Source organism: Populus alba, chromosome 5 (genome assembly GCF_005239225.2).
Source record: "Populus alba chromosome 5, ASM523922v2, whole genome shotgun sequence".
Classification (NCBI taxonomy): domain Eukaryota; kingdom Viridiplantae; phylum Streptophyta; class Magnoliopsida; order Malpighiales; family Salicaceae; genus Populus; species Populus alba.
Window position 1 is genome coordinate 18747145 of NC_133288.1, and position 71878 is coordinate 18819022.

Consider the following 71878-nt stretch of genomic DNA (forward strand, 5'->3'; position numbering starts at 1 on the left):
ATATATTCTTAAAAGTAGCTTAATATGTTCCACCGTGTTTTAAATTATTATTATTATATATTTTATTTCATTCAAAACTTATGGTGAAGGTTATAGGTTTATAGTTTTATTGAATTTTAGTTATAGGTTGTGGACGAATTGATCATTTGTGTTTTGTGAGAGCATATATATATAAATATATACACAAACACACACACACACACAAACCCTGAAGCTGAAGCTTCATGTTGGTTTTTTTTTTTTTTTTAAAAAAAAAATTTAACTCTTAATCTTAATTTTTATTTTTAAATTGAATACTTAAAATTAAATAAAATATATAAAAATATTCAAATAATAAACTAATATTGAATTTTTTTTAAAAAACTAAGTAAAAAAAATCTCTAATCTACCTACATAAATATTATATAAAGTACTTTATTCTTATATAAGAAAATACTATATTTTAGCTGAGGGTGGGAAAAAAAAATAAAAAAATCAATTAAACTGAGAAAAAAAAGAAAAATTAAAAAAATTAAACTGAGAAAAAAAAAACAAATTAACTAATTATAAAAACAAAAAAAATATAATCTAATTTGATTTTGATTTTAAAAATTTGAAAGCAATTAAACCGAACCAAACTAAATTAGTTTAACCAATATTAAACCCTACTGTAAAAGGCTAATACGTATAAAAGAAAAACCATAAACCTTAAGTCGCCCTCTCTCCAAATAGAATCTGAAGATGATTCTGAAAATGAGACCTTAAGGCGTTCATTTTTGATCCTTATGCACATTTAGATCTCTTACGTAGAATATGGATGTCGCAAGAAGGGAAACACTTGCCTTGTATTTGGGCTCTTCGCAGCCATTGATCGGCCCATATCAGGTCGGCGACAGATAGACATTATACGGGCCGCCGAACAGTCATCTCATTGCCACTAGGCTTTTATTGCTACGGGCCTTCTCTTAAAATAGCCTAAAACCCAAGGCTCGTGATATAGCAGTTCTCTTCGGTTTCTTCCTTGAATTGGCCCACTAAATCCACATCTTCATTTATCTTTGGAAAATTAAAAAAACCGTAATTATAAAATAACACTCAATTTTATAACAATAATAACAGCAGCAACAATTAATAATTTAATTTGTACGCGTCCAAAACTCATCTGTACAAGACATCATTCAATTTTCATAACCACGAGATTCTTTTATAAATCCATAGTTGGTTTTTTATCCTATTTTTTCATAACTAATTCAAGAGAATGTGACTAGATCTTACTTACAACGGTATTTTTCGATAAAGAGAGAAAAGACAAAAATACCCTCTAGACTCTGGCTAAAATTTTTAAATATCAAGGGTATTTTTGTATTTTTACTGTTCAAAAACAATAAAAAAACCCCTCTGCCCTTGCAATCAATTTAATTTTTTATGGTATCATGGCAAAACCAAACTCTCACTTTTACAATATTCAGTACACATCACGTAAATTAGTATATTTTGTTATGTTGTTATCGAAATAATCTGATTTCCTGAAGTAGCATTCAAGAATTTTTTTTTTGAATTAATATGGATATTCGAAGTAGTTTATGCACACTTCAACTAATTCCACAAGTCCTGAAGTTTACAACTATTTAAATCTTTAATGATTTTAAGATTTGGAATATTCAAACTAGTAATCTCTAAAGAATAAATTTTAAATCTGATCAGTTAAGTTATATCTATTTAGTATTCAATATATATATATTTTTTTAACATGGGTGTTCGAGCCAGCTTGCGCGCATCTCGACTAATCCCACGGCCCTTAAGTTAACGAATATGTAAACTTCCAGTGACCATCATATGAGTAACTTAGGGTTTAAACCTGAGACCACAGAGGAAGCAAACCTCTTGATCCCAAGCTTTTATAACTGGCCACCACCTAGATGGTTATTTAGAATTCAATATTTATTAACTAAAGTGGTGGTAAGAAATAAGCAAGGTGGAGCTGTAAATACTAAATAAGTTTTCGTATGAAAGATGCTGGTAGTAAATAAAAGAAGAAGATTGAAAGCATTACACGGCTATCTTTTCTCCGTAAAAATGATTTGTCTCTAGAAACTACAGCAGTTACGTGGAAATGGAGAACGCCGGAGACTGTTTTTCCGACCCATGAGAACACCAGAACGACCGGACGACATACATAGAACTTGCCCGAGAGAATTTTCGTTGAAAAAATCGAATGCAAGAGCTTGGGTGGGGAATATAATGATAATATTCTGTAATATCACAGCCATTAATGTTTTAGTAACCTTGACCTAGTAGTCATCATCGAAGGTTCTTTCGGGAAGGCATGCCAGGGGCAAAACGCTTCTCATGCCTCAAGTGTGATCATGGTGTTTCCCATGGAACCAGTCAAGGTTCTACTTGTGCAACTTTCTGCTTGAAAAATGCTTTCTTTATTGATTCATGTTTGAATGCCCCGAACCGTGAGAGTTGAAGATTTTGGCTAAGTATATATGCCTATGCTCCGATTCTTTTCGGCTGGCCATTAAAACAAAGTGCCTTTAGCAAAATATCGTGCCTTCCTCTTGTCGACCCTTTCTTCCTCGTAAGCGCTACATGCAAATTACAAGCAGCCTCGTCGAAGATTCAATGGGTTTAAAAAAGTCAACTTAGCCACGATATCGGTTTTCTATCTATTGACTCCTCCTTTACTTCCCTCGAAGAGAGCAGGTTCAATGGAAGTTTAGCGCCCGGCGGTGGAGCACAACCAAGCTCATTGCATTTGAGTATAATTTTCACACTGGGCTTAGGCTGTCAGATATTGGGCCCAAGGCCTTCCACCTAGGCTGGGCCCAGTTCATTGCATTTAAGTACAATTTTACTAGCTGACGAGACCCCCCCCCTTTTTTATTATTTTTTTTTTAATATAACGAGGTTTTTTTGGTTAATTCAACTCAAGCTACTCTTCAATGTATATATATAATACAAAAGATTGTTTATAAAGTGGAATCCTAAAGATAATGTTCCCATAACAACGAAGGCCCACAAAGCACTGAGCCCCAGACATTAGCATAAAGTGGAAGGTGACTCCCATTGCTTTTATAAAGGCAAGGTTGGCTAATAGTTATAAGTGGTTGGTAATGTGTCTTAATTAGTTTTTTTTTTTTTAATATTAAAAATAATATTTTCTAAGTATATTTTTTTTTATACTTTTAATGTATTAAAATAAATAAATACAATATATTTTTCTGACATGTTTTTAATTGAAAAACATTACATACCTAACTAGAACCGATTATTAAATTGAGTAAAACACTTTTGTGTTAGGGGCCTCCTTCTGCTTCCTTATCAAATAAATGAGACTGTGTTTTTATGTTTAAAAAATATTTATTTTTATTTTTTTATTTTTTTATATTATTTTAATGTATAGATGTAAAAAATAAATCTAAAAAAATAATAAAAGATATTTTTCAATATATTATATAATAAAAAAAATACTTTAAAATACAAGTTATAACACTAATAAACAAGCTCCCTCTGTAAAGCCTTAATACCCTCTACTGGGGCCCCTACCCTAACCCCTTTGTTGATAGGTTAGTGGAGCCCTCTCCCACCACGTTGAACTCATTTGTGCCAATCACTGATCATGGCATCTTGTACAACTTGGCCCCTACCAGCCACCACCGCCAGTGGTTTTCATGATTCCCCTGATAAAACACATTCTATTAATTATCACAGCAGCTTAATCCTCCCCTACATCACCACATGGTCTGCCACCATACAGGATCATGATGCACCTCCTTTCCCCTAATGATCACAACCCTCCATTCAATGTCCGACGCCATTCTTTTGACGTGCATAGTATTTCCACGTCTCAACAACATTAATTATAAATACCACCTAGGATCCAAAATAACGTGCTTTCTAGCTAACTAACTAACAAAACTATCGCAACCGGCAGTTGGCTTTGGTTTTGGCTATGGAGAAGAGCAAGTCATTCCCTCAATACTCTTCATCTTTCTCTGGGGAGTTTGGATTTGAAGACCGATCGAATTCGTATAACTTCAACGGACCATGCCAAAAGGGAAATGGTTTTGCAACATCAAGTGATCCAGAGCTAAAAAGAAAGAAGAGGATTGCGTCTTATAATGTTTTCACCATGGAAGGCAAGCTCAAATCTAACGTGAGGAACAGTTTCAAGTGGATCAAGAGCAAGTTCAGCGATGTTCGGTACGGCATGTGAATGTCAGCTACAGCATGCATGGAAGTAAATATGGCTTAATTTTAGTTTGTGTCATGAGGTTCCATTTTTTTCTCCCTTTTTTTTTTCTTTTTGTCTCCCATAGGAGAGCGGAACAGAGAGTTTCATGAATTCGAGATCTTCTGTGCATGCATGGAACATATGCCATGCATCATCGCCTAAGTTTGGTCATTAATTTGGGGTGTTCTTTGTTTAATGATGATCATGAAAAAGAGTTGAAGTTTTCATCTATCCCTTTTATGTGTTTGTAACTGTGCTGTTCGATTTGACTGCTGACGCCTCCAACTTGATGATAGTTTAATGTTTCGTTTCATTAACTTGCTAGTCAAACGAATCTAAGTGCTCTCCTTCTACTTGTTCTTCCTTATATCTGGAGAAGCAAATGGTAAAAAGGCGTCCTTCGATCCTCGAGAGAAGAGATGGGAAAAAACTCATCTCTGGAACTGACTTCCCCCCAGTTCATGCAAAAAACTAGTTAATATATCCAGTCTTTCTGAATAACAACAATCCCAGATTAAGTTTTTCCCCTTGGGGAGCTAGGACAATCAAACTCTCAGCGCTTTATGAAACATGTCGACATGAGAGCTTGAAGCACACCCACCAGAATGCAAGGCCAGAATTAGAGGTGGCATTTATTTAAGAGGACCCAGCTTGTCTGCAAATCTTGCCACATGTAAGAAGCAGCGCTTGCATCTGGTCCGGCCACCCTCAAAACCGCCATCAGGAATACAAAGGTCTCTGCTGCCAATTTATTTTTAAGCCCTACCTGCCGGAAACCATCCAGAGCCATTAATCTAAGAGAGTACCGCAGTGGAGGGCTCCCAGGTTATCATTATCACACACAAGGCATTAGGTTAGGTATCAGTATCTACCACTATAATATGATTTTTTTTTTGTTCTCCAATCGATGATGACAGGGAGAGGAGATGCGTAATCTCTTTTAAACTTGAGAGTCCTTCCTTTAGTCCTTTTTTCACGGGACAGAGAGATTATTACTCTCGCCTGTTTTTTTCTACAAGAAAGTAGAGAAAAAGCCCCGCTCCACTTCAAAAGCTGATTACACAATCAGATTTGTATCGCGTCCTTTTGCGACTTGTTAAGATACGCGTGTCCCGAACTTCACAGGGGCCATGAACACTTCTTATCCAAGCTATCCGACAAGTGTTTTACCACGAGGTAAGTTTGTAACTTCCTTTATTAAGAAAAAAAACAGGTGTGTATGCTATTTTAATAAATTTTTATATAAAAAAAAGTTAATAATATATTTTTTATTCAACTTATTCAAAAACCTAATAAATTATAAATATAAGAATTATTAATTAAAAATTAAAATAAAATAATTAATCAAGTGTGATTTAATTATAAATAAATTTTAAAAATCAAGAATTAGAACATAATTAATACAATGTATTATAATTTTAGACTTAAAAACAATTAAGTAAGGATTTTATTTGAATAAATTTTTAAAATTAATTTTTAATAATATATATAATGTTAGTTAAGGAGCAAATTGATATTTGTAGAATTTTTTGGTTTCTTATTAATAAAAAAAGTTAAGTAACTTATTTTATTAAAGTAAAGTACAGTACAAAAAATCTAAAATATAAAAGAAAAGAGCTAATACTCAGATTCAATTTTTTTTAAAAGGATTTAGAATATTTTTTTTACCAATAGTTTATATATGGATTACCGTTAAAGGTCAAATATTTGAACAACTTGTAGTTTGTAATAATTTAGTCTTGAAGCAAATATTAAAAACAGAAAAGCATATTCTGATTTTTAGGTCATTGTAGAAACCTAAATAATTTCTAAATTTATTTAACAAAATCTTTATATATTTTTTTTAAAATTAAATATATCATTTTTGCTGTATGTCTCGATAAAGTCCAATAAAGTATACATATGGACTTGATTTAATCTGTACATTTCGTTGTTCACATTATTTTACTTGGTGCTGCCTGTTCTCGAGTCAGTTAAAAGGGGGCAAGTCCTTGATGTTCTTGCCCTGTAATTTCGGAGACATCTTCTTCTTAGAAGTTGACTAGGGAATGCAAAAAATGAGGTGGTGGCTCAACCAGGCGAGTCGTTTTAGTTCCAGAAGAGTTGCTCCTGGTACTGCTGCTACCTGGCTCTAGGCTTTGGATGACTAACTCAGCTGTCTCCTTTGGCACTGGAGTTCAATATTAAAATAACAATACAGCTTTTAGTAGGCATGTAAGATGCAACTACAATAATATGCACCCAAAGGATCTTTTAGCTATTAAAGCTGCTTCCAGTGACCAGATGCACTTACTTTCTCGGCTCATCAGCTTGTGTAGGTTCATCTTCAACTTTTAGAATCGCTGGTAGACCTGATAATGCTAAATCCTGCTTGTATTGCTTGCTCTGGCCTCCTGTGAGAACTCTAATCATGTGGAAAGATGCACAGCCACGAGATAATATAGGATCGGTGGTTAACAGACCCAAAGCTATTTCAGGAAACGTCCTGAAAGCTTCAAAAGGACCTTCTTGGAGGTCTAGCTGAAGCTTTTTCCAATAGTCCTGCTTAGTTTAAAAGTCCTATGCAGGTGCTCAACCTGAGTGTTTCAGAGTGAGACTGGACGCTGTAAAGGAAGAACCAAGAGTATTTTCCAAGGTCATGTTGGTTCACGAACTGTGTACTTCTGTACTTCCTGGCATGGATGGCTTACCTGCAAACATCTCTGCCAAGAGACATCCAGCACTCCAGAGATCGAAGTTACATAGTCTGTAGCACCCAGCAACAGCTCAAAAGTGTCACAACTCGGCTTGTGAGAGGTTGCTTCCAATAATTTGAATCAGCAATCAATGTCTCTGTGGTAAATCCACAAAATCCATGTCACTCACCATTATATTGTTGGTTGTTCAGGCTTATGTAGCCCTGCCAGAGGCAGTGGATCTTCCATTATCTCCCTTTTCCACATAGCCACTTTCCATTTTGAGCTGAATTTACCGAAAACTTTCCTTGTGCACAGCACATGGCCTTTTGGTCCAAGTACTGAATATAACATATAACTAATAACATGTTATACCATAAATGTTTTGGATATATATATATATATATATATATATATATATATATATATATATATATTTATTTATATTTTTTTTTTTTTTTTTTGATAACGTGGGTGTCCAGGTCAGCTTACGCGCACCACGACTAATCCCACGACCCACTGAACATCCTGCAAGCCCTAGTGAGCAGGTAAGGCACTGCGGGGATGACAGACATACCGCACGAGGAGGACCCAGTAGAGACAGGAAAGGAGCAAACTTTCCAGCCCCACTTTCACTGAGACTCGAACCAAAGTTCGAAGGAAGGAAAGTTACTCCTAACACCACTGAGCCACACCCCTGTTGGTGTTTTGGATATATATATATATAAAGAAGAAGGAAGGTGTATACAAGTAAAATATGTACATAAACAGTTATAATAAAGACATTTAGTTAAAAAACAGCATTAACTCTTGTGAATATGAGATTGAGAAAAAAACTCTAAAAGATGAGAGGTTATTAACGGTTGACATATGAATTGATAAAAAACTCTAAAATATAAAAAATTATTATCAAATTCTCAGGATCTTTAAAGTTTGAAACTTGTAGGTAATAAAAAAATAGACGATAACTTTGTAGTAAATAATTAAGTAAGCTTGCAATATTAATTTCATAAATTAAAAAAATATTTTATTATCCAGGAATTTCAATTCATGAATATAATAGTCATTCAATAAATGTAAATATTATTTTTTCTAAATTATTAAATTTACTTTGCATTCAAATTAATTGTTTTAATTATTTGATTTTCTTTTCAGTTAAATTATTATTTGTGTGAAGTGGATTTCATCATATTAATATTCTTGTAACCATGTAATACAAATTTGAAATTACATAATTAATTAGGATTAAGTTCATAATTAGAACCAATTAACTTAGAACTACAGAATTCAAACTTATTTTCTTATAATTTTAAATTTTAAATGTAAAGTCATTTTAATTGAGTCAACACAAATCAAAGCACATGTTTTCTAAGAATATATTTTCCTTTATTTTATCTTTTCAAATATATTAGACATCTAGATTTATTCGTTTTCATAATTAAATTTATATTTTTACAGTTTGTTTCTATAAATTCTCACAATTATTATTTGTAATTTTCTTTCTTAATGCCCCGTAACAAATTAATATATGCAAGTATCTTGCACGTCATTAATTAGCTAAACTCGAGTTCAAGCCAGAAAGTGGCGGTTGGATTTTTCCGGTTATATTTCCGGTTAGTTCCATGCCAATGAATACCATAGGAATAATAATGAAAAAGAAAAAAAAACCGACTTCAATAGAATTGGACTAGTTGGATTTTTCCACGTCATTTAATGGGTTGATTAAATGGATGTTTAATATTGTAATAATAATTATTTTTTATAAAATTTTTTATTTAAAAATATATTTAAATAATATTTTTTTAGTGCTTAAAATTTATTTTTAGTACAAACACTTTAAAATAATTTAAATATATATATAAAAAAAATAATTTTAAATAAAAAATCAAAATTTTAAGAAATGTACGGTCACCCGTGTTCGCAGAAACTTCCTCCTAAATAGAGGTCCTGTCTGATATGGCCGAGATCTGTGTTGGGCTGCCACTAAAAAAGTAGCGACGGCTATCAGCATTTAGCAACTGACCGTCACCCCCTTTAATCCCGTCCTTGCTTTCCTGGTACAAGCTCCAATCCAATGATTTCTCTAGGGTTTTGACAGCCCAAAAAAATAATTCTCTCCGGGGATTTCGCGTCAAGAAGGATCTCGCCCATCGTTCTCTGCGTCGTCGAGGTATGCTTTTCTTTCTTTCCTTATGATTTATGTGTGTCGGTAGTAATAGATTGTCAGCAGGGATTTGGATAAAAAAATTGGGTTCGTGCAAAATATTTTGTTAGGATGAAGCTGTTTCTCTTTTCTTATTTTTTAGGTTTCTAGGTTTTGATTGTATTTTCATTCTTTGAAATCTCTCTTCCTTTTTTTTTTTTTACACTTTGTTCTCCCAGCAAGAGATGAAGTTCTTAGCTTCGGTATGGTTTGCTAAGTTTAGCTAAGGTAAAACATAACATTCTCATTTGACGGAAACGGACTGGGCAATGGCATATGCCATTAGTTTGAAGGGAGATAAAGAATGTTATTCTGATGAATGAACGTTTGTGGGTTGCTGTGAAGCCCGTTTAATCACTTCATCAATTCAATCTTCAAAATTTGCATATGAAGAGCTGGGTTTTTTTTAGCTAACCCTGACATTACACATTATTGACTGGAGATAATTTTGGTTTGGTAGCCATTCTAGCTGGATTTTGTGTGCATTATGCTAAAAATATAGGAGATCCTACTTCTTTGTTTCCATGAGTGGATTTATAGTAGAATTCTTTTTATTGTTGCTTGATACGGATTAACATGAGGGCAAGATCAGTTTGGTTAGAGTCACTCTTGATAAACAGAACATGAGAAATGGTCGTTTCTTAAGATCATCTCGATGAGAGAAATTTTAAAGATGTATTTTATAAGCAGGTTTAAACACTTTGGGATGTCATGATGTATTGCATTGATAACAAACTAGCAAATTTTCATATCTTGTTGCAGTAAACTCCATGAATTGAAATGTGTCAGTATCGACCATGGGAAGATGATTCAGCACAAATTGAAGATTATGAACAACGTACTAGAAATAACACAGGGCATGTAGATACAAGGTTGGAGGCTCGGGTAGCTTTATTGGAGGCACGGATGGCAAATGTTGAGGCTCGAGTGGAAAGACTTGAGGCGAAGATGTTCTTTTTGCAAAAGGGAATGCGTGTAGTGTGTGCTTTGTTTTTGGTCACTCTTGCATATGCTGTATGTAAATGAATGCTGGAGATGATTCACTTATTAGTCTCAGGCTCGTATCTGTGCTGCTCTTAATGAGATACACTGGAAAATGTGTTCCATAAAATGAAGAATATTTGTGCCCGCATAAAAGGCGGAAAGATGACAGTCTATATATACAATGCCTAATGTCCACTAGAGTAGAAGATAGCCCGCAGGGAGGACTAAGTCATGAGACCTGGTATTTGTTAATATATCTGCGTATTACGAATTTTGTCTGAATGGCAATTACCAATCATGATGCTAGATTGTTTATCTTCCTTTAGGTTATGAGGCTGTGATTTTATTCTGCAAATTCACATCTTCACAAGCTGACATACTACTATGCAGCTATTTGTTCTGAGCAAGGTGCTGGAATGATCTGTTACCATCTACTGCAGGAGAACCGCAGATGGCATGCATGATGAAATTTATTGTTCCAAATTGCTACAAAAATTTGAAGGCTTTGGTGATCTTCTGGTGGCCAGTTTAGGTGCAAGAATGTTTTCCAATGGTTCTTAAGTTCCTTCTCTGATAAGCTACAGGCTGACAGCTCACTGGAATATGGTTCTCGCTGCTAACAGCTCACTGGAATATGGTTCTTGCTGCTAACAGAACGAGCAAGTCGATCTCCTTTATACTTTTGAGGGTTGCTCGTAGAGCGTTAGAGATCCAGCCTCAGTGAAACTCTTAACGTTCAAACTTTTCCATGCAAATGGTGTAACAGACTTGAACACGAAAAGATAAAAAGAACCAAAGAAAAAAGAAAGGGGCTTCCGTCTGGAATCTGGATAATGACCAGATCTAGTTTCCTTATTCCAGATGTTGAAGGCTTGTTCATGATTTAACAGATGATAAATCAAGTTTAATGGCAGATAATTAAGGTAATGTTCTATATGATTTTTATAAATTGCTTTAAGTTAACTTAAAGAAAAAACTATTAAGTATATTTAGTTGGAAATAACTTTTAATTTAAATAAAAAATTGTTATAAAATTAAGTCAAAATTTTAATTTAATTAGAAGCTAAAATTTTCTAATTTTAACTTATGGATTCTAACTTGTACTATATATATTTTTTAAATAGTTATAATTTATTTTTATCAAACATGCTTCTAACTGAAAGTGGAAACTATAATTTAAAAGTCATATCAAACGAAGGGAAAAACTAAGCCCTGGGTTACAATGATGAATAATTGAAACTGAAAATAATAGCAGAGGGATGAGAAACAGAATGTATGTTACCCAATTTCATCAATAATGGGATGAGCAGGCGGAATTTGGTTATGAACATTATGCAAGGATAGCCCTCCACTTGCGAACGATGGTCGCTGAAACAACCTCTTCTTCATGATGTATAAAAATGGATGTTGTCTATTGAAGACGAGATAATATAGATCACCGAAGGAGTTGCAAAACAATGTATATGCTACAGCAATTACAGAAATCAAAACGTATAGGTGTCTTTGAGGACGAAGAAGGCAATTGCAGAGATCAAGAGGTATCCATGGCTCTGAGATCAAGCGTGAAGTTATTCCAGATCTATTATCCCGAAATTGGACAGAAGAATCTTTACTTGATCAACAAAGTCTGAGCCCGTTGCATACTCTGTTAGCATCCCGACAGCAAAACCAAACATTGCCCATCTGCTCAACCAGAAATGCAAGCGGCGTCAGATCACGTAGAGCTTTATTTTTTCATGAACAGAGATGTGAACGCATTTTCTCTTTCATTTGGGAAATGAGGGATTTTTTTTTTTTTTGTCAGCGCAGGATAAATTACAAACAGTCTGCAGAAACCTTATGAAGGATTATGCTGGAACTCAAAACGAATAGATTACAATTTAAAGGGAAGAGCTGGTTTTTGAAAGGGAAAAAGAAAAGAAACACTTGCAGAACTGAAATCAAGAAAAACTAGGGGTAAACATGAGAGTGAAAAAACATCTTTCTCGCTTCAAAAGAAGCTTTTGCAGGTCTGTGGTGCAATGGATGCGTAGCACCCGCACTGCCTTGCCTTGAGCACTACTGATAGGTTAAGCATGGAAAATCACCAAGATAGTGAACATTACAGGGGTCACAACGTCGTGAGAAGCATTACCTTGAAGGAGACTATATTTAAGCACAATCTAAAAAGGAAAAATGTGCACCCTTTTCCTTTCAAAGGCTCAAGAACAATGGGTTTGAAATACTTTCAGTTATCTATTCAAGGAGGCATTCTTGCTGATATGATCATTCCAAGGTTCTCCTGCATAGGCTCTAATTATTTGTTCTAACAAGGAAGATGACTGAAACTAATTTGGCAAGAAACTAACTACTTTTAAGCCAGTTTTAGTGGGAAGAAGCCATATCATCACTTCTCTTTTCTCTACGAACAATGTATCTTTTATTTTATTTTATTTTATTTACGTGAGTGTCTAGACCAGCTTGCGTGTACCACGACTAATCCCACGATTCACTGAACATCCTGCAAACCCAGTGAGTATGTAAAACACTACGGGAGTAACAGGCGTGCACGGTGAGGTTTGAACCCAAGATACAGAGGAAGAGAACAAGTCCCTTCAACCACTAGACCAAGACCTCAAATGTATCATTTTGATTGGCCATAGTCATTCAATTTCACTATTCAGGACCATGTAACCATCAACTTGGGGAAACACCCACGAACCTATCCAGTTAGATGAAGTATCCACGTAAACCCAGATAACGTAAACTTTGAAAAAATCCAAATTGCACAGGGAAAACTACAGAAAAACAAAAACAAAACTTATTACCTCCCATTAGCAATCTCATTCTTGCCAACGAACCCAAAGAAAGGACCTTGATCTGCTTTCTCAAGCTTCTTCTGCTTAAAATATTCTTGAAGCTCCTTAGCCTTTTTTCTCTGAAACTCCAAAGTCATCACATTTTTGTCCTCCACAGCCAATTTAGCAGCTGGCTTGGGTGGTGGAGCCACTGGAGAAGACGGTGAAGAAGGAGGAACGGGCTTCAAGGGAGGCGATGGTGATGCAGGCGGGGAAGGTTCTCTAAGAGGAGGGGCCACGGGTCTCCTTACAGGCCCTTCAGCTTGAGAGCTCCTTATGGTCACAATATAAGGCTTAGTTGTTGTAGAAAACCTATAGTAAGAAGATGTCGAGGAGGCTGATGAAGAGGAAGATAGAGAGGAGCAAGATGATGATGATGATGAAGGGTTTGGGATTTTGATGTACGGAATTGAGGATGCCACTGACATTTTCTCCTGCTCTTCTTTCTTAATCCAAGTACTAAATCCCTCTCTCTCTCTCTCACTAAATTCTTTATCAGTAGGATAATTGTTTCTTTTTCTGTGCAGACGTGGGGTTCTTCTTCTTGTTTTTTTTTTTGGTTTAGGAGGGATTTTGTGTATGTGAGGTGTTCTCAGAATCAGAAGAGAAGAGGTGTGTGGATAAGGTGCGGCCAAGTTCGAAGGAGCGGTGACTTTGGCGCTTAGCAGCCACTCAATCATGTGAGATGTTACCAACATGCCCCTCTTCTCTTCGCTCACCAGAAATCACTGCGTGTAAGAAAGGCTCCAGTTTTTCGTTTTGACGCGATCTAGTGTATATTAGTTACATTACCGTGCGATCCTTTCGGGTTAATTTTTTTACATAAATAAAATAAAATGAAACTAAAATTTAAAAATATTAGTTTTTTTTTTTTATAAAACTATATTTAAGAGTTTTGGGTTTGACTACAATGTCTAATCCAAAAGTAATATTTATAATATTAATAATAAGATTAAACTTGCATAACCTAAGTTTAAGTGAGTTTGACTGCAACACCAGACCCAATAGCCTTAGATGTGGGTCTGACTGCAAGGTTGTGTTATAAAAGTGTGATAATTAACCCATCAAACCTGGAATTCACGTCATGAAAGTTTGATAACTAAATAGAAAAAAAATTGACGAGTTAACTGGGTTAAACAGTCAAACCAGGTTAACCCGTCAAGCTCGGGATACGTGTTATGAAAGTCTGATAATTAAAAAGAAAGAAATTTAACATTAAAAAATTAAATTAAATGAAAACAATTAATGAAAAAGAAAAAAGTAAAACAAAAAAATTACAGGTTAAACCGTCAAACTTGGGATATGTATCATAAAAATATGATAACTAAATAAAAAAAATTAAACATTAACAAATAAATTAAAAAAATTTATTATAAGAAAAAAACACAAAGAAAAAAGCAAATAATTAAAAAGATTAAAAAGAAAAAAGAAAAAAAAAAGACAGCTAGTATTTTAGTATGTGTTATTATATTATGCTATTATAAGTATAATTATAATATGTAAGTTATATTATTATAATTATAATTATAATATATAAGGACAGGCATGGGAAAGCTGCAGTGCTTTCCCCACGGCTTTTAGAGTATTACATAATTAGTCAATGCATGCGCTACATGATGGGTTTTTTTTTTTTATTTTTATAAAAATTATTATAAAAATTTATAATATAAAAAATAATATATGTAGATTTTTTAATGCATATTTATTATTCAAAAAATATAATAAATTAAAAAATTTATATACACATATAATCAAATAAACTAAGAGTTATGTGTGCTAATAAATAAATAAATAATCATTAATAATATCTAAAAACAAAACTTGAAAAACCGAGAAAGATATAGATCATGATATTTAATCTTGAAATATAAAATATTAAATTGATTGAATTAAAAAAAACATGTAAGGCTATACATATTAAAAATATCATTTGAAAATAATTTCTTTTTATTTTTAAAAATATAGTTTATCTATATTAAAGATAAAAACAAAACTATAGGTGAACCAGAAAAACCTCTCTGAAAATAAACGCTAACAAAAAAATCAATATTATTTAAAAGAGACCCTCTAAATAAAATAAAAGAGATGATGTTTTGTCTATTTTTTCGGGTTTTAGTTTTTTAACTGGTCACGTTACTTTATCTCTTTTTAATTGCATTCTTCAAAGTTATATTTTCATGGTAAACATGCCAGACCTAAACGCCATGGATCTGGCAACCATGCTAACAATAAATGACGTGTTGCCTGTTTTGCCTAGATTCCAGCTACTATGGAACTAGAAAAACATGGCTTATGCTCTTTTGACCCAAAAACTTGTTTTGCAAACCCTTTTGGCTCAAAACACCTACAAAACACCTTAGAAACCATGACAAACCCATTTATGGCCTTAATAAACCCAAAACACCTCCAAAAAAAAAAAAAACTGAACTCAGTCCAAAACCAAAAATCAACTCGAGTTCAGATCTATTTTTTTCACGAACTTTTAAAGTACAAAAACACCTAATATGAACTTCCCGTGTCAAATTGAATAATTTGACACAAAAACATTTCATTTTGGTAGCCTAAATTGGTGTAAATGATAAATTTCTCTCTCTACAACCGGAATCCAGCGACCCCCCCTCTCTCCTCTCTTAATCAGGGACAAAAAAATAACAAAAATAAATCTCTATGCCAAAATGGAATTGGAACAATTTCGAGGGACTGCAATTGTATAATTTTAGTGATTATTTAAGTTAAAGGACCAAAATGAATGTTTTGAAACTTATGGTACGTCACCTATGTTTGTTGTGTTTTTCATTTTGGTCCCTCTCTTCCAATCCCACCATTTCATAAGAATTTGAAATCAAGTGCTCTTTAAATAGGACTTGATTGCCCAAAAATAAAGTTTGAGGACCAAATTGAAAAAAAATTGCACAATGAAAAATGTAGAGTTAAAATCCCACGCGTTTTAGTATATAAGTAATTTTTTTACTACAACTTTAAATATTTTATCATCTAAAAAAATATTAAATTAATATTTTTAAAATTTTTAAAATGATTTTAATGTACTAATATAAAAAACAAATGAGAAATATTAAAAATAATATCATTTTGAAATATTTTTAATTGAAAAACACTAAGCTGTGCACTATCAAATAGAGATGGAACTGAGGAAGCTAGATTTGGAGAAACCCCCGATCTTTTATCCAAATATAGATTATCACTAAATATTATAAAAGCTTAAAACACGTGGGAAAAGTATTAAGTGGATTATAATAGTGAATTTATGGTTTTGCTCTAAAAAAAGATTAATTGAACTACCATTGAGGGGGGGGGGGTCTTTTCACGAGGTTGATTTTTCATTCTATGTTTCTCAAGGGACAACTCGTTCTTTTCTCAATTTGTTTGCATAGGAAATTCAAATTGCTCAAGGTATGGCTTCAAGGGATTTTGCGTAATTTCATAAAGGTTTTTTCATATGAATTATTTGGTCCCAGGACAATGTGATAATTTGATGAATAAAATGAGAACAAAAAATGAAAAAGAGTTGTGATGCGCGCGTCAGAGTATCTGCCGCTCTGCTGCCTTCGAGCAGCACATGTAGCTTACTCTAGCGGTGAAAAACTTCCTTCCACCGTGTCAATAGACTCCTAGCGGTGTTCTTTTCTTCAGGAGACGATGTGTGTTAGTTGTTTCTTGGAGGATTGTCGTCGACAATATTGTATTCTCTTCTCATGCCTTTATCTGGTCACACGGTTATTCCTTTCGGGTTGTTCTCGGAGCACTTAAATCTATCCTCGAAATAAATAGAAAAGGAGAGAAACAGTTCAACTTGGTCTCGTATTGCTGTGATTCCTGGAAAAGCTTTCTCGTTAGTCTGAAGACTGAATAAAAATGGTGAAGGTGAATAATATCACAAAATGGGAGCATGCAAGCTAATCCATCAAACTACCAACAAATGGCCAAAAATAACATGAGACATTAATTGAGAAAACAATTGGCAGGGCAATCACAAGTAACAAGAATAAGGTGATAACACAGCGTGAAGATTAGAGCAACAAAATTGAAATCCTCATCAATTGAATATAGGCACAAATGATCGGAGTCCAACAGGCGTGGCCAGATATAGAACTTCTCACTAATTTGCTATGGATGCGTGGCCAGATGCAGAACTCCTTGCTGTGGTAGCATTTCATATGCACTCAATTACTCTTTCTTCTTCAACAAAAATCAGTTGATCCAGGGAGAAAGCAGATAACCTCTGTTAGTAGTAGCAAATTCAAGGGATGTACCAGGCATCTTGAGAAACTTGGGCGCTGCCAAAACTCTGGTAATTGATCACATAATCACACATGAACAACTTCTTTCATTTCCATTCTCAAATTCATCATCTGATCCACCTGTTTCACTGTCATGGATCAAGTGTACGAATCAGCAAAATTGTCATGATGAATATTAACCAGATAGAAAGGAAACCTAAATGAGAGACGAGTTAGATTAGAAAGTCTGCATAATGCATAGCAAAATGCTACCAAAAATCTTTATACAAAACAAGTGGACTCCTTCACACTTTAGGACCAGAAATTATAGAAACCATGTCACGTAGGAAACCAACTTGCTGACTCCAATGGTACCCAACATTTATAGCTTTCTTCAATCGTCGCATATGCATATGGCAGGGGCTGTTGTAGATGCAGGAAATGGATGCCCAAATCATAGACCAATAATACTTGAACATAATGCCTCTCCAATATGGAAATAGCAATCAGAAGACCCATCTAACACACTTCAGTTGTGTAGATGGAAGCAAGCAACAAACAAAATAACATCTATAGACACACTTCAAACAGTGGTCAGACTGACAGAAGATCCAGTATAACCAATCCAAGACAGTAGAAGAACAGAACCAGTGCCAAAATAGGAAAGAGGCTTGAGGCCACGTTGCTATTTCAGGCTGTTAATTCTTAGAGTTGCCATTTGCAAATGGCAAACATGCACCACGGTCAATATAAAATTGTTGAGTATCAGAAGAGAACTATCTTTTGGCAAGTCTTAGAGAGATGCACGCAATTAATATATCACCGGCATTTCACTTCAAGCCTTCAGCTAGTTTGATCATACACATGGAAAGGAAATGGTTTGATCAAACAAAGCTGATTTACAGAAAGGAATGTGCAGTGAGAAGTGACAATGTGCATGGAAAGAGACTGGAATGCAAATGTACATGAATTAGCAAAGAACTGTGAACAAAAACAATATAAAGAAACTCAAAATCACCAGTGAAAGAAGAACACGCTACAAATAACACAATTCATGATAAGGAAATGAGAAGAACTGATGTAAACAAAATATTCCCTGCCCTCACTTTTGAGAGTCTGCTCTGGAGCAAGGACACAAAACCTCATCCATCATAGCTATGGTCAATCACAATCATAAATCCTTAGTGTTTTACTCAGTTTCAACATCTCCAGACACATCTCATCCTTTTATCCCTTGAGCTAAGGTTCAAGTTGAATGCTCATATTATCATATAGATCACTTAACCTCCACTTGTTAGTACGAGATTGGCCAAACTTGCTGAAAGTTTTATTTGTTTCCTTATCAGGCAATCAAAATATAATTATCACTTTTTAAGATTGCGAGTAACCTGATCTTCTTAAGACTGTACTGATATGGACGAGTCATACAAAATGACTCAAAAATAAACATCTCATGTTAGTATTCCAACTGAAAGACAATCAACCCATTAAAGCTCATGAGAAACAGGGTCCATGTTTAGCAATATGGGAAATCAGAACTTGTGCAGATTTAACTTGGAAATTCAAAAAGACAGTGGTACCCCTAGAGGTGCATATAACGGAGGCTTATGCCACATGGACAAGAGCACACATTAAACAAATTCCAGAAGAGGTTTTGCAATCTCCTTGATATGCTTGAAACATGAATTAAACTTAATGCAGATCTCATAAATTCAAAATTTAGATCAAGACAAGGTACTCCCATACCTTGGTTCAAATTCCCTAATTTCAGCAAGCTCACTCCCACAAACATCGGTCCACTGCACTTTTCTCCTTTCTGTATGACCAGGGATATCACTACCTTTTTCATTCAATGGCTCGCTCTGATTAGCATCCTCAACAGGAACTGAAATACTTTTTGATGTCTTCTTCAAACTACTCCTAAGAGTAACTTTTATTGCATTATTATCACCTTCGAGTTCAGTTATGAGATCTTTTCCCTTGTCAGCAACAAGAGGATCTGGCAAGACATCCTTCTGTTGGGCAGGGCCTACTTTGAGAGGCGATGGGGATTCAAGTCCTGCGGAAGCGCGCCCAAAGCAGACAAAAGAAGCGCAGCCGCGGGAAAGCCGGTTCTTCAAGGAAGCCAGCTGGAGGTCAAAGTCAGGTTCTTGGTCCACCAACTGGTACTGATTCCACGGCGTAACTCTCATGGGTTTGTCTTCGTGCTTCTGACCCAAGAGAAGAAGGGTCAAGCCCTTGCTATACCCAGAAGCCGAAGAAGAGAAGAACCCTCCTCCTTCCACTGCCAATAACATTAGTTCTGATCATCTGGGCATCAATATATATTTTCTGTGTAGCTCCCCACACCGCCCCCTTGCTACTAACAAAGACACCAGCCCTTCATAGAGTAATTATTTCATGGTCAGATAGGTTGCCATCAAAACACCACAAAAAATCAAATATTAACAAAAACAAAAACAACCATATGTTAGTGATTATGAGAAGGAGAATTGCTCAAATTATATTCGTTTCTGACCAATGAATGGTTAGATTTATCACGGTGATCTTCAAACTTTAAATCCCAGAACCACACACGAGAAAGAAAACAAAAAAAGCTATCCAAAAGTGGCAAAGAAAATGGCATTAATATAAAGAGTTAGATCGCCAACATCAGTAATCTGGTCAAAGTTACAACAGCCCATTTAATACAAAGTCATCAAACAAACATGGTCAATCCCAATTTTGACCATTAAAAAAAAAAACAGGTATCGATCATGAGATGCTTAAAAAAAAAAAGACGTGATATCCCAAACAGGATTCAACTGTTCAACGAGAGAAAGATGGCTGGCATGCATCAATTCACTTTAAAAAAAAAAAAAAACAAGAAGAGGGGAAAACAAGAGCAATTCAGCTGCTAATTTTACTCCCTTTTGGTTGTAACAAAGTGGATATTTCCTTTCTCTTTTTTTCTCGGGAACCAAACAGAAAATCTTTTGAGTACCTGATAGCGACGCGATAGATCTACGAGAGAATCTGGAGGACTAAAACGGCGGCGCCGGCATGTCGGATCCAATAAATCGGCGAGGAATTTGAGAATAGTGTAGACAGCAAGTAAATAAAATGAGAAATGTAGTTGTTAGTGAGTGGAAAGTAAATTGAAATAGAAGAAAAAGAAAAGAAAAGAAAGAAAGAAAGTTTGGGCTTACTCCTGGTTCAAATTATTTAAAAGGTGGATAGGGATCGTGGCGCATGATAGCGATTGGGCCCCACCTCTTTTTCTTATTATTATTTTAGTGAGGAGTACTTTATTTATTATTTTCTGTTACTTATGTGAAATTTGGGAAGGAGAACATATATTTCGGTTAAAAATGTTTTTATTTGAAAATATATTAAAATAATTTTTTAAATTTTGTATATTAGTATATTAAAACTATTAATTTAATATTTTTTTAATTAAAACATATTTTTTAAAAACATTATAAATAAAAGTTAATATACTTTTAAACACGAGAAAAGAGAAAGTTGGCTTTTGTTTGATTGTCATCATGTATGCACGCAAGCTTTCTTTTAACTAACAAGTCAAGTCCACTTTTTAATTATTTATTTAATTAATTTATTGATTGTATTAGTAATTATTGACTTGCAAATTCTTCTTGTATCTTCCACCCTTTTACTCTTTCTACTTTCAGGAATTTAACTACTATTACCACTTCTAATCATTTCTTAATTATATTTAATTATCATTAATATCTTTAAAAAGTATACCAAAAACACCGTCGTTTTTACCCAAAAACAATAGACACTATCTTAATTTAGTGGTTAAATTGCATGAACTCTAATTTGGTTTTTGAAAACAATATTTCGACAGACCAATAACTATTATCAAATGTTAATTAACGATAAATAACATTTTATTTATGAAATATGTTTTACTCGTAAGTCTGACGGCAAAGTAGTTGATGATGTTTTAAAATCCAATATGCTCAATAATCAGGATTTTTGAGTATTTGAATAAAGGGTAATCATATATCAATATTTTATTTTTTAGAGTTTCACAAAGTTTGATGATTAATGATGAAAAAAATTTGACAAAAAAAAACCTCTTCTATATCTTTCAAATGTTGTTAAAAGTCATGATTTTTATTAACATGTCATCCACATAAGCTTCCATGTTCTTTCCGGTTTGGTGTTTGAATAATTTGTTGATCATCTGCCAGTAAATAACCCTCATGTTTTTTAAGCCAAAGAGCATTGTTTTGTAGCAAAAGGTTCCTTTTTCTTTAATGAAAGAAGTCTTCTCCTTATCTTTTAGATAAATAAGGATTTGATGGCACTCTGAATTAATATCCAATGAACTTAACTGTAAAGTTCAATAATTTATCAATTTTTTAGAGATGAAAACTATTATTTAAATAGATCTTGTTTTGGTCAGTAAAGTCCACACACATTCTTTATTTTTTAGTGTCTTTCTTCATTGTGACCATATTAGCCAACCGATCCAAATACATAACCTCCCAAATGAACCCAACAACTGATAATTTATCTACTTCTATAGTTATTTCCTGTTATCTCCCCCTCCTAAAGTTTCTCTTCTTCTCTATTTGGATCAATTTGAAATCTAGTATATATTTTCAATTTCATAATTTGTTTTAAATTATTTTCAATAAGGTTAATATGGTTTTATTTCCTGATACGTAGATAAATAAGTTAACCCGAGTTGATCGAACCAATCTAATATATTATTTTTTTAAAAATTTGGTTTGACCTACATCACAACATGTACTAATAATCTAGTATATACTACTTAAGAATAACACTACATATTTTCATTTCTCTCAATCACTCACTCAGCTCCTTCTTCTTTATTTGTTAGAAAAAAAGTGAGAATCTTGGAGCTTACCTATACCTAAAAATGAAAAACTTTTATGATTGATTATTATTATTATTATTATTCAATAAGAAGTTCAATATAATGGAGTTTAATTTTTTGTGATGAAATGCATTAATTCAAATATTTGATGGTATTTTTTTTCAATGAAATATTTGATGATCTTAAAACTCTATCAAAGAAGAATATTTTAATGTCAGTATATAAAAATTATTATAAATATAATTACTGTGAAGACCTAACAATGGTTACCTCAGGTTGGAGGGTGATTTTTCCACATCAGCACACCTCCTCTGGCCTCAAGATTTTAAAATGCAACTCGTGAGATGCCGTAGTAAATGGTTGGTATGGCAAAATCAACGCCCCTTCAAGTCTCTTGAAGATCAATTTACTTCACAAAAAATAAGACCAGGAACTGGTAAATTGTTTTTTTTTTTAAATTAAAAACTGATAATAAATTGTTTGAATCTGTCATTTTTGGATGGTCCCATAGTCATCAAAAACTAACGGTATGGACAAACTCTTGCACTATCGAGCTACTTAAGAGCTATTTGTCCGAATTCGGTGCCGAAGCGGACACGACAAGGAAAAAAAAAGGTTTACTGGTCAGAATGACTTGATAGATAAGACTTCCGAAGCTTATTGCATTAGTATTCACGAGTCTACGAAAATGATGTGATTATATATATATATATATTTTTTTTAAAAAAAAGTCATTGAATTGGAACAAAAAAGAGATGCAATGGTGATAAATAGAGTAACATGTTCGAAATGATGAGTGTTGTTGATTTTTAAAATATTTTTATTTAAAAATATATTAGAATAATAATTTTTTATTTTTTAAAATTTATTTTTAATAATACATTAAAATGATATAAAAATATCAAAAAAATTATTAATTTAAAATAAAAAAATTCAATTTTTTTTTAAATACAAACACAAACAAACCTTATATTAATCAAGTAACCCAATTGGTTCATTATTTACACACACCTATCCTATTTTAGAATCATAAATAAGACTTACGAGGTAATAAATGTATAATTTTAAAGATGACAATTCTAACTTTAAGCATCACAAGCTATAATATATTAGGGAAAAATTACCCTTTATTAATTTAATTTATTTTATAATTACCCGTTATAATTTACAAGATTGTTTTCATTTAATAACTAAGAAAGCATTTATATTTTATATTCAATAATTTTTTTTAAAAAAACTTTCTCCATCTTCTTCCCCTCCACGCCAAACCTAGTCATAATCTTCCATTTTCTTTGATCTCTCACCAACCACCATCTTCAACAACAGTCTCACCAAATTTTAAGTGACTAGATATATTATACGCAGTAAACAGCAATATTGGCATGTTGTTCGGCAACCCCTTAATCCTGTTAAGTGAGTTCATCAGTAATTGAAAAAAAAAAAAAAAAAAACCCTATAAATCTATTTCAAATAAGTCCAACAGCTTTGGAATAACGATTTTGAGATTTCTTTATGAAAGACTTCTCCGTCCTCAGGTTGACAACTAACAATGTAAAGAGTGATTTTCCTATGTTTTTATTTTAAAAGATAAAACACCAAGCCAAATTGATTTGATTGGATTCCTTGAAATGCAATTTTTGAAATTAATTCAATTAGGTAGTTGGAATCGTTGAGTTTTTGGTTGGGTTTTATAACACTGCGTCCATGTCCATGGATAATTTTATTTCTAAATATTTTTTTTTTTGTTTTTTTTTTGTTAACGGTAAATATTTAGACCAACTTACATGTATTTTGACTAATTTTTTAAGATTTTAAAATTAATAATAATATAAATCTCTAATAATTCTGAGATTTATAACACTCAAATTTATGACCTTTAAATAACAAACTCAACGCATAATCCATTGAGCTACACTTTAATAATTATAAATTTTCTTTTCTTATTTGGGCTTGTAGATCTTCCTCTTTTCAGTATATCCTATTTCTTACAAGTAGGTTAGGTTACAACAGAAGAAAGCCATGGAAAACGTGTGCTGGCTAGCACATATATACATATAGCAGCCGGCGCAAGTAATTGATCACATGCAGCCGTCTCAGCTTCAAGGATTTAATAATTTAATGGTCACGGTGGCACCCTAATAGCTCTAAAGCTTATGGTTGCCAGAAATAAGAAAGGTCCAGTGGGTCGTGCAAGAAGCAGCCGGCGCAAGTAATTGATCACAGGCAGCCGTCTCAGCTTCAAGGATTTAATAATTTAATGGTCACGGTGGCACCCTAATAGCTCTAAAGCTTATGGTTACCAGAAATAAGAAAGGTCCAGTGGGTCGTGCAAGAAGCAGCACCGCCAACTCCCGAGGCAAGAACATTGTCGCTTTAATGCATGGATGAGGACCACCAACTTTATCGGAAGTTAACCTGAAACTTCCAAGGAAATGCTGAGTTCCTGTGAAAGGGAAGTGTGCCTGTCATGCTGCAGAGAGCAAGGGGTCAGAAAGGAAACAAACAAGGCAGTAAATTAATGAGCCTCGTCTTAAAACTCCCCGTATAGGAGGCTATAGCACCCTGTAAAAAGCTTTGGCCAATCATTTAGATTCCACTCCACCATGCAGAGGTCTGTTTCGGCAATAATTTTACTGGTTTTTCCTTCTCGTGTCGGGGACAAGATTTTTAGTCTTTTGGAGAGGACATTAGTAATTATGAACAGCTCGCTGGCCTCGTCTGTCTTTCCAATCTTGGATGTCTCCTTGGATTAGATCATCCCTAGATTTTCTGTGTCGAGAACTAGGGCCTTAAATTGTCAATAATAGGCCACACAGTGATGGCGGTGGCTTCTCTTTCCATTCCCAGATGTCTTCATTAATTCTCTCTTAGTGGTTGTTCTGCAAATACAATGTTCAATCATATGAATTATCTATTCATTAATTTTGTCTTAACGCCAAATATTCATTCAATCTGGACTATAAAGGGTCGGTGTCTCTGGGCCACACACGTTCGACATGGAAAATATCCCAACTTGAATCAGATTAGTCAAAGATGGAGTTCTCCACAATCTATTCTTTCTCATAATTCAACAGTCAAACGATGAATTTAATTGATAAATCTTTCTATGGAAAGCAGGAGGAGAAACTTGTGGCCTGGAGTTTTCCGATAATCTTCACCACTTTCTTGTATGACAGCGGCCATGGTATTCTTTTTGTAGGTTCTTTTCTTCAAGGTCAAGACATCCATAAACCTACGAGTTTATGACCAGACTCCTTTCTCTGAGCTGTCGAAAGGTTTTGCTCCTGTTTTTATACGCAAAAGAAATGCCCTAAAACCGATTTTTATCGATTGTGAATATAAACATTAAATCTAGATTTCATAATTTAGATAATGGATGCGGTTAGCGCCAAAAGTTGGAATATGATGAACTCGATAGGTTACGCGTGTTTGTCACCTATGCACTCACTCAAAAGCATAATTCTAGACCAGGATGCTAATTGCTATGCAAACCCTACAATAAACTTTTAAGCCAATCTCGTTGGATCAATGATTGAGGGAGTGGTCTAAAAGTGGTGGCGTTGCTTTTCTTTCTCTTCATCTATCTTCCCAAATGTTTAGATCAAATTGAAGTCTCTTAAAAGTGATTCGTAAATGTGCTTTTGGCGAAAAAAGACGAGTTGTGGGTCATATAGCCACCAATACCTTTATCAACTGCAGAGGAGTCCAGGAATTACAGAGAAAAAAATAAAACAAGATTGAGGAAACAGAAACATCAATCATTTTTTAATGGAAGGTTAGCAAGTTGAATGGGATTCTCTTAATGCAAGAACTGATTGCGAGAGCGAGTAATGATGATAGGTAAGCTGCATATTCATTTCTAGCCAAGCCAATGCAAGGAGAGACCTGAGCATGTGGGATTGTGGACCCCATGATCATTGTCTGATATAAGATTACAAATGGCGCCTGACACCCTGTTACAGCAGCTGAGCTGCTACTCTGGCAACAATCAGAAGGTTCATATCGTCTGCTACGTTATTTGTTTCTTTGTTAGCATGTTTCTGGAGGATGGTACAAAATACAATTCATGGCATTATAGAAGCTTGAGCTATTTACGTTGGGGACTCGCTATACACGTCAGCTAGTTTTCGTTTGCAATAATTGGCAATTCTAATAATTAAGGTGCAGTGCAAGGTATCTTGGGCACCTTGTAATGCTGGTGTTGAAGGCATGAAAGAATGGGCAAGGCTCAAGGGAAATCTCATAATCCAAGGAACAATCAAACCAGTTGATTTTATGTCTGGTGCAATAGGGAATGTCGTGAAAAAATGCAGTGCAAAACCAGTTAATGCCAAGTAGAATATATGAACAGGGACCTTTTGAAGCTAGATTCTTTCTTTCATCTGAAGATTTTCAACTACTAGAAGCAATCTAGCATTGCACAGACGAATGATTCATAACATTGTTTTTCCCTTTCCTATGATGGTATCAATGCTTTAAACTATCTTCTTAGCATTTTAATTTAAACTTCAGCAGGATAACACATACTGAAGCAAAATCATGGCAAGCACACATAAAAGTGAGAACTACACTTGCGAAATGATCATCAGAAAACACATCCTAATAAACCAGAACATCATGCAGAACAAAACAATATAAGACAATGCAACGGCTAATACCAATTTATAAGTAGTGTGACCAATTCAACAAAGCACTTTACGTATGACATAAACCAGATTAACCATTTAAAAAAACAAGAAAGATAAAATGATAGGTTATGGTGCTTCATTGTATAAGCATTCTGCTCCATGAGAACTCACCACTAAGCTTTCCTTCTTCACACGCTTCAACAAGTTTAACAGCATCATGTGATTATTCTAGAATGGAGTCACCATTTCCATCGCTTCCTTCCTGAAGAGAACTGCAACAACCAAAACAGCAACATAACTGCAACAGCCATCCAAGTCCCTTAACCAAAACATGGAAAGAAGCTTGCAGGACCTGCTATCTTAGATGTCCATAGAGGAATCATTGGAACTGGGAGGATTAGGATCCCTGTTTTGGTGTTGAAGAAAGTTGGGCTCATTGTTGCGGGTTCCATTTCCTGAGGGTGAGCCACCTTGCGGACAGTAGCCTCCCTGAGTAATGTGATAGTTCTGGAGACTCCGGCGAATGGGGCTCGACAAAGCATTTGAGAAAACTGTATTCTTGGGTTGCTGATCACAGTGTTCAGAACGAGTGCCCTGAGCAGTAGCGGTTAGGCCAGATGAACCTGAAGAAACCAGAAAGGTGGAATTTGTGAATGGAATAGGTTGGGAAGTCTGATGTTGATGTGGCGTTCTAGGGGACATTGATGGTTCTTCTCCACAATAGTCCAGTTCATTCTGCGTCAAGACCATAGCATTTCTCAATTTTAAATATAATCAAGTTATTATCAATACACATACAAGAGAATCCACTTCATTTCAGATCTCAACTAAACAATAAACATGGATAAGTTAAATAGCCAACAGAGAACTGTCTTAGTCACTCATAACACCCAGTCACACACACATGTGCATCCAAAAAAAAAACATAAAACCAGAAAAACAAAAAGATAAGCCTATTAGACATACACCAATATTCATTGGATAGCTGTGTAAGGAAACACCTCTGTTACACCAGTGCTCGAATAAGAAGGTTTTACATGTTCAGGTGACTGGAATGCAATTAATATTAATTGACAATCGAGTTAATCAAATCCTCTTTTATGCAGTGCTTGCAAACAAAGCTCAAATAAAAAACGTTTTACAGTGTTTCAAGTGGCTGGAGCATGATTAGTTTTTTAATTGACATTAAATAAATAAAATTATGTTATATGCAGCCTTGGCAAATAAAGCCTCTAGCCGTGTGCATGCCTAAGAGTCTCACACCTAGATCGAAACCCAAGCTCCAATCTCCTCCAAAGTAGCAAGAGTATAGTCCTGAGATATTTTAAAACAGGTAAATCACATTCCAGATTAAATGCAAACCAATACTTCAAATTCCTTCTGATGTTTCAAACTGGAAAAATATGATGCAGCATATAAGTTTCTCTTTAACATGCAATCATCATGGCTTTCAAGTGTCTTCCATTGGAAAAAATAACCAACTCATTAGATGCACTATTAGCTTTACAAAATAAACAATAGGTTTTTTGAACGCCAATTGCAACAAAAACTTATTGCATTCACAATATCCCTGTTTTTAATGAATTTTTCCAGACATTTTGTTATTTGGTAATGCAGCACTGTATCCAGCAGTGTTAAGGAGAGCTGTCTTCTGGAGCAGGAAAACAAATTAGAGGATTTAAGGTTCTCTTATAAGACAAATTAATATTTTGGTGCATCACATTTTATTTATTGTTATTGTTGACCTCATACTAATAGAATAGCCCGTATAATAGCTAGATCTCCTATACTGAGACGCAGAAAAAATTGAAAGACGGTTATCAGACACATCTTAAGACACTCAATGAGAAAGTTCATCTTCATGTGCTACTGTAGATGTAAAATTACCATGTTGTACATGAAGATGTTCTCAGTATCATAATGAAAAATGAATTCCAGGAAGACTATCACTCAGACTTTTAAACAGATATCTCATAATCTAACTGTTGTTTCAGAGATAAGGAAGTGCCAATATCATTTACACAAGCACCGGAAGCAAGCATATGTGCGTGTTGGATATGTCAGTATACACACAAATGGTCAATTGCAATAAATCAGGCAAAAAGAAATAACTGATACCAACCTGTATGTAATTGATTATATCAACTGTTGCCACTCGAGAACCTCCCTCTTGTTGTCTCCAAATCCATTGATAAAGTTTTTCCTGAAAACAATGCAAGAAGTCTATATCAGAAAAACATCATTCAACAAGAGAACTAAGCTTGCAAGACATTAACAAGGGTCAGTAGATAAAGTCTGATTGGGAAGATATATTTAATCTGACAGTTTAAATCGCATTCACCAAGCAAGAGAACAAGAGAACAAGAGCATCATCAAAAGCATGTGTTCTGGGTTATTCCATTGACTCTAATAAGAGAAAAATTTTATTGACACTGAGTGTGCGTGTAGTGTGTAGTTTGTAGTGTGCAGGTATAGGTAATGGTGTAGAATTTGTTTAATCTTCATTTTAGAGTATCTGAAGATAATTGTTCTTAATGTTATAGGCATTTAATTGGTGAAATACCACGCTGAGCTGAATATATTATCTTAAAGTTGAAAAGAACAAAACAGGTTTGAATGCAAAACCAAAACTGACCATACAATTGCCCAACAAATCATTTTCACAACCAACCAATAAGTTTAATCCTTACAGTTTAACATGAAACACTCTGAGCTAATCTCAAACACAGCAAAACTTCTTAGTTTTGAACCAACACCACCACCAAGCTCCCTAATCTCTCAATGAGTAAACATCTCTAGACTACTTCATAGCTTGTTCACTGTCAATATTCCTAATAAATGTCTCACTTATGCCAAAAGCATTTCTTGACTGAGTGAGTAAGTTATGTGAATAAAACTGACAAAAATTGGTTCAAGGGCTCATGCTCCACGGCTTAAAAGATAGATGAGAAGTAAGGAAACAGCTTCAGACACAAGAGAACGCAATGATAAAAGATGTGTGACATCTTGGGAAAAAGTTAGTGATCATAATGTCAGACTAGAATCAACACAGAACACCTACAAAATGATCAATGCAAAGAAGGACCACCTTTAATGGCTTTTCTGATAAATCCATAATACTCCTCTAACGAGTTGGTGCTTAATCTAACTGGTGTAGGTGATCCCGTTCCCTGAACTTAGTATTATCCAGCCTCAAGATTTCACTATAGGAAAAAGATTTTAAACTTCCACATAAAAAATAGAAAGGTTGCACCTTAAATGCTTAAAAAGGAAAAGTACAAAATGAAAACTATAACAAAGATTTGTTTCAATTTCAAATATTTGTATTTCTTTGATACTGTTAACTTATACTGCCAGTAAGCTTCATCACACATAAATCACAGTCCACATTTTCTTTTCTAGCTCTTCCATAATTTTTTGTCCACTGACAGCAATCAACGAGTAGCTATCATCCAAGACTTTGCAAAAAAATGTCCAATCTTTGGGCCGAAGCCAATCTATAACAACTCCATTTTTAAGCTTCTCCAATTTCCCAAAACAGACAAGTTCCGGACCAACGAGACCTGCTTTCCTTTTATCTTTCAGGGTACCGAAAAGTCTATTCTTTGACACCCATTGATCCAAAATTATAGGAATGGGTTTTTTACTCTAGTCTTGTGCTGGTGTTCTAGCTGCCTCGTCCTCTTAATTAATTAGAAAACAAACTCCATAAAAACTATCTATTTTCTTGTCGAAGTATTGAACTATTTCATATCTCTCACTCATAGATATCAAATTTCAAAACAACACTTTCTCAATATCAAAGTATCACGAAACACCACAACTTGGAAACAAAGGTGAGTTCCTCCACCACCAATTAGGCTAATTATGCTCTTGTATCACCATTTAAAATTAAAACCATCAGGACTTTCCAAGCTTACTTGTAGGTTCACGACAAACCTCTCGTAGTTATGAGTGCTTCACAGCCATCAGCAATTTCTCCAAAGAGGAAAAAGAATCTCATAACACAGATGAGCAAATTCATAACCAAGAGCAAAAACACTCCAACAACTCCAATTTAGAAGTTAAGCCACTAAAAGATCGAAACTTTATTTCAGTCAAGATTATATTGTTTCTCCCCCACACAAAGCATCCAAATAGTCAAATACCCACATCCCGCTTGCTTCCTTAAATGGGAATGGTAGGGAAAAAAATTGATGCTTTGATCAATCTACCTCCTCAACAGTCGAATTACAATGCCAATTTATTCAAAGCACAAGCCAATCAGAAACAAGTGAAAAAGCAAAGTGCCTAGTTCAATTGTAATGATAATTTCCAACAACAATTAACAAAAACTAAAATACCATACCATAACTTCAATGTGAATCCATTAACAAAACCGCATAATGTATCTATCTGGCCATTAAACTTTACAATTAACTCAGAATCAAACAGCCCATTTAAGTTTACAACAAAAATCGAAATGGGTAACCTTTAAACTAGACTAACAATAATAATAATAATAATAATAACAATAATAATAAAAACTAAAACCAAATTCAGTGACCCAATAAAAGGACAACAAAGAGACACAAGCTTGATTGATTAAAAAAACAATAACTTTTCCACAAAGAAGAACAACCCCACAAGGAACACATATGCACAGAACAAGCTGGTATTCTTTAAAGCAAAGAGATAACGAGGGAATCTTACAAGGCCTTGACGTTCACCGGCTTGGAAGGAGAGTTTTTGGTGGTTCATAGACTGTGTATAAAGCTGAGACAAAGAGTTTGCAGCACTGCAAAACGACGCGTACATGGTCCGATCCACCTCGTCCAGGCTTGTTGCTATGGATTTTCTCTTCTTTCCCATCGTTAATAACAGTTAATTAATTAGATTTTAATTTACAGAGACAGATTGATTTTATAATTTAGTTTAGGTTACTTCTTTTTTTGTCGGCTAAAAAAAGGAAAAGATAAATAGAGAGGGTCTAGTCTCTCCTTTTCTCTCTAGAGAAGAGGAGGATGTGGTGTTTTTTGAGAGAGGAAAAGGGTATATGGTAAGGATGGTGGGTGCTGATGACTCAGTATGGGACCTCTCTCCCTGCCCATAGTAAGCTATGCCCTTGTGCCATTTACATACCAACTCGTGCTGCCTTTTTCACCATGCCTTATGTCACATGAGCTGTTTTGTATTTGAATGGTGGTTACTTTAAAAAAAAATTTAATATATTGAAATCATTTTTTTATTATTTAAAATTTATTGGTGATATTAACATATTAAAACAATCTATAAAAACCTTAAAAAATTAATTTGAAGTAAAAATAATTACAAAATTACAAAAACAAGTCTTAGTTTTTCCTTTTTATTTCCCTCATGTTTGCTTATAATTAAGTGTTTTACTCGTTGAAAGAGGTTTTCTCCACACTTTTACATGTCATAAGCAAGCAAAAATCACACAAACAAAAAAAATAAAGTTGCGCATACCAATTACTGAAAAATTTCCAGCATTTTATTAACTCAACATTTGGATATACACACACTCGATTGTTTCTGTGTTGTGCGCAAAACTTTCATAATACATAACAAGCAATTTATTTATAGAGCAATTACAAGAAAACTATCACTCTAATTCCAACAAGTTGTGGACAATTTCCCTCATGTTTTCTATGAACATCGTGGCTCCCTTATCCAGCAAGTTTGCCAATAAACTTAGTGGTTACATTCTCTAGCAAGTTTGTCCCATGTTCTCCATAAACTTAGTGGTTTATAGAGCATTCTCAATCATGTCCCATATTGGTTAGCAGATCACCCATATTTTTGCTAGTTTTCTCCAATAACTAGACATGTTTGTAAATGTCATAACTTCCCACAACTTTTTCATAACCATTACCCATAAACTCATTATCAATCTACTAGACTCATGTTGCTGAAACTATTATGTTTTCTACTTAGTTTGGACTATCTATCATTCAAGTCTAGTTTGTACCAAATCAAACCCTTGACTTGGACAAACTGTTGTACAATACCTACCAATTTCACTAATATTCGTGTGAGTTGTCATTGTTGTTAACATCTTTGAGATAATGTGCTTTTATTGGTGTGCTTTTATTGGTGTACTTTCACAGCTAGATCTCTAACAAACCATCCCCACCAAAAGATTTTAAAAGCAAGGTATTGTTGCATTTTGTCTTTAAATTACCACAAATCAGTATCTTTCTCCCATAAAACCTCATGGTTTCTCTTCATTTATAAAAACTCAATTCTCGAATTTTTCTTGTGTTGGCCAAGTCTTTAGTGATCCAAAGTTTTGATGATTTTGTTGTCAAATTCTTTCCAAATTGTTAGAGGTACACGTTGTGACTTACTCCTCTCAAAATTATATTGATCTTCATGGAATGGTTTTAAATAGCTTACATGAAATGAACTTCAGTTACTCTAACAAGTTCAATTTATACACCACGGCTCCTATTTTTTCCATGATTTCAAACAATCCATCATATCTTGACACCAATTTTTTTATGCTTTATTTTTCTAATAATATTTATTCAAATTTAAAAAGTCGATTAAAGTAACACCTTATCATAGTTATCGAAATCCAATAGTCTAATTTTTAGATCTATATATTTTTGCATTATATCTTGCTTTATATAAGTTATATTGCATTTGCTCAAACAGTTCTTATATTTCCCTAAAAAACTTGTGTATGGCTAGACTTTTTCCACTAGATTTTTGTATTGTGATCTTTATGGGAGTTTAGGGTTATGCCCTCACATCAACTTAAATGGGTTTGCTTTAATTGCAAAAAACTTATAGAGATTGTAGCAAAAATATGTATTGCCTAACACCTCCAACCAATTTCGCTTTATTATCATCATGTAATATCTCTAGTGTTCTTTTAACAAAGCATTAATCCTTTTAGTCTGTCAATCGGTTTGAGGATGGTTATCAGTAGAGAACTTCATTCAAGTCCCTATCAAGCTAAATGGTGATGTTCAAAATATGCCTATAAAAAATACATCATAATCACTAACAATATCCAAAAAACTCCAAAATATTTCATTATATTTCTTTAAAATAACCCAACATCAACCTTAGTCATGCATATTCTTGAAGCATCAATAAATAATGTATACTTAGTGGATCTATCTACAACTACCATTATAATATTCATGCCCTCAACTCATGAAAACCTTATAATGAAATTAAAACCCAAGGTTTTTTAAAAATATATAGTGGTTGCAACAAACTTGTCGTGTTCTACCATAATATTATCTTATTGGCTCACAAGAAGTTTCTAATCTACTTCTCCTTTCATATTTGGCCAATGGTAAGTATGGGATAAAAAAAAAATAAAAAAGCTTGTCATTTTCCTCTCTAAGTGGCTAGCCCTTTATTGGTCATGCATTTTCAACATTAAATACTTTTGTGGTATCCTATTTAGCACATAAAATTCAACCTCTTTTTAAATAGAAAAGGTTATTTTCTAGCTAATATCTCAATATCATTCCTTCTTGTATAAGATCAACTAGCTTTTTATATGTTTTATCTTCTTCAGCTCGACAAAATTATTTCAATATGTTAGACTCCACATGTATAATAGCAAAAAATAGAAACACGAACATCACTTTTACTCAAAATATTCATAACCTAATTATGTTTTCTTGACTTGTGATCCTATACAAAGCTATACTCTATCATGAATTCTTTCCACCGAGTTTGTCGCTATGACAACTTCTTTTAAGTGTTGAAAAAAGTATTTGTTATGTTGTCTATCTTTACTATAAATTTTATCTCTAACAAATACACCTTTCACATACCAAGATAATGCACTGTCATGATCTTCTTTTTTGTTTCATGTGTCAAGTATTTTTTTCTTAGTCTTATTTAATTTTCTACTCTCGAATGCCACTAGATATCCAACTTGTATTAGAATCCTACTAATGGCTTTGTTTGAAGCATTAGTATGTACTTTGAAAGACCTATCAAAACATAGCAATTTCAACACTAGATAAAACATCATTATTTTTATTAATTTCTTTAAAACTCGTTGACACTCAACGAACCATTCTCACCTCTTATTATTCTTTAACAATTTTTAAAAAAAGGCTATTCTTTTTACTATAACCTTTAATAAACTATCATTGGTAGTTTGTAAGTCCTAAAAAGGATCGCAACTCTAAAACCATCTTTTGTGCTGGCCAATAAAAAATAGCTTGTACTTTATTAGGATCCACTCTCACTTAACTCTCCCTAACTTAATGACCCATGAATATAATCTCAAATATTGCAAACTCATTTTTTTTCTTTACATACAACTCATGTTCACTGAATCTACATAGAACTTATATACATAAAACTTTTAAAAAATAAATTACATGATCTTCAAAATCCCTACCATGGATTACAATATCATTTAAATAGACTACAACAAAGTTATCTAAATAATCATACAATATATTATTTATAATGTTACAAAAAAAAAATGTTGGGGTATTTGTTAAACCAAACAGTAGACTTAAAAAGTTATATACATCATACTTTATTACATATGTAGTCTTATCTTCATCGACCCCTGATAATATGCATTTACCAATATCTAGACCACGAGTTCACCTTTGTAAATATGGAATCTTGTATAATTTATCCATGAAATCCTGAATTAAAAAAAAAAACTTAATATTTGTTCTTAGTCATCACCTTATTAAGTGCTCGATAATCTAAACACATTTAAAGTCTCTAATCTATCTTTTTTTGGAATAAACTTAGAGCATCATATAGACCTATAGAATGATGAATGAATTTAATGTCAATCAATCTTCCAACTACTTTCACACTTCTACCAACTTTATTTATGATATTCAGTGAGGAAGATTAATTAGTGGTTCAACTGTTGGCACTAACTTGATTCGATGATCAATCTTAGTCCTTGGTGGAAGTTGCTTTGGAGGTTTTAAAGGTATCATATCTTTGTATTATTCTAACATATGAGCAATAAAACATGGGAGCTTTTCATATTAATCCATTTTATCTGTCCACCAAACTCTTTATATCCTTAATGTTATTTTTCATCAAAACTTTATAACATGGGATAAATATAAAGACAAGTTCACTTGAAATCATGATGCCATCGAGGTATGGCATTAGAGCTATTTTGGCCTTATTCAATAAATCAAGGCCAATAATAATGTCAAAACCATCTAAATTTATCATCAACACATCTTATCTTCATTTTTATTGATATAGGATTATCGACATATTGTAGGTCATGCCTATTATTTTCTATGTATTTGTATTTACTGCAATTATCATGATATGGTTGTTTCTCAGTCACAAGTTAAGTTTTTTCATAAACCTGTCAGCCACAAAAAGATAGGTCACACCTAAATCTACTATTACATTAACATCCTTATCATTTATTCTAATTCTAACATACATAAGATTATTTAAAGTACTTGGATTTGTTTTTGTGACATGTTAATTTATGTTAATTCTTGCTCAACAATACTAGATTTGTTGGTTCTAACATACATAAGATTATTTAAAGCACTTCGATTTCTTTTTGTGACATGTTAATTTATGTTAAGTCTTGCTTAACAATACTAGATTTGTTGGTCAAATCCCCTGACTTGGCTATTAAACAGTCCAACTCGCATATGAGATTTATATGTGTGCCTACTTCATTGTCATTGCTAATTAGGATGGCATTCAAATTATTTTTCTTTAAACATTCCTTCATGAAGTATGATCTTCTACAAATAAAAAAACCTAAGTTTGGTTTGGCATCCTTTAGTTTCCCACCTAACTGTTTAGCCTTGCCTTTATCAATAACAAACTTAGATGTACCCCACCAAACTTTTTATTTCTTTTTTACTCCTTTTCCTTTTGTTTTAGATTTCAAGGAAGAGACTACAACATGAACCTCTCTTACGATAGGTTTAAAGTACACCACACCATTGACAACTATAATAGTAAAGGATAAATCTTTCATTTTTTGTCATCTCAACTCAACATATAACTATTGTTGTAATCTCGATATAAAATTGAACAACTTGTCTTTTTTCAACATATTTTTAATGTTGATAATTAGAGTACTAAACTTTTTCACATATTCTTGAACTAACTTATCTTGCTTTAATTTCTTCAATTCCTCTTGTTTCAGCTAGGAAGTATTGTTCGGCGGGAATTGTTCTTTCAATTGTTGTTTCAGACACTTAATGTCTTAATTTTAGAGCATCCAACATTTAAGTTCTTCTTTATTCTTATTTTGTTACCACAACTTTGCGTTACATGTAAGTTACATTATAATGATTTTGATTTGCTCACCCACGCTAATCTTGGCCACGCTAAAATATTATTTTGTGTCCCAAAGATTGTTTTCAAGTTCCTTAGAACTTCTCACCTCACAAAAAAAATTTGGTTCAGTTTAACCTTAGAAGTGTTTACCCTAATATAAGTGTTTTACATTGCCTTTCTCAAAATAACAATTGCTTTCTATGTGGCTTGTAATCTTTTTGAGTTTTTGCTACCAAATTAATATACAAAATTTTAGTCTTTTCAGCGCTTTTAATGGCTTCCTATAACTTGTCATTGATAAAGCAAACTTCATCCTCTAGAATTGACCTTTTAAACTTTAAAGTATTGTCAGTCTCTCCTAAATAGTTTTCATTGTTGGCAAAAGAATTTAGATAGCATAATTTTAAATGTATACATGCTTTAATATAACTTATTACAAAGATAATTTTTTTGCTCAAATCATGGCCTCTATACAAGAATATAATCCCACTAAACTCAGACTTTCCTTACTATTTCACTAACATTTACCTACAACTCGGTGTTCACTCAACCAAAAAGGTTCTCCCTACACTTTTACTTGTTATTAGCAAGCGAAATTTACATAAGTAAATAAATAAAATTGTGCACAATAATTACAGGAAGATTCCCACCTTTTATTAAGTTAATGAAAGGATCTACACAAATCTAATCATGCGCACAAAACTTGCATGCTATATAGCAAAAAAGTTATGAAAATTGGTTTGTGCATAATCGGGCTAATTTGAAAGTTTATTTATTAAAATCGGTTTATTATTGGGATTACATAATTAAGATTGGTTTGAATTAAAAGTGCCAAGTTGATTTCAAGTTGATTAAATCTATATTGATTTTGGGTTATTAAGTTCTTTTCGATTGGCGATTAGTTTGTTTAGTTTAGTTCTAAATTGAATTCAGGTTGTTATTGAATTTGGTTTTTTGTATTAATTGGATTTGAGTATAGATAAGGAAGAAAACATCTTCATCCCATAAAAGATTTAAGTTGTAGCCTAAAGAAGATGGTGATGATTCAAGGTCAAATCTTTTTTTAGGTTAGAGGGAATGATGAGAACCATCAAGCAACATCATATGATTCATTACATATTCTAATTGGATTTATTACAAGGTCAAAAGATATGGTGATTAAATAAATATTCAATGGGCTGATTCAATATATTTAAGCCTTATTTTCTATGAAAGTTATGAATTCAACTTGTTTTCCTCGTTACACGCGGAGTAGACTTAATTTTTCAAATGTGTTGTTTTATGTTAATAGGAATAATTTTTAATTTAACCATTAGATAAGACTAATTTTTTTCCTAAAGATTTTGAAAACCATGTTTCTGATTGAGTTAAAATTTTATAGTGATCAAACATTGAGAAGGCTTTGTGATAAATCCCAAAAATTATTGTTCAGGATTTATAATATTTTTCTAAATGATTTAGGATTCTTTTATCTATTTTATATAGAACTATTTTGTTATTTTTTTTTAGCCTTGTTTAGAATGTTTAATGATTTTTTAGCTTGTATTTAAGAAGATGGATCAATTATTCAAAAATAAAACTTATGTAAAAGAGTTTACTTTTACTCTTGGTTCTTATGGAACTTTCAAAAATTATCAAAGATTTCTTATTTATGGTGTTCATCCTTATATGTTCGATTCTTGGTTTATTATAATCAATGGGTCGGGTTTTTCAACTTGGTTTTAGCTTTCTTAGGTTGTATTCAGTCTAAGGTTTTTGTCCTCCAAGTTTGCATAAGTTGGTGGTATCAAATTTTTCTCTAAAATCAAGTTTTATTTATCTATTTTTAAATTCAGTTTTTGTTTGTGTTTTAAGTCTTGTTTCCTTTGTAAGGTTTGGTTGTCTATTAAGATTATTGAGCTCCAGTTCTTGTGTCTTGAATTTCAACTTGTTATATGATTTAGCTTAGTGTTGCTTCTTTGGATTATATATAAAAGAAAAGGAGAAAGGCTATATTTAGCGTGTGTGTGTGTATTTTGAATGATTTAAAATAAGGACAAAGGCATCTCAATAATTAAAACCCTTTCATTTTATTAATGCGCTTTTTTTTCTGACATTTTTTATTAGAATAATTATTTTCTTAAATAAAAGTTTATCATAACCATGAAACAAAGTTTTTAATAATAAAAAAAAAAAAACATTATATCTTGATGATTTTAGTGTGGATCAGAAAGGAAAAGAATAATATTGTGCTCGTGTGAGTTTATTAAAATTTATTTTTAATTAATTATATGATAATAATTTGAACTTGATCTTCATATAATAAAATATTTTAAAACTTAAAAGTAGAAAACCCTGCAAAAACTACAATTTATATTTCAAGGCACCTGAGCTCATCAAGCTGGGTGGCTACTCGGTTAGTTTTGGCGTGTTCGCTTGGGATAAAATTTGTTACTTCGAGTACTTCTCCAGAAAAGGATAAATAAAAGGAGAGCACCGATTGTGGCAGCCAATAAATTTTCCATAAGATAAAATAGCCAAAAAAGAAAAAACCCAGCATCAGTTAGATATTCAACGAAGATGGTTAGAGGGGTCAAAACAAAAAATTTAAAGTTTGAAGGACTGAAACGCTATTAACTAAAAGTTCGAGAACCGTCCCTTCGAACCCTCAGGATTTGTTAAGTGTCAACGTTGTTTAGGAGGGGATCAAATAATCAATTATAGTGAAAACCCGTGAATTTAGGTGAAAATCATCTATCAGACTCACTGCTGAACTAGCTAAAAGAAAGCCAAACCACCGCACTGTAGATGGCATGCTATTCGCTTCGGATGAGGCTATTTTTATATTCAGTAAATAGATAAAATACTAAAAATATATATATAATACCAAATACCTATGAACCCCTTGAAAAAGATAGGATTACCCCTAATAATAAACTTTGTTAGATTTTTTAAAAAGGGTAAAAGTATAATTATAATGTTTTATTCTACAGTGTTTCTTGTGTTTTGATCTCCCATGAATCACCGACCTAAAAACTTTTGAGCGTCTCTTTAAATTTGAATTTTTTTTAATGTTTTTAAATATTTTGATATATTAATATTAAAAATAATTTTTTTAAAAAATATATATTATTATGATATATTTTTAAATAAAAAATACTTTACACTGCAACAACGGACAGGTGTGATATTTCTAAATACACTTTAAGTCAAGAAAACAATTCCTTTGAAATCACGTGGATAATAATGTAATCACAGAAAAATTTATTTCCCGTCCGACTTGAATAAATTACTATGAATAATATTCGTGAGACAGAAGAAAATTTTGCAGGGAGCCTAATCCTATCCTAAAACATCCCTTTCCCTGATAGATCGAGTACAAAAAAAAAGAAAGAAAAATAAGAATTATAGAATCAAGAAGAAAATAATTAGAATTGAATGGCAAAGGTTTTCTAATCTCAAATGATTAACGAGTTCCTGGAATTAGCTGCCTCGTATGCTTAACTTATACTACATAAACGCTTAGACTTTACCATCATGTTCATCGGATTCTGGCAAATTACTTTGTTTCTGTTGTCTGCTTGTCGGAAGAGAGAGGCTCCTGCGCTCCTTTCCTCCAGGCTTAGATGAGGCATTGCTATACCAAATCATTCCAGCTACAGCTATGGTCATGCCCAGAACCACATGTAGATTAAGACCATCTTTTCCGAAGAAAAAGAATCCCATAATAAGCACAAGTACTGTCTTCATATGACCGAGTACTTGAAAGGACACGGCGGTGAATCTGCCAATGCAGATGAACTGGCTTAAGTTGGTCCCTACTGCTATGATGCATGATAGAACGATAAATATCTGCACAAACCAAGATCCAGAGAAAAATGTGAGATGGGATTCTGTAAACTTAGGTAAGAAACTTGTCATCACACACAAACAAGAACAAGGGTTCAAAAAAAGTAAAAAATTGCCCTTGGCCTATTATAAGCAAATAAAAGGCCTGCACACATGTATAGCAATTTTATGCAAAGCAATACTGCTACGTAAAAATGGAGCAGGAAACACAAAAGGAGTTTATGCAAACAGCAACCCTTACAAATAAGTAGCGGTATAACTTGTATGCGAGATTCAAAGTCATCATCAGACTTGCTTACAGAAAATGGAGAGGTCACACTAATATTATGCTTTTTAAGAGTTCGCCATAGGCTCTAGGAAATTTTCATAGCAAAACCAGGGTTGCTTTTCCCTTACTGTTTAACTTTTCTTGTTAAGATTGCATCCCACTAGCTCTTTAGGTATAGATTGCATGCATATTAACTGCATTGAAACCTCATATTTTTTTCTGCTGACAAGGAAAATTAAATTAACACTTTCAAATTGGCTACCCAAATTGGGGTTTGTAAACCCCAACATAGCCAAATCATTCCCTTGTGAGCAAAATTCAAATTGGAGTGTCCAAGGAAAAAACTAGACAGCAAACAAATGAAACTATAGACAAACGTATAAACACATCTGGACATCAGAATGATGAGCTACAGCAACAAGCACGTAGATAACTAGAAATACAGATGCACCTATATGATGTTCATGTGATTCCTAAGCAAACATGTGGTACAAAAATGTGAGCTACTTTACAGCATAAACATTTGGTAAAAAAATGAGCTACTTTACAGCGTGCATAACAATCTGCAAGAATGACAAGTGTATCCAGATTACAGCTAAATTATGAAAATGGTAAAAAAAAATACAGAAGTCAAATTTTGCTGAATTCTTACCACAGAGACTGTACTGTAATCATAGGTGTCGATTCTTTTGTTTGTCAACCAGAAGTCCAAAAAGGGGCCTAATAATAGCAGCGTTGCAGCCTGGGATGGAGCAGTGTGACCCAAGAGGTTGAAAGAACTTAGTGAATACTTCCTTTGGAGGTAATGTACATACTGCAAGAAAATCATTCAACAGAGTTATAAGAGGAGCAGCTTCTGAATGGTATATACTATTTTAGTGAACTGGATTAGTTAATTCCCAAGATTTACAATGATAAAACTTCTTTAAATTGAAATTTAATAGGATAACACATGTTAAAAAAAATAGATGTTGATAAACACTTACATACTGTTGCAGAGCAGTGCTCCAAACTGCAATGAAGGCGGCAATGAATCCTTTGGCATTAACACTCACATCAGTGACAGTGCAAACACCAACACCCAAGAGAACAACTCCTATACTCAGCTTTGTGTCTCGTGAGTACCGAATCTTGTCTAACAACACTTCCAACAGGCAGGATACAGGGATTATACTCAGCTTTGCAATCTGACAGTTAAAACGAACATGTGATTGACATTGTTGCAATAAATCGGCGGCCAAAAGACAGTATGAAAAATATTTACCTGATAAAATCCCACTGAATTCCACATTAGACTAACATTCATTCCAACAATAGAGAAATTTGCAAAGACAACAAATTTTAAAAGCTCAGGGAAAGGTAGATGAGAAGCTTGGATGTATCCCAACCACCTTAAAACCCCAGTCATCAAGGTTGTGGTAGCAAAATGCATACCAGTTAGTGTCGTGGCTGCAAGAAACCATAAAAAGGAAATATCAAACTACATGTCTCGTGAATGCATAAGCAAATAAGAGAAAACATGAGAAGCAAACTCACCGTAACTAAAACCGTAAGTAGCCATTAAGGCTTTATTGACAATGATAATCCCAACAGAAGTGACAACATTGAACATCCAGGCACCCGCATCGGCAGCTCCCTTTTTATCAGCCTTGCTAGATGGAGCCATCCTAATTTACTTGTCTCAAAACTTTAGATTTTGAAAAGTTCCAGAACACTTATCCTTGAGCCTCCAAAGGCAACCCCATCCACATTACAATGAGCAACACGCTTCTCTGAAAACATCAAGTATAAATGGAAATCAAAATCTTGGTTAGCACATGTGTTGCCGACCATTATTTACTCCTCCTCCTTCTCCTAAAGGAAGCTCTATTTAGGGTGTAATTAAATTTAGCCTAACAATTTATTTTTTTTTAATATGTTTATTTTGGACAACAGATGTCAATCTCAGTAATAAAAATCATGGTTTAACTAAAATCTAACTACAAGAATCTTCTTAATCAAACAGTAATTATGAGATCAAGTCATGAAGGACAGATGAGATACGAAAATTCTAAAACAAAAAACCAGATCTGCATTGCGTTACTATTTTAGACGTCGAAACAGAATTCAATAATTACTACTACAGATCTCACTCTCTGTAAAAATCAGTTGATCAGTCTAAAAGATTACACCATTGAAGTAATTTGATTTTTTTTTCAAGAAAACGTGAATTCTACGGTGTCAAGAAAAATTGTACGTACCGCGAAGAGGAAAGCAAGGAAGCTGGGAGGTAAAGAATGGAGGAGGACGTGATTGAATGTCCAATTGTATGCGTTTTTAAGGAATTAGCGGTCACTCTTTTTTCTCTTTTTTTCTTTTTTTTTCCTCTTCCTCCTTTATTCTGTTCTTGTTTCTGTTGAAAAGATGAAGATTTGGAGTGAGAGAGAGGGGGGGAACGTGAAGTTCTGTAAACCCGGAGACCCTTGCTTCCCTACACATGCCCATCACCGCCAGCCAACTCATCCTTTCAATTTATACTTTTCTTTTCTCTTTTTCAGAGTTGAAATATTAATAGTTTGTAAAAAAATAAAAAAATAAAAATTAAATATACCGATCGGAATGTAGACGATAACAGTAATATAAGTGCAGTAAATTGTGGAATAAAGAAAAAAGAGATGACAGCAAAATCATTTTAAAAGAAGATTTTTATTTAATTATGCAATAATTAAAATAAATATTTGAAAGGGTTTGAAGTATTAACATTGTGGGAAAAAAATATTGAGTATTTAATCAAAATCCTTATTTTTTTATTTATGCATTTTTTTTATTTTGACTAAACATTTTTTTATTAACAAAATGATTTTTTAAATAAAAACTTGAGGTAATTAAAATAAGTTTTTTTTAGTGACTTTTCCCTTATCTCTCAACATACAAGGTCTCTAACATAGAAAGATAAATTTTAAGACTAAGATATAAACTTATAAAAATTAAAAGCTTATTTGGTAAGTGTGGTTGTGGTTGTTTTTACAAATGATTTTCGTGTCAAAATACATGTTAATGATTTTTTTATTTTTTTAAAATTATTTTTTATATCAGCACATTAAAATGATTTGAAAACACTAAAAACATATTAATTTGAAATTAATAAAAAAAAAAAAATTTCAAATTTTTTTAAAAAGCGCTTTAAAAACATACAAAAACAAACAGATCCTAAATAAACTAAAAATATAAAAATAAAGAACTTTAGGGACTATATCAAACCTCGGTGAAGATTTAAAGGAATAAATTAAACTTTTGACAATGAAGTTTTAAGATTGTAACATCAATATCTAAAATTGGAAGGTCAGAAATATATAATTAACAACTTTAGGTTCAAATTAATATATTTTTTAAGAATTTTAAGAATTAAATTGAATTTTTTACGATTTTAATGGATTGAGACGTGAGAAAAAATATTTTTTAATGATTGAAATATAAATAATTAAAACTATAAGAACTAAATATTGTAAAAAATAAAAACTACAAAGACCAAACTATGAACACAAAAAAAAAAAAAAAAAGGTGGTTGTACATTAAAACATACACAAAAAACTATGCGGCCACACTAACAACCACTTCCTTAACCATAACCTTCTGGACAAATTGATTACATAAATTTTGTTCTTAGGGTTCATTTTTTTTATTAAAAAATAAAGAGACTGTGATGTTTCAAGAGAGAAGACAAGACGAGAGAGTTTTAAGTATGTGATATGTCGTTTTCATGGTTTCTTTCATGTATTATATTTGAGGCAATTTTTCTCATTTTATTCTTTTTTAATATTATTTGTTTGATGATGAAAAGTATAAATGCAAAGTAAAAACGCAATCAAATTAAGAGTTTTTTTTTTTTGTAATTAACCCTATAATAAAATTGGTTGTTTATTTGAAATTCACATGGAAAAGTTAAAATTAATCGAGATATTCTTTAATGTCTTTGTTTTAGATTTGTGTAGCTTTTTGAATTTTTATTTTCATTCAAAACATTATCTTGTTTTAGTATTTATTCACTTAGTTTGAGACAGGAGAGGGAAACTTGTTGGAAAATGATAAAAAGAGATATAGTTGTTGATTGACCACATTACAACAAAAAAAATTATTTTTGGAGTTAGTAGGCTTTCTTTTATGAGAGGTTTTTTTAAAATCTTTATATTGCAGGGGAAAAAAAGTAGATTAGGGTTAATAAAAAATAAATTTCAGTTTGGTTTTGTATTTTTGAATTAATTTAGATATGTTTTGAATTAAAAAACTGGTTTGTTGATGCTAGTGTTTATTAAATAAAAATAGGTTCAAAATTAGATTTTTATGCGTAAAACCCTCTAACCTAATAACATTTAGATGATGGAGATAAATGACATCCATCTACCAGGTCAGGTCAGAAAAAAAAAAAAAAAAAAAAAAAAAAAAGAGGAAACATGCCTAACCTTACAGGACCATGCAATTGGTTTTTTTTATTTTATGGACCGGCATGTCGGGCCATCCAGGCCCATCAGCCTAATCTTTGTTTTTATTTTATTTTGTTTTTTTAATTAATTTTTATTAAAATAAAAACTTAAAAAATATATCACGAATATATTTTATTAAATACTATTTAATTTATATTTATTTTTTAAAATAAGATTATAATAATTTTTCCTATCAAATTATTCCCACTTGCACTTATAAAATCCTATCCAACTGGTAGTTGATCTAGAGTTTAGCCATTGGTTTGGAAGTTTAACCAAACTTATATGAGATTTAATCGTGTTACCATCTAATTGGGTTGGTATTTCCCACCCCAGCAATTCTCGTGTTATACGCGTCTGATGATTTGAAGCTAAACAGTATTTATATGTAGTATAATTTACTAAACAATTTGATAAATTCTCTTTCAATATTTGCAAAGTACCAGTGCACGTCTTCCATCTTTATGGTTTCAAATTCTTTGCTAGCTTTCGATATTTTACCCAACGCGATCTCAATCTCTATTGGCTGGTTGGGCTATTTTCTAAATTCAGGCGGACCAAATTCTCTCATGGACACCAGCAGGGGGTGAACTCCGGATCTCGACCTAAAATGTCGATCTCTTATCTTTATAGCACCTACAGATTGGAGGGCCGCAAATGCCCTTCCGTTGGGTAAAATGTCACCAGCTTGTTGCATCCCATAGAACACCCAACCGAGGAAAAAATCCAAAAGATCGCTCAAAAAAATATCAAAAGTAAAAGAGCAGCTTATGCAGACAAGAAACAGAGATCATAAAATCTGAAATGGATGTCTAGTGAAACCATTCTTCATATAGTGAAAATAAGATTTTGGCAACTGATTCAAATAGACAAGGGAGTTCACAATAATAAAAATATTTGTAATCTAACAAAATCACCTCTAAACTGGTCTAGAGCAAACATTAATCATACCAAAAGGGGACCGATCCTGCCACACCATATATAAAATTTGTTCAATGCTGCAAAGGTATGTTCATCGCTTCTTAGAGACACCAACAGTCTTTCCACGTCGGCCAGTAGTCTTTGTGTGCTGCCCCCTGACACGAAGACCCCAGTAGTGCCTCAGACCACGGTGGTTCCTGCATAACAAGGTCCATATCAGATGGCAGGATTATCTTTCACTGATAGTATCATCAAGGCTATTTAACAGATTCATGTTACCAATTTTATTACCTAAGCCTTTAACAGAGATGCATTTCCCTAGAGAAAATTACACAACAAGTTGCATCACAGCTATTTGACAGTAACGTTTAAAATGAGTTGTGAGCATACAAATGTTGAGAAGCTAATAAACAGTCTACGTGGCAAGAGAAGCCTGTAGTAATTTGAATGACAATATTTTCAGTACTCTAAACAGCTTAACATATTTTCATTGAGTGCACTTTGTAACAGATATATTGGTTTATGTACCACAGAAAACAAGAAATTACCTGATCTTCTTCAAACGCTCCAAATCATCTCTCAACTTCATGTCTAGTGCATTTGACACGACCTGAGAATACTTCCCGTCTTTGTAATCCTTCTGCCTATTCAAAAACCAGTCTGGGATTTTGAACTGGCGAGGATTTGCAACAATAGTCATGAGGTTATCCAACTCGGCTGCAGATAGTTCACCAGCCCTAATAATAATGAAGACAATTAAATTAGTCTTTCTGGGAAAAAAAAATGATACTTTGATCAATCATGACTAATTTCAAAAATTAAAACTCAACCAAAATCTGAAGAGATATTGTAAATTCCCAACAAATCATGATTAATTAATTCATTCTCATTCGCTTTGAAACATCAATGACAAATGATCCCAGATATTTAATCTCAAAATCCAAAGTTCACCAGCTTTCATTGTGCTCTTTACCCTCTAGCATGTCATTAATGACCCCCAAAGCAATCATACCTTCCCAAACAATTTTTTATCAAAAAATAATCATCATGAATTCGAAAGACATTTTAATTTTCCTTTTGGGGGTGTAAATGTTAAAGAGTTCTACCTTTCTTTTTACAAGGGAGTACTACCAACCCACAAGTCTATAAAACCACAAAGAAACATGCGTGCTACATGTAAAAATACTCCAAAAATAACGGATATTAACCAGGAAAGAACAGCAATTCCCATTTAAAGGGGAATGTATACTTAAAAAACAAATCAAAGTATTTACCCAAACAGATAGCTATCGTATGATTAAAAATCGAACCAAATAAAAATCAAACAAAACAATACAGAAAGAGAGGGAGAGTGAGACCTCTTGTTCATATCAACATCGGCCTTCTTGCAGACAATGTTAGAGAAACGCCTGCCAATACCTTTGATTGATGTCAAAGCAAACATTATCTTTTGTTTACCATCTACATTCGTGTTCAGCACACGTAGAATGTGCTGAAAATCCTCGTTAGCCACCAAAGACTGTTTCACACATAAAAACCACATGCGACATCATCGATCAATTACAAAACACCAACATCTGAAGTCAAATCTAATACATGTGTTTATTGCTATTATATATCAAGCATAATAAATGAAATTTGAGAGTCAGATATCGAAACACTAATTTACCATTTTGTGTTTTCGAGAGGGGCGGGGCGGGAACGGGCGGAATTGTAGCAGAGGAAGAGTCAAGACAGCGAACGAGGGTTTTTATTAAAAAGTGTTTGGGTTTTGTTTTTTCAAAAGACGATTTTACCCACCAGAACTTTTCTATTTGGGTAGATGACCCAATTCTTTTTTTCCCAGGGTTTTAACTTTTAAGGATACAAGGCCAGCTTTTCATCGGAGTTTTGAATAAACCCGGTCCACCTATCAGATTGATTTGGAACCACGCCGACCTACTCTCTAGCTAAAGCCAGGCATAAAAAAATCAACTTGGAGTTGACATGTCAACCCGTTAGGTTCGATTTTTTAATATTTTTGCAAAAATACATCATTTTATTATTTTATTTTAAATATTAAAATAATATTATTTTAATTAAATCAGGCTAACTTATAAAATTAGAAAAATTTAATTATTATGATTTTTATATATGAGTTAACTATATCAAACTTGATCTAGGAGTTGATCCAATCTAAAATTTGGGTTGTGAAAGAGCAAATTAATTCTTATCCAATTCAAGTCCTTGAAAGTGAGTGTATTTTTCTTAGAATTTTTTTTGTAAAATAAGTTTTTCATTAATCCAGCCCAATCTAGGTTTTGGATTGAAAGGTTAAACCACAAGGCCAGTGAGGTCTCACAACCAGGGAGCCAACTCCCTCCCTTTTTAGATAGTGTATTTTAAAATTTATTTTTTATATTTAAAGCATCAAAATAATTCAAAAAATTTTTAAAAATAATTAATTTTAAAAATAAAACATTTTCAAAAATAGTTTTCTATGCAAAAACAAACACTCTTGGTTTCTTAATTATTATTTTTTACTTTCAGCTTATTTGAAGATTTAAATACAAGTTAATACTTAATAACGCGAGTACAATTATTATAATTCATTTTTTATACTAGATAAGAAATGTCTTCGAGACAGATGATGGATCGGATCAAGGTAGGTACAAAAACTCTCTTCACCAGGCCCATTCATCCCTGTTGTCTAACCAGTGACTGGCACTGGGCGGCTGGGCTGGCATGGCTTCCCGTGGAAGCAGAATTTAGACGAAAGTTGTTTTCTTTTTTTTTAACATGTAGAAAAAAATAACGCACCACCCCCTTAGCATTCAATAAGAATTAAGATCTCATTTCTGAACGTATTCAAAGCTCGTCACTTGCAATTTTTATAATCCACTAGGTTTTCCACGGAAGATAATTAAATTTTAATATCAGGAAAAAATAAATTATCTTCATATCCATACCCATTTTTCTCATACTCTTCGGGTATCAGAATTTATTTCCATGTCTTGATGTCCTAGTTTTCGAATTCTTTGAAGGCCATGTCTTGGTTCAGAGTTCCAAGCAGAACCAGGGATAAGTAGTTATTGTTCTTGCAACCAGAGACAGAACTAAGATCAACAGTGGACCGAAATACAAAGACAGTCAACTTCTGGAAACAAGGATAGAACCCGATGCCTTATCAACCTATGCCATGGAAATTCAGATAGAACCTGTACCTTCTGCTGTACACCAATCTGACTTGTCCCCTCTGCTGTACACCAATCTGTTAAAGGAAACCTAATCCATCCATGTAGAACTTTGGCGTGAAAATAGGTATCTATTCGAACTAGATAAAATTAATATGGCCGTGTTGATTTGATTCACTATACACTATTATACCTCAGGTTTTAAACCTAGAACAAAGTGAAAGTTAATTCTCTGGCCATCAGATCCTTCAATCAACTTAACATGGTCTCTACTTATATCTGTAAGTCTCACTCATGGAAAGAGCAATGATAAAACCTGCAATGGCTGGCAAGAGCTCATCAATGTTATAAGGAAATAGTACAGCCTAACTCCTTGGCGGCAGTATCAAGATGATGAACAGGCATTCCTGTTGCAAGTCGGCTATGGGCTTCCCATGTTAGGCACTTTTCTATATCAGCTTGCCAGTTGATGACATCTGATCTGAAATATTGATAAGAGGGTCCATGGATTCCATTCCTGTGTGTGAGTTTAGAAGCGGGTTTCATTGAACCAGTATGCTGAATATCACGAAGAACAGATGTGCTCAGGGCACGGACATGAGCACTTGGATGAGAAAGGCATCGTATAGTCGCTGGCAGACGACACTGCATGAATTGGCCCAAAAATTCCAATGAGCAAGCGTCATATGTACTCCCAAACTGGGATTACCCACTTCATATACAAACATGCTCGTGTGTATGTGCAGCCTTCATACTAAATGAAATTGGATGTGTTAAGAGGATATATTCACCTTTAAGAGGTTTGAAAGGCCATCTGCAACTGCAAATCCAGACTCTCCCCACTGCAGCACTGGCTGAACTGCTCTGGCTGTTGCTTCTAGTAGCTGCCAAATGGAAGATTGAAAGATTAACCACACTGAATAACAAGTACTTTTTTTTTTTTTTTTTTGACAAAGGACTCCTGACTAAACTTGGAATGTCGTGAGCCTTCGGTCAATATAATTCTGATGTCTAACTTACAAAGAGCAGGTCACATATTCCAAAGTGAAGTGAAATCTTCTTTGGTATGTTACCTCAAGCTGTGGTAAAGTGCAAGCTTCTCCATCAACAAGCATCCCATCTGTGGCGCGGAGAAGTAGATCTGATGCGCTAGCCAAAATTACCAACGATTCTGGGGTATCATGATTTCTCATCAGCTCAACAATCAACTTGACAATCCGCTGGTTGATTCTCCACATCTTCTGACCTGAATCATCATCTTTGGCGATCCAAGGCTGCAATTCCCTCTCCGCCTGACAACAACACACAGAAAATGACTAAACAAACAAAGCAATTGAATCTTAAAGGAAAATAAAACAGGATGCTACCTTAAACAACCAACAGGCAATACTTCCAAATTTGGGATCAAAATAATTGCAGAAACTATTTTAGAAACCATTTTTTGCACCTTCCCATTTTCCAGGTGAGTAAGTTTTGTACTATCAAAATAGGTAGTTCTGAATTTTTATTGTATTTCCCTATTCTGAAGATGAGGCCAAACAGTAAAGGGTAAACAATTGCATTTTACAGCATAATTACAAGTAAGACAAAATTTAGACCTGAAGAACAACTGCTGTGGCTGCTATTGTTGGCGATGCTGATACAACATTGCATAGTGCGTCAACAACCTGAATACATACTGACAAGTTAGAGGAAGCTCTCCCAAAGAAAATAATGAGAATCTAGATAAAATATAGCCTGATGGATCTATCAAATCCATTTCCACGCAATTGGGAAGCGCCTCATGCTTCCAAGTCACACATGTTAAAAACTTTTAAATGTCCATTGTGTGTGTGTGTGTGTGTGTAGCATGAAACCTTTTATACAAAATGCATTAAAGCTTCTAATTTTTATTTCCAATTTGAAGGGAAAGTGATTAGAACATGGAGTATGACCTGTCTCCATCCTTGTTGAGCAGAAGTGCTTTCTGCACTAGGTTGAGTTTCGGGTGATGCTATTAACTTTTGCCACAATAGAGAAACAACGGAGAAACATAACTCTTGCTTCTCTGGAAGCACTGATCTCAATAGAACTTGTGCACTGCAATTGAATCCAATATGCCTGTGCATTGTTAAGAAATTGGCCAAATCTGAAGCATCCAATGGCAATCCAGCAATTCCTTTTCCCGAAGTGCTTCCAGAGCCTTCTTCTGAATGTGATTCTCTCTCACATTTAAGTTCAGTTTCTGAATGAACTAATTCTGTGGACTGCAGGGCAGATGATTGCCCTGAATTAAAGCAGCCAGTGCTTGCACTTCTATTTTGCTTGTTACCATCAAAACACACAAGAGAATCTTTCCACACTGGTGCGTGCAAATGTGCTCCTAATGGCTCAGCTTTGTTAACTATGGATGCAACAGCCTTACTGTGAACATCAATGAGGTTATATAGAGAGGACGCCCTGGTGTAAATTTCATTATCCCACTTGCATCGCATCAAAACAGAGAGTGCGTGCGTGCAAGCCTTTGAACGTCTAAATAGTTCAGAAACATGGGCAGCAACCATAGCTGCAGCTACTATCTCATTTGAACTATAACTCCAAGATGTGCCAATAGTAGATGGTTTTAGAGAAAAAAGTGCCTCCAAAATAGCTAAAATTCTGTGAGTATGATGGATTGCAGAGTTGAGACTAGTTTGGAACTCACTAACAGCTCCATTCAGTTTTGCAGGCTTGGCTACAGTCTCTGCATGTTTAGAAGTTGAATGGTTACTCCCCCTGGAAACAAAAGGGAATATTTGAAGCTCACAAGCCAGAGCACATACAGCAGCCAGAACATAAGAATCAAATGCTGCAACTGGACCTTGTTTCTTCATCCTTCTAGATTTCATGTTTCTTCGCATTTCAGATGTTGATTGTGAGTCCTCTGTGCCATCCTCAGGCAGATCATTTTCTTCTCCTCTTGGTCTCTTGCTCCCACGGGAATGAGCTTCGTGACTGACACACACAGTTAACACAACAAATAGTAGTCGCGATGCAAGCTCTACAGAGGCACATGATTCTAGAAAGAGCGAGTGGACCATAGTACGAAGCTCTGCCACAGCAAGGTTTTTGGAGGCAGGCCCTAGGCTAGAAAAATATCTTGTTTTTCTGGTCTGTTCTCTAGAAGACTCAGGTGGAAATGTTCTCTGAAGAATTGCTTCCACAGTGGCAACAAATATCTTCATGAGGCATGCTTCAGATGGACTTCCACGAGGAAGATATTCCAGGACCTTAAGGAGAGGTATATACAGATTCCATGACAATAATGGAGGTTGCAATGGTGTTGCAACTATGATTTCAGGAAGATCAACTGCTGAGGAACTTAAAGGAATCAGACCATAAGCAGCTTCCCAAATGGTACAAATTCTCCATTCAACCTCAGGTCCATGGGCACAAAGCATGGATGCAATTCCCTGGGCAGTTGCTTCAATAGTCGCTTCAGCTGCAGGCACTTCTATCTGTTACCATGTTCAAAATGCAACAAAGTAGACATTGAAGTGCTTCTCATAGCTTGAATCACAAGAAGTCAAACTGAGGTGTCAACAAATAACATTTATATTACCTGCTTCCTGTAGCATGAAATGTAACCACCCAAAGGTTCATGTTGAACTTCCACTCCTTCAACTTGCCTTATTGGAGGAAAAAGCAATGCAGGCTGTGAGAGAATGCGGAAAAGTAAAGCTGCAGCTGCGTCAGCTGCTATACCTGCTCTCATGGACATTGCAGTCCCTATTGCACGCAAGAAATGCAGATGCATCCAGTTCCTAGGAAGCTGCATAAATGAACACAGAAATTAAGGAGAATGAAATGGAAAAAGGTAAAAGAAACTAGATAGTTAAAGGTGGGCCAAAGAAGCTAATCAAGTCAAAATATGATATTCTGAGTAAAATCCCGTTCTTTTGGGTTGGAGAAAGCTTCCTTTTGATGGAAATAAGTGATTCAATTACAAGCAGAGAAATAGAGAAGGATGAAAAAAAGCAACTGTTGAAGTAAAAATTGTTCATAATTTTTTTTTCATTGATGAGTTACATCAGAAGACTCCTGAAAGGGGGAACAGCTATCTTTCATGGCTTTGCACAGGCTAATTACAAAAGACAGAGAAGTTAATTTTTTAATTTTAGTTTTTCTCTTTTACATTCTATGGGAGGATGATTTATTAACCTTGCTGTAATTTCTCCTCTCTCTCGTAATAATACATTCTTCTTTTATAATCATAATAAAAAAAAACCTAAAATATTCCACATGTATAGTCTCTCCAATGAGAAAATTGGCTTTCTCTTGATCTCTTGACAAGAACACATGTGAATTAGCAAAAAGACTATTAACCACATAATAAGAAATCAATACAAAGCATAGCTGGTTGCCAAGGTGAATTTCTGTAATAAAGGCAAACATACTCCAGAACAAGAATAGAAGTTAAGAGATATGCTTCTCACAGCACAACTAAATGTCATTGATCAAAAGCATATAGTTACCCTTATTCCAGATGCATAATCTTCAGCAGCTCGAAGAAGTTCCACAAGTTGTACAGCAGCATCAAGTGCATCTGGAGCCCATGATGGTGGTGCTTCAAGAAGTCCAAGAAGAAGTCGTTGAGTGGCACTCGGAGTTGCAATGGCGTAATACCTAATTCAGAATATAACACATTTAACAACCACTACTAAGTAGAATGCTTCAACCTAGTAAAATTGAGATTGTCACTCTCGTAGACAGGGGACTTGGTGTCCCGCCATCTTTAAGATCTTTAAGGTCTCTTGTATGCTAGTCTCCACCTTTATTAACAGAGTTTTTCAGAACGCTAACACTCAAACATTGATAAAGATAAATGTTCAATAAAAATACACGAGGGCAGGAAGAGGCACACAAAGAACTGAGCCCCCACAATTAAAAAACATGCATGTACATGAATCCTTGGATGATAAAAAGACCATATTCAAGAAGTTAATCAAATGCACATGCAGATTCAAAAAAAAATTATATAAGCATGTAGTTACCGGTGAAATAAACGTGCATATGGCTCAAGAGCAGGTAGGCCAGCAACTAGATGCTCATCCAAAGCTGTTGTTGGAGGAGGGAGTAAGAGTGCAGGAACAGCAACTGCAGTTAATGTAGCAGTCTCATAACGAGCAACTTCCTCATCACACACACTTAAAATAACCCCAGCACCATTTGCTACAGCCCACCTTGGAGTTGATGGGATGAGCTGAGGATGTTTTCCAGACCCACGTGAAGAAGCTAACAAAATACAAAAGAAATTCAGTTGATAATGATATTTGTCTCAGGGTGTAGACTGCTACCATGTTATTCTTGCAGATTATGCAATAAAATTTAAATTATTCTCTAGCAAAGACAATAATTGCTCCCGGCCATATTATACATCCATACTTACAACCAAAATGAACAGCGTGTCTCCACTGCTACAATCAAGGATTAACTGCAAAGAGATTGTTTTAAGCTAGGCCTTCAGTTTCAAAGTAATTTTGGCAATGGAAACAGTGCAAAGACAGTGCTTTTCTTTGCCTTCAGTGAAACTTTTTAAGCTTTGCTGATTGTTTTACTGACTGTTTGAAATGGTATCTAAATGCAGTGTTGAAAATACTATCAATGCCAACAGACTTAGAGACAATGCTGAGAAATAACAAAAAATAAAAAGGACCGTGCTATGAAAGAAAAATATTTATCATTTTGGTGCAAAAGAACGAACACGCCAGTGGAATGCAAAACAGGAAAACCACATGTAATTTCACTTTACAAAATATGTTCCAGAGATGGAAATATCATCATGTGTGTCTTGAGCGCTATCTAAGAAATAAAGATTCAGAATTGTCTCATGTTATTTCTCTTTAGACACCAATGATGTCTTCCACTATCTTGTGTTAATCCTTGTAATTGCAAAAGAGAAAAGATCTTCGTGCATTTTACATGTAACTTAATACAGCTCAACATCAAATGAAAGAATATATGATCTTCACCATTCTCTTTATCCAAATTCAGACGCTCACTTTTGGAGTCCAGTTATTCCTTAAATGTGATGTTTGGCCATTCAGTAGCCTAACTGCCTGTACAATACTACAAACTTTTCTAGTAAACTCCCTACCAAGGAAACCACACCTCGTCTATAATATTTGCAAATCTCCTTAACTTTGAAATTTAACCTTGTTATGCAAGAGACATCCAAAAAATATTCTAAAATCAAACTTGAAGCCATAATATATAAAAGTTAATCAGATGCTAGAAGAGCAAAAATTCACATGCTATGTTTCTAAAGTAAAGATTAACTAACTGGTTGTTGGTGGTTTGAGCTCTCCCGCAGCATATTTACCCATAACACCACTGCACCTGAAAATGCATGATAACATTTGAGGTCAAGGGAATCCCCATAACAAGAAGTTGACGAGAATTAAATATGGTTCATTATATTCCATGACAAGTTCACTAAAAATTCCCAGAATGAACTTCTAGCTTAAATTTTGAAAACAGAGAATCTAGCAGAACCAACAGTTGCCAATGCAACATCGAGAAGTTAAGAGAAAATACATATAATTCATTGTATTCCATGACAAGTTGGTAGCAAATTTCTACCAAATTGAATTCCCTGCGCTTAAACTTTGAAAAAGAAGAATAATAATTTAGTGAGACCAACAGTGTCAGTGCAACAGGTGATGTGCCATAACAACCCCCCCCCCAAAAAAAAAAAAAAAGGCGCTTTACAGGTTTGAAACTTCAACTGTTGAAATAAGCCCAAGATCACTCTAGCATAAATTTGATAAGGAAATTGTGACAGATTTCCCTAACCACCGATTTCTGATGTCATCATCATTGGATCCACACATGCGGGGTCCACCATATTATAGTACCTCCATATTAGCTTTGGTACCATGTGTGATGAAATTGTCTGCTTTTGCCATGTGGCCTCACAATTTTGTCCCACAAAAGGTGCTTCACACTTTTGAAACTTCAGCCGTCCATACAAGTCCAAGATCATTCTAGTACACTTCCTACATGGGACGCTGAAAAGATCTAATTCCAAACCAACCTATTTCTTATATATTATGTTTTGAGAGAGAAAATTTTATCCAATCATCTATGCAAGGAGCTTGGCAGTTTCAGTTATCTATAATTTACAAGCCGGTAGAAGTAGAATACAGTTCAAGAAATTCAATATTTTAGTTTCAGCACGAGCCATAAAAAGGTTTCTGTCCCTGTTTTGCTAGGAAAGAAGTAAATTATTATCTAATTTCATGGTGGAGTTCTCCTTTGATTTTATTAACTTTTTTCTGATTTTCATCATCATGTCATGTCCCTTCTGATCAAGGATATTTTTATGTTTAGTTTCAATCTCAAGACTTCTTGTTGGAACAAAAAATAAAGAAGAGGGAATGTGCAGAAGTACACAGATTAATTTCAATGCCAAATAACCCCTAACTTTCAAGATCAAGACAACGAGTTGCAATAAATTGAGCAGGTGAGAAAGGACTGTCAAGATTATCACACTGAAATTTAAAATATGCTCTTTAATCCTATTTTAGAATTAAATGTAAAGAAATCATACTGTGTTACTTTCCTTGTTATGTTGATTACTTTCTAACCAAAAAAAAAATCAGTACAATATAAAATATGGCACTCACCAACGAAAGTAGTCACTTCTAATACCCAGAGGTGCAGCAAGCAATATATCGGTGATCCAGGGAGACAGAGGCCTGAAAGGTTTCCTCTCTTGTTGTACCAAAGGCATGCTGGAGGATTTCCCTTCTGCTGATTCACTACTTGTAGCCTGGCTGTCACTACTGCTTCTGTCTGTTTCATTATTCTGTTGTTCCCTCTTGTATATTGGGCGATTGTAATGAGTTAATATCCGCAAAATCTCTCCGCACGCCAGAGCCCATTGTTCAGAATATTCATTCTGTATAAGTATCAAAAGATGTGTCATAAATAAGAAGCTTCTTTTTCAACCCATACAGCAATTGCATGCTGTAAACAAATTAGAAAAATTAAAGACAAAGGTAAAACTTGTGTAAGTTAATGGTTTACATTACATACCTCACTACCAGGGCAGACTAAGGAAATGAAAGAGGCAAATGGAGGGCTGCTCCTATCATAAACTAGTGTACCATCTATAATACATGAAATAATCGGAAGAACAACAGCATGTCCATGCTCTGGATGATGAAGGACAAATGTAGCTGGAAATTGACGTAAATATTTAAATCAGAACTACTTCAGCCACCAATCATTGATATGATACTTGACAAGCGCAATTAATTCTTTTATAGATTAGAATATGTGAGGAATCATTACCCAAAACATCATCAAAAAGTCGTTTGTCCTTTGATGGATAACGATTGCGAATCAACTGTCAAAACCATATCCATATCCACAACCAATATATGTTATGAACTTCATGAAAAGTAAAAAGTCTCAATAGAATTAAGTATTCATACCATATGAACAAGAAAGACTGACTCGAAGAGAGTATACCTCAGAAATATCATCTGGAAAGTGTTCTGATGTGCACTGCCCAAAGTAGTCAACATAGGCAGTAATTTGTGCCTGCAGATGAGGGAAAACATGCAGAAACTTGGGGATCAATTCTTGTAGGAATTGAACTTCAATAGAAAGAAATGTCACAATCAGAAGGAAAATAAGTGCAGATGTACGATAGAGTAATTTTGAAAACAAAGATAAGATGCAGATGTGGGACTTTTCCAAGTCAAACGACAAATTCAATGCTATAACCATTAGAGAAAAAGTGATGGCTGGGAATAAATTGACAATAGAAGTTCTCACTTCAAACTCAAAAGTTTATCCGTGCATAACATGGTGATGTTTTAATGACTGTCAACAAGTGCTGATTCTGTAATTTCTGATTGATGTCCTGAAAAACAAACTCCAATAAAGTCTAAAGGATGGATAGAGGGGAGGACAAAAAGGGTAAAATGCATGGGTGTAGAGGAGAAAAGATGGAAATTAGCCCTCCAAAATTGTGCAGATTGCAAATTACATGTCAGCTAAGATAAGCGGGTCCTTCCTATACTTCCCTGGGACGTTTCATCCACCCCTTTCCCATCCACCCATCATCCCTACTTTCTTTCATAGCAAACAGAGAGCAAGGATTTGAAAGTTAGATTTCAAGCTACTATGGAATTTTTTTACAAGAAAAATTCATGAAGCGTGAACATGTCTGCATGGTTGTTTTTCCCAAAAATTTTACTTGCCTAAGAAGGAAATGCCCACTTATGCTAAAAATATCCAAAATCAGAGGAATACTGTCTAAATCCTAACTTCTCTGAGCAGTTAGCACCATTTTAGTTGACAATACCTTTCCTCATAAATAGATTCAGTATTTCCTCAATCTGAGGCAACAGTAGATGAAATTTCCGGATACCACATCAAAATTTTCACATCTTCTAAGACCTAATTAAACAGTAAACCATGGTAAAGAGAAAGAGCCTTGAAGAAAAGAGTATTTCATTATCTCATCACAATGTAGTTGACAATTGCCAGAAATGATGGAAAAGCATGAGGTTTATAGTTAGAAATGAATACAGTTTTTATAACCATTTCATTTATGTTTTCTTGATTCAACTTCCAAGTTTCTCATATCCTAAAACTAACAGCAATATTATTGCTCTCCATGGCATACCTAGTTATGAAAACATAAAACCGGTCACAGCGATGTTTGAAAGTCTGAGTCGGCAAGGAATTTGATCAAGGATTAGAAATGATAGGCAAGCTGGATTGATAAAAGGTTATACCCTTTCGAATACAAAATCACACTTCTACTGGCTAAAAATCAATTATTTATGCATAGTGATAGCTGGCTAATTGAAATATTAAAAAAAATCCCATTTAATAAAGATTTTGCAGCAAAGCCAGTCCTCTTATAACATACTATTGACCGATAAAGGTGGTGCTGATTGATCCACCGAAAAAAAGGTGTCCTCTAATTAACAAAGTCAGTCTTGAAACTGTGTCCCATGTTTATATCTTCCTTCTACCAGGAAGAAATTTAAAGATTCTTTACGGCAAGTATAATCTGAATTTTGGCACCCAATAAACCTTAAGAGACAATATGCTGATACAAATATATATAAATACAGAGAACTAGAATAGAGAGAAAATGATAAATAATTAAAATTGAATATAATAAGCATGCAGCAGCACTCATCAGAATCCATTAACTGCCACAGAAATGAAATAAAATGCTTCAAGAATTGTTAAAAAGACAAAGGAAAAGAAAAATATGAGAAAATGCTTCAACTGACCTTTCTTTGCCCCACATCTTGAGGTGGAGGCCAGAACAATGAAGAGAATTGAAGACCATCAATCCATCTCTCAGAAGAAGAACTGGCCATTACAAAGTTGTCTGTCCTTTCAATTACCAAAAACCAACAACAATTTTTTTCTTCCAGCCACTACCAATCAAGATCAATATATCGTCATTTAACATCCCCTCGGATTAATCCCTGAATCCCCCAGAATTTCTCGATCAAAAAAATTTAACTTAGTTTGTTAGTTTCTGTATTTCCGCCTCTCACCCAATATGCTTCTACACAGTGTCTTGCAATCCAAACAAATACTTGAATCTACTGCTCTGCAAGAACATGGTTAAAAATGGCTTGCTGGCTTAGAATTGATAACCAGATATTCAAAGAAAATTCAAAACAAAAACAGAATAACGCTCCAAAAAAATTTATAAATTTTTGAAAAGGGAATCTGCCTTAAAAATCAAAGGGGCTATGATACAGCCACATTTTCAAACTATTAAATAAAGGGGGAAAATCTTTAAATGAATTAAACACGCAAAGAAAAAAAGCAGAAAACATGAAACTACAAACAACTGGACTTAAAATCCATGAACCCACAAAAGAAAAATCATTAATATTTTACTGAACAGAACAGAAAATGAAATTTATAACATGATAAAACAAAACACGGACACCAACGTACCTGGTAGTTGTGTCTGGAAACCGTATTTCAGGTATCTGAACTTAAGCTGCCTAGTTTGATTTTTTGAGATTTTTTTTATCACTCTAATTTCCTTGACAGTTCCTTTTTTTTTTTAAGAGGTTGTAGTTTCGGTAGAGAAGAAGAGGAGATCTTTTAGATGGTCTGAGATTGTCTTGCGTACGTGGCAATGATATTTTCCTCTAACCTTATAGAACCACGTCATGTCAATTTTGGCCATGTTAATTTACGCATGTACATTCATACATACATCATGACATGATAACATGGACTAAATGATGTTGTAGTGCTGGACGTAGATGTAAAATTTGTAAGGGTGAACATTTTCATCCAACCCATCCGTTACTGAGTATCATCTCATCCATCTACATCGTATTTTTATATGATTTGACTAGAGTTAAATGAAAAAAAAAATGTATTTTTTTAATATAATTTATTAATTTTTATTTTAAAATACATGAAAGAATTTAATGATTATTTGTTTTAAAAGAATATGCAAAAAAATATAAATTGATAATATTTTTTAAAAGAAAATCACAATAACTTGGAATAAAATCTCTTGAAGTACAAAATTAAGTTAAAACTTGACAAAAAAAATAAACATGAAGTCAACTCAAGATAATATGATAAAAATATAACTTGGGTAATAAACCGCGAATCAACCTGGGTTAACCCATAAAATTTATGGTCTATGTTATGAAACCTAGGATAACCTAACATAAAGAAATTAAAGAAAACCACAAAAATATTTTTTTCTTAAAAACAAAAATATATATCTAAATATGAAATTGAAAAGGAAAAAAATATGTTGACCTGCATTAAATTTTTAAACTTGGGACTTGATTTATTAGATTATAAGCATCATACATGGAAATAATAATGAAACACAATCCTTTAGCAAATCAAATGCTAACGAATGAAATTGAATAAAAAAATTAAACAAAATGATCTAAGATAAAAAAAATAGTATTTAAAAGAATGAGAGTGAAAACCAAAATAAAAATAAATTAGTAGGGAATTTTTATTTTTTTTTTTACTGGAATGTTCACTTGAAAAGAAAAATAACTCAAATAAAAAGAAAAAAAATCAAAAGAATAAGGATCAAACTGAAAAAAAAAAAACAATATACCATAAACTTGGATTGAATGGTGAAGTTGAAAACCAATAAAACTTTTATAAAATGGCAAGTAAAAAAAATAGAAATAAAAAAATAAGTGCTAAATTAAAAATAATAATATATTAAAAAATTAAATTGAATGATTAAATTGAAAAGAAATAAAACTTTTACAAAAAAAGACCAAAATTATAAATCAAAAGAAAAGGGAAAGGAGACTGAAGCTAAAAAATAAAAAATAAAGAGGATTGACCTGTAATTTGAGGGGGAGGAGTTAGAAGAAGAAAAAAAGGCTCACAAACAATAAATCATCCAACCTTCGTCGACACACGCTGCATCTAAAGAAAAAGAACGCGGCAGCATTTCCAACAACACGGCAAAATGCTAGTTTTGACCACTGAGAAGCACCACATGCGTCGTCCGAAATGCCAGTTGCCTCCCACATGCTTGCAATTTTTTAAAATTTTAATACTATTCCATTTATGTTAAAAGATCATAATGCCCTCAATAAAACAGTAAATAACAAAAAAAAGAACATGAAAATACAAAAACAAAAAAACCTTTGATTGAAGGTTTTTTTATTCCATGTGCATTTAAGTAATTTTATTATGTACTCAAAAGTAAAAACAAAAAAAAAAAAATTTCCTCTAGATGCCAAGCTTATATTCTTATTGTGTTGTGCATGAGAAAAAAAAAAAAAAAAAACCTTGTTACTCTTATAAGTTAGGCCATATTTTATTAAAGGGGAAAAAATCATAATTTTCTAATTCAGATCCAAAGTTAGGATTGCAAGGGTATATAAAAAAATTAAGGAGACGCTAGACATCAATATTAATATTGACTGTAAGGGTTTTCCTACATTACATTTAATGGTGAGAATATTACGTGCTTATGGAAGATTGTCATGTGTCAATCAGCACAAAAAATTAATGTCGATAAAATCATCCCTTATAATCAACATTAATATTGCATTGATGTGGAGATGAACTTTAAGAGACTTTTTGATCTGATAGGGGGTAAGAAGATGATAACCCTAAATTCTCACTTCGAGCACTCACTCCTGAAGAAAGACTTGGCTCCAAAAGGATTGAGTCTAGCAATGTGATAAACCCATAAACACTTGGGTTTGACGTGTATCCGAGCCTAAGAAAATTAGATATGGCAAATTGTCAAACTCACTGACGCGAAAGCTGAGCCTAGGAGGTTGGGGCTAGCAAGTGCTAGGCTCACGAGCACTTAAGCCCCGCTCGTAGACAAGCCTAAAGGGGTTGGGTCTTTCAAGGTTGAAGACTCTTTTGTGTTTAGGCCTGATACGTATATTTGCCTTACCTTTTTATCATGCATCCCGACCTTTATCTTGGTCCCTTCTCGTTGTGGACTTTTATGAAGCAAAAGTGATCAAGATAAGCCATGGAAAAATATTTTTTTCAAAAGAGAACAAATGATACACTTCAATTCATAACCCATTAAATTTAAACAAACAAAATGGGGTAAAAAACACACACACACACAACACACACAAACATACATGTAACCTCAATATCATGAGATTGTAATAAAATGAGAGAAAAAAATAAAAAAGAATTATAAGCTCATTTTCAAACCCATGACCTAGATAATTAGATCTAAGGCACCTTTTATAGAAAAATCATGAGGCCTGATTCCCAAAAAAATAATTTTAACTATACAAAAAGACCAAGAATATAATAACTAAAAGAACGAGTATCAAAATTGAAATACAAAGAAAAATTATATTAGATTATAGGAAAAAATTGAAAAGAAAATTCAATTTAGCAAAATGACAAAAAAAAAAAAGAGCATGGATCCAAATTGACATAGGAACTAACAATAATTTTTTTATTGAAGGGTGAAATTAAAAATAAAAACTACTTTAACAAAGGATAAAAAATAAATAAAAAGAACAATGACCAAGTTGATAAAAATAAGATACCATAAATTTGGATTGAAGGATGAGAATGAAAATAAATTAAATTTTGAACAGAAAGGCCAAGAAAGAAAAAAAAAATAGAAATCAAAACAGTAAAGATCAAATTAAAAAAAAAACATCATTTTCGGATCGAATAATGAAATTGAAAACCAATAAAACTTTTACAAAAAAAAAAAAAAGAATTTATAAAATCAAAAGAATAAGAACCAACCTGGAAAAAAAAATGTCAAATTGGAATTGATGCACAAAATAACAAAACAAATAAATTTTTATAAAAAAACAAGAATAAAAATTATAAATATAAAAAAATATGAATTGAAGTTGAAATACCAACAACAAAAAAAGTTAAGTTGCACTTTTCAGGGAAGGAGAAAAAATAAAAAGGGTCCACCAATGACAAACCAAACCAACCTGACCACCATTGTTGCACGCGCCACTTCACTTGGAAAAGAACGTTAACCAACTTGGAAAAAACAAAAAAATGTCAAATTGAATTAATGTATAAAATGAAAAACAAATAAAACTTTTTAGAAAAAAAAAAAAAAAGGAATTGAAGTTGAAAATACAAACAACAAAGAGGACCAAGCTATATTTTTCGGGGAAGGTGAGAAAATAAAAGGGAGTGCACTGACAACAAACCGAACCACTCGATCACCATCGCTGCACGCGCCACTCCACCTGGAAGAGGATGTGGCAACTATTTCAATGACACAACAGAAAAATATTTTTGGATGCGGAGACGCGCCACACATGTCGTGGAGTGTGCTTCATGTGCCTTACCCTTTTGTTTTTTTTTTTTATTTTTTTTGATATCTATACAAATATTAAATTGCACTTAAACCAACTTAATAACAATGAAAAAACTAGTGTGAATATTCAAATTTAAAAGCATTTTTGATGTGTTATGCATTTTAATTGCATATTATTTTTAATATTTAATGAAATATTATATTGATCATCGACTAATATTATAATAATAAAAAATCATTATAAAAATATGAAAAATACTCCTTTTTTATTAATTTTGAATTTTTTTTGTTTTTAATAGTATTTTGATTATTTTGCATTGCAAGTAAGATGGGAAAATTTTATTTATACTTGATTAATCTAGTAATGATAAATTGGCCATATTAAAAAAAAATTATTTACTTTAATAACTAATATTTTTTTTTTTTAACAAAGATACAAGTTAACAATGCTTGTTTTAAGCTAGAGGAGCTAATGTCTGTGCACTTCAATGTCCACGAAGCTGTACAAATTGTTTTAGAGGATAATGTATATCTGAAAACATTTAGCTTTTTTTAAAAGTATATCTGAATTAAATATATGTAATACAAAATGTAATTTGAGCTGATAAAAAAAAAATTCAAGTTATTATTACATTTCTAACAATCCAATATGTAACATAAATTTTAGGATTTGGAATTTAGATAAAATAACATCTAAATTAAATATTTTATAGGGATATCAGTATAACAATAACAACAATTTTGATAGAGATACCAATAAAGTAAAACATTTGCTTATACACCATTAATTAAGAATATATTTTTTTAATAATAAAGGTGTAGCTCAATTGACCAGGTTTTATATTTACTTTCTAGGGATTATTAGTTCGAGTCCACAAACCTCGAAGCCGCTGGAGGCTTACATATTCGTTAACTTCATAGCTCATAGATTGATCGAGGTGTCTGCAAGCTGGTCCGGATACATTTTTTTTTTTGATTCGAGAAAACTCCACCCCCCAGAAAGCGTATTTTGTGGGTCTAGATGAGCGAGTAAAACCCCGACTGTCCGAGGCTCTTACAAGAGGTGCACGTACTGACTCGAACTCGAGACCTGCTGTGCAGATCTCAAGTCCTTTGCCACCACGCCACACCCCCTGGAGACCTGATCCGGATACCCATTTTAATCTAAAAAAATATATATAATTATTCATATCTTATAAAAAAAATAAAAATGAAAATTAATGTATTTTTACTGTGTTTACACTCTTAAAAAGAACACACGTAAAACTCAAACAATGTATAATTTGAGATAAGATATTGATTGATCTTTGTCATGGATAAAAATGAAGCAATGCATTGCACACAACATCAAATTGTGTTCTTTTATAATCTTCTTAGATGTTAAATACCTCCACACCAATTGTCTTTTACCAAGCACGAGGTGAGGATTTTGGCTCCATTTCATGTAAGATGTAACTATAGCTTTTGCTTTGATCGAGACTCTTGATACGACAATTTGGTGACGAGTGTTATTAAAATGTTTTTATATAATATGATATTCTTGAATTAATTAAAAATATATTTTAATATTATTGTACGAAATTTTATTTAAGTTTTACTTTATTATCAAGTAAAATCATATATATTTTTTTTTAGAATATCAACAAGTATTTTTTTTTCCGGGTTATTTTTTATTCTACTGATTCTTTCACAGTTTTTTTTTTTTCCGTTATCATATGATTTAATAAAATGGACCTACTGCATCTACTATGATCATCGGAGTCGTGAATTTTTCTTGCTTATAAGAAACATGAGAGCCACGCCTGATTATTTTTTAAAGTCGAAAAATGCTAAAGCTGCGGGCCCAGCAGTCCTTTTTTTATTTTTATTTTCCCTCGGCTCTCGCTATAAAGTCTCTAAAAGGTGAGGGGTTGCCAGATAGGCTCCCGGCAAAACTCTAAAACGACACCAATCACAGTGAATAAACTATTGTAGTCTGTTCCAACTTTTGAATTATTGCAGGGTAAATTTTTGGTTCTCTAGAAAATAATGCGGGGGGACGTGGAACCGGACAAGATATTTTTTGCTCTGGGTTTGTTGCCGAGTAGCATGGACGCCTTGCCACGTGTTTGTCTGGACCTGGTCTCATCACAACACTTCATCACATGTTATTTTACTATGCACATAGGTACAGCATTATAGGTAGATGCATGTGAATTCCACTTCCCCGTGATAGAATTAATGTCCTCTGCTATTCTTTTTTATGTTAGAAAAGTTACTTTATTATTTTTTAAAAAAATATTTTCTGTATTTTTTTTTATTTTTTTTATATTTGATTATTGTAATGTATTTTACAAAAAAAATTGTTTAATGAAAAATATTTTAGCATCAACCCAAACTTTAGTTCATTTATTAAAAAATATTTTTAACACTTAAAACTTAAAATCTTTTATAAATAGTAACATTCAATCATTTTAACCACATTTTTCATCTCATTCATAATTATCATTCTCACCCTCTATCACTGTTTTCTTTATTCATTATTATTGTTATCATTTCAGTATCATCTTTTTTATCATTATTATTAAAAAAATATTTTACAAGTAAATTATTATATGCAAAAGAAAATCGTTGCTGATAATTTTTTGGAACTGTTTGGGAGTATGGTTATGGTTGTTTTTCAAAGTGTTTTTCGTGCTGAAATACATCAAAATAATATTATTTTTTTAAAAAAAATATTTTTAAAACTAGTACTTCAAAACATACAAAAAATTTAATTTTAACAAAAACAAATTTAATTTTTTAAAAAACATGAGTACAAGCCACGTTTTCAATGTTGTCTTCATCAATTGGGATAGTTTATGTTAGGTTTTCTTGGCACTTGGATTTGTTTTAGGTTTCTACTTCAAATTTCATCTTTTAGAAAAAATATTCTATTTAAGTGTATGAACTTTTTTTTGGATAGGTGGCATAATTTTGTATACCTAACAGCATGGTTTAACACAGTTCAAGATGGTATTTAATAATGTGAAGAATGACAAAAACATAACACGCAGGATTGGGATTAATACAAACAGTAGTCGAAGGATGTTGTAAATACAGAAGCAAAAATACAGGGACGTGTATTGTCTGTAGAAATGGAGCTTTACTGGATATTTAAGCGACCACTATATATATATATATATATATATATATATCTCGCTCTCTCTCTTCCATGACTTTCATTGTTATCCCGTGATGACATAAAGCTGATAACTAAAATATAGAAATATAAAACTACAAAGACTAGATATATAAAAATAGGAAGCTTTGGGGATAAAAAGTTTACCTTTTGTGTCTTGGGAAAAATAAAAATTGCATTTTCCCCTGGAGTGTGGTCTACGGTAGCTTTCGGTGTAGGAGAGTAGCAAGGTCTCCGAGATCAGTTAGTTTATTTTATTATCATAGGGCTCGCGTTTTGCCACGTATGTTTATTAAACGAAATATAATAACTTACAATTACATTCAAATTTAAATATATCAAAACTAAATTTGAAAAAAACATATTTACTTGTCACCATTAATATTTTCAATTATGCGCATCACTTATGATATGCAGGAGGATATTTTATAATATAAATTGAATCATATTATTTTTAAATTGTGTTTTTATTTCAATTAAAATTTCATTTTTTTATTTATAATCACGTGCTCCACGCATACACGGATATATATATATATATATATATATATATATATATATATATATATATATATATATATATATATATATCTCGACAAGAACATATCTTTTTTATTTATAACATGGTATTTTGAATAAATAAATTAAAATAAAGGTTTGTAAGAATTTTCATGATTAAATTTAAGGATGAGAAATATGTTTCTTCATTCAAAAGTTTTTTTTTTTTATTCAAGCATTTTTGTTTCCGAGGAAAACATGTTTTTTTATATTTATTGGAAGCATGTTCTTTTATAAATAGAAAATTACAATGATCTAAAAATAAAGTCCAATAAACAAGACCTAAAAAAATAATTTCTTGATAATTTTTCATGCTATTGTATAAAGAAAATATTTTATAGAAAATATATAAAAATTAACAATAAAAATAACAAAAAATATATATCTTATTTTTATTATGTACTGATGAGTTATTTAAAAACAATTTTGCATGTGAGGTTTGTATATAATTATCCATGGAGGAATTTTTTAAAATTACCACAAAGAATTCTATTTCATTTGAAAATCATAGCATAAATGGATATTTTTTTTAAATACCACTCAAATGATTTTATTTGAAGATGTTTTATTCTAAAATTATAAAATAAAAAGAAGTCGGGACCTTAGAAAATGAAGCTCAGGTTTGCATGAGCTAGGAAGATTATGTAACATGGCATAACCCAGCATATTGTATATTGTTTTGTTATGGCTTTATTGTTCTCATAGGTTTGTTCCTGGTGACGCAAGTTTATTTCTGCACCTAACGACACTCCAAAATACATACAACAGGTCAACAATCAGTATTTTCTCATAAAATCATGACTCTAAACATGCTCGCTTCAAATAAGATATCACGGATTAGATCTTTATATATTTTTTTAAAAACAGATAAATAATATGTTGACTGTCTGATTGTTTTTGTAGGAAAAGGGGTTGGCCAACATATTATTTGCTTAGACAAGCAACACGTGCAACTAATTTCCATCTTCAGGTGATCGGAAAATTATGATTCTAATTTTTTTAGAATATAACTCAAATTTCAATATATTTTTGCGAAGAATATTTAAAAAATTAAATAGCTACACTAACAACTCCAAAACACCATTTAACGATCCAAAAACTCTAAATCTCAAAATAAACCTCAAAATTTTTTTGAACTTAAATCTTTTTTTTTTCAACATAATTAAAGAGTCAAATAATCTTCATTGAACTTCATCAAGACGAACTCATGGTTATCAAAATGGACCTTTTTACGGATGAAATACTTCCCTCTCCTTGTTTTTGTGACTCTCTCTCAACTTCAGGTGCTAAAATGAGAAAGAAATGAAGCATGCGATGGAGTTATAAATTTTGGAAGTTACAGGGACCAGATTGAAAAAAATAAATGGCGAATGAACAATGTTTTATGAATGTACACGTAATGATGAGTGAATAATGTTTTTACCATGAACACTGAAAATCTTTTTTTTTTCTCTCTCCCTTTCCTGTGACTCTTCTCTCCCAGCCTTTCAATAAATTACATGATTGAGTTGTAAATTCTGCAAACAACAAGGCTTGAAGTGCATAAAAATATAAAGATGAACAGTTAGTGAACAGTGTTTACGAATGTGTGCTCGTTGTCGAGCGGCAGGTGTTATTAAAGTTTCACCTGACAATGTTCCACGTGATTGAAAATTCACGTTTCTTAGAATGTGAAATGAAAATCGGCTTCATGACGTGTCATGTAGGGATATGCAGATCCACAAGAATTCCAATTTTTACTAGTTTTTTTTTTATTATTATTATAATGCAGGTGTGTGTGGATCACTGTGGTATGATTTGTTTTGGATTGTGGTATTTTGACAGAAATCTGATTTTTTAAAAATTGATTTTTTTCAGTGTATTTTTTTTATTTTTTTACATGTTAATATCAAAAATAAAAATTTTAAAAATAAAATAATATTTTTTAATATATTTATAAGAAAAAAATACTTTAAAAAATAATTATTTACAATATCTCTATTACGTGGATACAATATTTCTTTGCAAAATTTTCAATTCCAGTATAGGTGACCAGTTTTGGCTAAATTAAAAGAGAGCATTTGAAAACGTGGTTATATTTGTATTTTAAAATTATACATATTTTTTTATATGTTTTGGATTGTTTTAATGTGCTGATTTTAAAATTAATATTTTTTTAAAAAAAAAACATCATTTTAATATATTTTCGATATAAAAAATATTTTGAAAAACAATTATAATCATATTTTTACAGACAAACCACCGTAAGTTTAGTTTTGATGAATGTTAAGTAACCTTATAATGCTATATGAAAAAAAATAAAAAAATTCCTTCCATTGAAAGTAAAAATAAAATCATATTGAACAAAGTAGATATTTTGTATAGCCCGATTGTCTACTGAAAGTGATGCTACAGTAATACGATAAAAAAAACGTGGCTCTATAATCCCCACATTAGTTTAGCAAGATAAAAGTTCACCACCTGGGCTTCATTTATTACATTTCTACAATCACTCGATTGGACCGCAGTCTTACGCTATAGGATATGATTATGGAATCTTGACATTGTATTAAAATCCTACAAACAACGTGAGATATTTACTTAATGATTAAAAATATTTTTTTTTTTTATTAATATAGATATTCAAACCAAATTATATTTATTTTAATTAATTTTACGAGTTCTGAAAACTACAAATATCGCTATAAAAAATAAAACTCTCGTTGTATTCTGTAATTCAATAAATATAATATATTTTTGTGAAAATATAAATTTAATTTTGACAAACATAATAAATTCAAAATACAATTTTTTTTTTTTTTTGAAGATAAAAAGCCAGAGACAACTAGTGTAATCTATCCATTTGAAACAACTTTATCAATAATATATATTAAGCACACGTCGAAGGAAAAAAGAAGAAGCAACAAATGTTAAGGAATGTTTTAAAATTTTCTTAAATTTCTAATATTAAAAAATTAAAATTATTAAAAAAACTAAAAAAAAGAATAATTTAATATTTGTTCATAATAAATATATTAAAAAAAAAAACATCCCAAAACAAAAATAACCTCACATGAACATATCCAGAGAAGTCCAAGTCCACTTGTTGCCGAGGAAGCACTGTTGGGCTTATATGTTGTGTATGACTTGTTTGGCAATTACCATTTTGATCCCGCCTAAACCGAGCAAGTGGATTTCCGGGTTAGCCTGTCAAGACATGATTGGTTAGGTAGTGTACAGGGGTAAAAGTGGAAATTTAGGATTAGAGAGGCTGTATAAAAGAAAAAAAAATAGAATCAGCCTAATTCACATGTTGATCGTAGGAATATACGCGCACCAGCAAATACTGTGTTTAAGCAGGGGTATTTAGGACCTCCTCTCACCTGATTTGAAAGTTGGGATTTTTTTCAAGAAAAACTACCGTAAATTAAAAATATTAACAGAATAATAACAAATTAAAATATTTATAAATTTTTTTTATGGTAATTGTAAATATTTTAGTCAGTTTACATACACCTCGATTTATTCTTTGAAATCCTAAAGATAATAACCAGATAAATCTCTAATAATCCTGAGATTTGTAGTATTCGAACTAGCAATTTCTAGAAACAAATGTAATATTTTATTAGTTGAATTACATCCATCATAATTACATTATTTATAATTTCTTGTTGTTTTCAATAGCCCTAGGCTATAAATATTATGTTTTCTGGCTGTTATTTTACTGATTTGTTTTTAATTAATTGAGTTAGTTTAATAGTGGCTTCCAAGGCAGAGAGCACACGAGGTGGTCATCATTGCTTGACTTCCGAAGGCCCAAATC

At 32.9% G+C, this 71878-nt stretch overlaps 6 protein-coding genes and 1 long non-coding RNA gene across 8 annotated transcripts; 1 reads left to right on the forward strand and 6 right to left on the reverse strand.

Moving 5' to 3' along the window:
• The first annotated feature begins 8504 nt into the window (after positions 1-8504).
• Positions 8505-10355, forward strand: LOC118061803 (uncharacterized). Its single transcript, XR_004689655.2, has 2 exons — positions 8505-9064; positions 9860-10355. It is a non-coding gene; the product is annotated as an uncharacterized lncRNA (long non-coding RNA).
• An 876-nt stretch (positions 10356-11231) lies between these two features.
• On the reverse strand, positions 11232-13631 carry LOC118061802 (light-harvesting complex-like protein OHP2, chloroplastic). Its single transcript, XM_035075379.2, has 2 exons — positions 12889-13631; positions 11232-11764 (listed from the first exon to the last, which is right to left on the reverse strand). The coding sequence occupies exons 1-2, from the start codon at positions 13614-13616 to the stop codon at positions 11650-11652; spliced, it is 843 nt and encodes a 280-aa protein (XP_034931270.2). The 5' UTR covers positions 13617-13631; the 3' UTR covers positions 11232-11649.
• Positions 13632-16856: 3225 nt separating this feature from the next.
• On the reverse strand, positions 16857-20325 carry LOC118061801 (uncharacterized). Its single transcript, XM_035075377.2, has 3 exons — positions 20140-20325; positions 18903-19536; positions 16857-17305 (listed from the first exon to the last, which is right to left on the reverse strand). Exons 2-3 carry the CDS (start codon positions 19451-19453, stop codon positions 17236-17238), a joined length of 621 nt encoding a protein of 206 aa, XP_034931268.1. The 5' UTR covers positions 19454-19536; positions 20140-20325; the 3' UTR covers positions 16857-17235.
• A 6318-nt stretch (positions 20326-26643) lies between these two features.
• LOC118061800 (uncharacterized) lies at positions 26644-31698 on the reverse strand. Of its 2 annotated transcripts, XM_035075376.2 has the most exons (4): positions 31329-31698; positions 28759-28839; positions 26989-27371; positions 26644-26908 (listed from the first exon to the last, which is right to left on the reverse strand). In XM_035075376.2, exons 1-3 carry the CDS (start codon positions 31485-31487, stop codon positions 26997-26999), a joined length of 615 nt encoding a protein of 204 aa, XP_034931267.1. In that variant the 5' UTR covers positions 31488-31698; the 3' UTR covers positions 26644-26908; positions 26989-26996. The 2 variants fall into 2 exon arrangements, with proteins under 2 accessions (XP_034931267.1, XP_034931266.1); XM_035075375.2 differs by having other exon boundaries at positions 26644-27371.
• Positions 31699-40127: 8429 nt separating this feature from the next.
• LOC118061799 (UDP-rhamnose/UDP-galactose transporter 5) lies at positions 40128-43508 on the reverse strand. The gene is made up of 6 exons (XM_035075374.2): positions 43248-43508; positions 42544-42779; positions 42272-42456; positions 41994-42194; positions 41660-41821; positions 40128-40742 (listed from the first exon to the last, which is right to left on the reverse strand). Exons 2-6 carry the CDS (start codon positions 42671-42673, stop codon positions 40413-40415), a joined length of 1008 nt encoding a protein of 335 aa, XP_034931265.1. The 5' UTR covers positions 42674-42779; positions 43248-43508; the 3' UTR covers positions 40128-40412.
• A 2770-nt stretch (positions 43509-46278) lies between these two features.
• On the reverse strand, positions 46279-48216 carry LOC118061798 (small ribosomal subunit protein uS13z/uS13y/uS13x). Its single transcript, XM_035075373.2, has 4 exons — positions 48058-48216; positions 47747-47907; positions 46937-47125; positions 46279-46585 (listed from the first exon to the last, which is right to left on the reverse strand). The coding sequence occupies exons 1-4, from the start codon at positions 48058-48060 to the stop codon at positions 46480-46482; spliced, it is 459 nt and encodes a 152-aa protein (XP_034931264.1). The 5' UTR covers positions 48061-48216; the 3' UTR covers positions 46279-46479.
• A 1463-nt stretch (positions 48217-49679) lies between these two features.
• On the reverse strand, positions 49680-60710 carry LOC118061797 (protein GIGANTEA). The gene is made up of 15 exons (XM_035075372.2): positions 60530-60710; positions 59845-60173; positions 58058-58129; positions 57878-57932; positions 57620-57762; positions 57208-57482; positions 55863-55918; positions 54574-54814; positions 54055-54205; positions 53142-53351; positions 51496-53037; positions 51160-51228; positions 50635-50853; positions 50353-50445; positions 49680-50206 (listed from the first exon to the last, which is right to left on the reverse strand). The coding sequence occupies exons 2-15, from the start codon at positions 59932-59934 to the stop codon at positions 49907-49909; spliced, it is 3516 nt and encodes a 1171-aa protein (XP_034931263.1). The 5' UTR covers positions 59935-60173; positions 60530-60710; the 3' UTR covers positions 49680-49906.
• Between the last annotated feature and the right edge of the window lie 11168 nt (positions 60711-71878).

Coding starts and splice junctions, on each gene's coding strand:
- LOC118061802 (XM_035075379.2), bottom strand. CDS start 13,616: ATGTTGGTAACATCTCACATGATTGAGTGGCTGCTAAGCGCCAAAGTC. Junction 11,765..12,888: donor AATGAGATTGCTAATGGGAG/GTAATAAGTTTT, acceptor CTGGTTGAGCAG/ATGGGCAATGTTTGGTTTTG.
- LOC118061801 (XM_035075377.2), bottom strand. CDS start 19,453: ATGTTATTGGCAGTGGAAGGAGGAGGGTTCTTCTCTTCTTCGGCTTCT. Junction 17,306..18,902: donor ATTAGGGAATTTGAACCAAG/GTATGGGAGTAC, acceptor GATCCATGACAG/TGAAACAGGTGGATCAGATG.
- LOC118061800 (XM_035075376.2), bottom strand. CDS start 31,487: ATGGGAAAGAAGAGAAAATCCATAGCAACAAGCCTGGACGAGGTGGAT. Junction 28,840..31,328: donor CCGGTGAACGTCAAGGCCTT/GTAAGATTCCCT, acceptor CATTGTTTTCAG/GAAAAACTTTATCAATGGAT. Junction 27,372..28,758: donor ATATAATCAATTACATACAG/GTTGGTATCAGT, acceptor GTCTTGACGCAG/AATGAACTGGACTATTGTGG.
- LOC118061799 (XM_035075374.2), bottom strand. CDS start 42,673: ATGGCTCCATCTAGCAAGGCTGATAAAAAGGGAGCTGCCGATGCGGGT. Junction 42,195..42,271: donor ATTCAGTGGGATTTTATCAG/GTAAATATTTTT, acceptor TTTAACTGTCAG/ATTGCAAAGCTGAGTATAAT. Junction 41,822..41,993: donor GCACTGCTCTGCAACAGTAT/GTAAGTGTTTAT, acceptor ATTTTCTTGCAG/TATGTACATTACCTCCAAAG.
- LOC118061798 (XM_035075373.2), bottom strand. Junction 47,126..47,746: donor GATGTTGATATGAACAAGAG/GTCTCACTCTCC, acceptor CATTATTATTAG/GGCTGGTGAACTATCTGCAG. Junction 46,586..46,936: donor GAGCGTTTGAAGAAGATCAG/GTAATTTCTTGT, acceptor CTTGTTATGCAG/GAACCACCGTGGTCTGAGGC.
- LOC118061797 (XM_035075372.2), bottom strand. CDS start 59,934: ATGGCCAGTTCTTCTTCTGAGAGATGGATTGATGGTCTTCAATTCTCT. Junction 58,130..59,844: donor AAGATGTGGGGCAAAGAAAG/GTCAGTTGAAGC, acceptor CCTCATCTGCAG/GCACAAATTACTGCCTATGT. Junction 53,038..53,141: donor TTTCATGCTACAGGAAGCAG/GTAATATAAATG, acceptor ACATGGTAACAG/ATAGAAGTGCCTGCAGCTGA.